The sequence below is a fragment of the Quercus lobata genome, chromosome 5 (genome assembly GCF_001633185.2).
Source record: "Quercus lobata isolate SW786 chromosome 5, ValleyOak3.0 Primary Assembly, whole genome shotgun sequence".
In the NCBI taxonomy this organism is placed as follows: domain Eukaryota; kingdom Viridiplantae; phylum Streptophyta; class Magnoliopsida; order Fagales; family Fagaceae; genus Quercus; species Quercus lobata.
The window spans coordinates 15186131-15258219 of NC_044908.1; the positions used below are offsets into that span (position 1 = coordinate 15186131).

Below are 72089 nucleotides of genomic sequence, written 5' to 3' on the forward strand. Positions count from 1 at the left end.
CTCTCTTCCTCACCGCTATCTCTCTTCGTCGCCGCCAACAGTCCACTACAAATCATTCACTTCTTCATCGTCAGGTCTCACTTCTTCAACCAGATTTGTTGTTGCCATCTTATCTACCAACAGCCCACAACAATTCTGTTGTTGTAATTTGGATGAGTTCAAACTACAAACTATGTTCTGGTGCAAATTCATCCATTTATGGTTCAATCTTATCCTATTGGCTGTATCTTTTATACATCACACAATTATAGGGAGAGAGAGCGAACATATATATAGAATTAGTCCCATACAAGTGAGACATATTTTTATAAATCTACCCAAAGAAAGAAAAGAGACATATTGATGAAGAGAAGTAATGAGGTAGATTCCAAATTCCTGAGTCATTGAGAGAGAGCGCTTTGAATTTTATTGATGAAGATGAGTTCAAGAAGTAAAAGATAGTTGTTCTATGAGAGATGGAAATCTGGGGATTTCCAACCCGTGAAGAAGAGAGAGAGAAAAACAATTGTGAATTTTGTCAAATCAACCAACCATGTGCGTCCCACAATTTTCATAATATTCCATTTGTGTCGCTCAAAACTATTACTTAAATTCTAAATACACCTCTCTAGTGGTTCTCTAAATATATGTTTTAAGCAGCACTAAGAGCATTCGCATTCGATTTTGATAATGCCTTAAAATGTATACTTGTTATATATTTATGTAGGCGTTATCTCCTTATTACTATGCTTAATTTGTATAATTAAGTCATGATTTGCATTAGTCCCTATTATTTATCTTTACATGATTTCTTGAATAAGATGTCATTCATTGTGTGTAATTTTCTACTTTCAGGAAATTATGTGAGAAAGATGAGTTTAAAGGAATTTGTGAGAGAATGGAGGCCAAACTAGAATTGAAGTGGAGCTAAAGGACCATGCTTAAATGTCTAAGGAGATGTAGCTGGAGCGCTTGGATTGTCTACCATGATTGGAAGCTTCAAATAAGGAAAGAAATCAAAGAAGCAAAATCTGAAAATGAAAAATCTGATTTGAGCACTGATCAGTATTTTGGGCGTATCTCTCTCCTCAAAAATCCAATTGATACAAGGTTAGATGGGTTGGAACTGTGACTTAAATATCTACAAGTTTACAGTTTTGAGTTTTTCGAAATTCTCAATTTTTAAAGGCCAAAATTAACTCACAATTTACTGCTGTAAACTTGGACGGAAATTAAAATAGTAAAAGTTTTATTTTCTTTGGACACTTTTTAGGGTTTTGAAGGGAGGCTGTGTAGAACGAATTTTGGCGGAGAAAACCTTGTATTTTTCTTTCTCTAATGGCAACCTAAACTCTTTGCTAGGGCTAGAGGTTATGTTTCTTCTATATGGTATGAATATTCAATGTGATTCTTTCTAGGATTTTATCGACAACATATTTGATTGTTCAATCAGATTTCTTTTGATGTATTAGTTCTTCCATACTTTCAATAAGTTCAATCATATTTTTCTTATTATTTAGATACATTTCTAATAGTTTCAAATAGAAATCAAGTTTTAAAGTGAATGAGTTTTTTTGAAAACTTTTCTAACCACATTATTAATTTAGGTTATCATACGTTCTTGAATTGTCTCAGTTTAACCGAATCATAAGTATTTAATTGTATAAGAACAATCAATTATGAAATATATATTTTCTTAGACACAAAGAATTTCATATCGATATAGGGAAACACCCCGATGCCCTAATATTTATATTATTGATTTAAATCAGTTTTTATTATTTTTGTTAACAATCATCAAGCAAAAGTATTTTTCTTCTTTACCCAAAATTTTGTTTAATTATATTGTCTTTGAATCTATCTTGCTCCTTGTGGTTTGACCTCGGTACTCCGAGAATTATATTGCTACGATCTCCTGCACTTGGGAGTAAGCAAGCAGGTTTCTACAAAAAAAATTATTTTATCATATCAAAAGTTATTTTATCATTTATACCATATCATTTTACAACACACCTAACATTTCAACTTTTATTTTCCTATACAATACATTAAAATAATATATCTATCCAATAAAATATATAACCTAGAAGTGATTGAAAGAGAGAGAGAAAAGTGATTCAGGGAAAGAGAGAGAGAGAGAGAGGAGAAACTAATAAAATATAGAGTTTAAGTTTTACAAGTTGCTACAGTATTGTCTTATATGTTAGACGTACTATAGCACTATTGCAATTTTTTTTTTTTTTTTTTTTTTTTTTTACTTACAATTAGCAATGCGGATAGAGCATATTTTTCATGCTTTGATGGTAAAATATCTCAACATATGCAATATACAAGTGCGAGTGTAAATGCTCTTCTATTGAGTACTGTTATCTAAATACAATACCCTTACCAAACAACTTTCTCCAGAGTGGGCCCCACGGTTTTGAGCATTAAATCATAGAAAACACTCTTCAAATGCCCTTGCCAAACGGAACTCCTCATGTGTTGGCTAGGTGATCTTTGAAGAATAGGTTTTTTTTTTTTTTTTTTTTCCTTGATTTAAGTTCAGGCCCCAAGCTTTTGTTAACGTTTTCTTACAGGAGGTTTGTCTTGGTTCTAACATGGGCTCCTCCTAAGTTCTTTGGTTGGTTCATTAAAAGTTCTACATATTATTTTTTTTTTTAAAAAGTAAAGTTGTTTTTCTTTTTGGATATTTTTTGAACGCAGATGCGTTTGATTATCGAGAAAATGCAAGAAAAATTAAAAGAAAGTATAAAGAATATGAAAAATTTTGGTTATTTGGATTTTTTTTTTCCATTTAAATACTGATGTGACATATTTAAATATTAAATCAATTTTTAATTATCAATTTATTTTAAATGTGAGGTTAGTCACAATTTTTTTATATAAAAGTTATGCTGATATGATAGCATAGCAGTTGATATCATATGAAAAATAAATTTTTATTGTTATGTTTGACACATTAACTTTTTCCATCCAAAAAATAATTACAGGACTAAATTGATATGACATTAAAAAAGTTAAGAACTAAATTGACACAATTAAAATGTTAAAAACTAAATTGAAATATGTTCCAAAAGATAGAAACTAACTTTGTAATTTACCCATAATCTAATGTAAGTGTTTTTAAAAAATTGTCTTATAAAATAGAAAATGTATATTTTTATATTAAAATAAATATGAATATTTTTACAAACTGATGTATTGCTCTAGTATGGTTAATTTGGCCCCACATTTGCACACATATCCATGTATGCTCCAAATAAAATAGAGTTACAGCCTGATATAATAGCATCATCTTAGCTATAAAAAAAATAAAATAAAATAAACATGATCTAACATTTAAGACCACAAATTATTTCATAATTTTTTTACCATAACCTTGACATGACACACTTTAAATAATTAACTATCACTTACACATGGATTTTTTTTTTTTTTTTTTTTAAGCCTAGTTATTGACTTTCAGAGACAAAATTCACTGTTTATAAACAGTGCATGCACTGTTCACATACTGTGCATGCACTGTTCACATACTGTGCATGCACTGTTCACACATTTAAAAATATTAAAAATGGATCCTATGGCACTATTCATACATTTAAAAATTACTTTGCTACAGTATTTTCAGTTTTCAGTTTCAGCAACAATAAGTTCAATTCAAACAAACCCTTATTACATCACAATTGTGGCAAAAACTTTTGTAGTACTATACTTTTTTCACAAAGTGTCTTCCTTCGCAGCATGATCCAACATTAAATAGCCTGCCATACTTTACCCAAGTCCAATTCCGCACACGCATCTTGCACAAACAAACCCTTAGAAAAATCTGTTAGTCAACAAATACATTGGTAAGCAAAGGACTCTTTTGAATGGAGATTTTTTAGAATAATCTGTTAATCAACAAATACATTGAGCATTGACAACGAAATGGAGATCTTTTTTATAGAAGCACATATTTAGAAGAACAAGCCTGAGGAATTGCAGACCACCCCTCTGTGTATGGGAAGAAGCAAGCAGGAAAACATTCTGATTCATTAAAAGTAACATCAATTAAATTTAAGTATCCAATAAAAGAGAGAACAAATCAATTTGACAACTAGCTGGTTTCTTAAGAACATGTGATGAAGAAAACAGCGGATGAGAACTTTGTCTATACTCTTGGCTTATATGATCACTTCATCATTGATATGGAGTAATGAGCAGTCTTGTTCCATTCTTTCCCTTCTTCATATGGTAGTATGGTACCTTTCCTTCAAAAAAAGACAATACCCAACTATGCTCAGTAAAGAAAAGGAGGTAGGCAGCCCATCTTCTGGCTGGCACGTACTTGAGCTCAAGGCAGAAACTGATTATGGCACTGATCTTCAGCCAATCCTCTGTCGAGTATTAACCTGTGTCAGATCAGATGGGAACAGAGATGGAATTTGATAAAAGACTTCCTTTGGGTGGACGAAAAACCACAGTACAATAGCAAATTCATCACGGCCTAATGCCGTCAACGTTTATTTAGAGAGTAACAATCTCCTAGATAAGATAACTAGATAACTATTCAAACATTCAAATAGAGATAAGATAACTAGATAACTAGACTACTCAAATAAAGATAAGATAATTGGTAGTAAAGATAAGAAGAAACAATAAGGACTATTAAAGGTTAGGCATAGTTTATATTTAGCAGGACTCTCATGAGACATTTACGTGTGTCACCATCGTCAATCATATTTATTCAAAAATAAACCTTACAATAAATATAAATAAAATCAAACATGAAGTAGTTGAGTTCAACAAAGGACTTGACCCTAAAACAGGGGCTTTCCACATTGGAATTTTAGCTTGTATATTGAGCTTATTGTCCATATGTAGGCAGGGGATGTGAGCCCTCTTGCACCACTTTTTTCCCCTTCTTTCTTAGGTATTGTTTCATAAATGGACATACAAGTTCAAAGAAAATAAATTAATTCAATAAATATATAATTGGTCTTGAAACACACATACACGCGCACAAAGTAAAAAATTACTGGAAATAAATCAAATAAGAAGAAAGCTCAATAGCATCAGAAAAGTACCCCAAAAACAAAGTATGAATTTAGGAATACTTCAGAAGTCAATTGAACAAACTCACATGGCAATTGATAAGATCTAGAGGCCATGATCATTATTGACATCCTATAAATTGCCAAAGGGAGCCTCCTGTCAAATCTAGGAGCTAAAATTGGAGCTATAAGGCACAATTCTCTCCATTGCTCTTATTCTCTGACCCTCTCTACTAGTCCACCCAATACATCAATGTACATATGGCAGTCCAAACTTGGAAGTAAACAGAACATGCTGGCAGGACAGACATCATTGCATTGCATTGGATGTAAATTTAGCTCTCCAGAAGTTTTGATTGCAAGAGGTTCATTTTGTTGGTAGCAACCACCTCAAATCTTACACCAGCTTTGGCCTCAACATTTTTCTCATTTTGTGTCTTAAAACCTGAATAAGAGCTGATAAAGATTTAGAAATCATTTATGATTACAGGACCAAAAATCAATTGAACAAACCTAACCACCACTTAGCATCTCTCGTTTTTAAAGTGTATTTGTAATTGCTGGTAATGACATGAGAGTTCCTTGATCTGTCATGGAACAAGTACCTGAGCAATCTTGGGCCAATTCACCCCCTTCCTCCCTGCTGCCTTTGGCACCATCGTCTCAACATAGGACAATTTAAAATTTATAGTTCTTGGTAGTAGTGGCAGCCCCAACTGGTTAAGGACAGCAAGAGCAGTCATGTACTAAAGCTTTTGAGTTCTCTCTAGTTGGAAAGAGAAGAAAAACCCAAATACAGCAACCTGTCCTCTGGAGAGGACTTCCAATTCCCATCCACCACCAATTTCAAAATCTCAAAGAGAAATAGTCTTAGCAAGTCCTCTCCACACACAAGCAGTGTTTCAGCTACTATTAGAAGGTAAATAAGTAGCACTAGCTTTCAACTGCACCAGTGCCTACCTGAGATTAAATAGCATGCCATTGCCCATGTCAAATTGCAATATACTTAAAATACTCTTTAACTAAAATACAAATGTCTTAATCATCAAATACATATGCTGGAAAATTTGCATTACCTTAGCTTAATCCATTGCTGCAAAAATCCTTTTTTTTTTTCCTACTTCACAAGTCCATAGTAGAAATGTAGTGAATGTATAATAGGCAATAGAAGCTCCAGCAAGAATGGGAGGACGAGCTTTTACAGTGACTTGAAAACATATCAGACAGGGGTTCATAAACAATCCAGAAGGCCCTGCAGCAGTGGCATGAAATTGACAGTGAGTGTGTGAGGCACTTGTTATTCACAAGTAAAAGTAACATTGCAAAAGAAAGGCAATGAAATGAGAATCTATCGTCATGTTGAAAACATTTGACAGCATCTCTGACATAGGTGTGCCAAAAAAAATTTACTACCAGAATAAAACTTTGGTTAAATAATTTGAAGAAACAAGTTTCTTCTCTTTTTTTTATCAACTCATTAAACATATTGATTGGTCGTTTGCAATAGGAGGTAGGGTGGAGGAGACAAGAATTGAACTCAGGACCCCATGCTTTAATACCATGTTAAATTAACAATTCTCTCAAGAACTTAAAACTATTAGGAAATAATATATTTAATCATTTAATCACATGTTCTAACAGTAGGCTCATCTGTTTTTTTTTTTTTTTTTTTTTTAAGAACATGTTCTTTATGGGAAAATGGATTTTTCCTTTATGCAGTGCAGACAATTTTTTTTTTATTGATTGTATAATCATACTTTCAAGCTTTTAATGTGATATTTACCTGTATAAAAAAAATAAATATCATACTTTAAAGCTTCTCATAAAAAAATTTATATTAAATAGAATTTTTTTAGGTAAAAAAAATTTAGAAGATTGATGAAGTTATTTTTATAGGAGTTATCATGCTTGATGAATTTCAAATGCCCACTAAAGAAAAAAAAAACTCTTCTTTGAAAAGAAATTTTTGGTAATCATAGAAAAACTAAAAACTTTGTCTGTAACTTGATGGCAATTAACAAAATTGAGCAAATAAGCAGAAGAAAAGTTAATATTAGAGTAGAATAAGTACCTGGGCAGAAGTGTTCAATGACTCATAGCTCATTACTATGTTGGGGATGTGAGCAATCTTGAGCCAGTCTTCCCCTTTCTCTTTTTCACAGCGTTGTTTCAACAAAGGACAACCCAAGATATGTAATTGAGAAAGAGAGGTGGGCAAGCCTTCTTCTGGTAAGCACTCAAGCTTATGGCAGCGCTCAATGCTCAAGGTTTTAAGAGAGGCGAGGTGTTGAAACCCCTTACCGTTGAGTGATTTCATATTTGAAAAATCTAAGATAGAGAAATAGGTAAGAGAGGGAGGCAGCAACACCTCCTCTGGAAAGGAATCCACTTCTTCATATTTATGGGCAATGGAGAATTCTTTGAGAGAGTGGAGACTTTGCAATCCCCACTCCATGCGACAGGAAATGAGTTTGTTGCAACTGGAGATGTCAAGTTTTACCAAATTGGAGGGCAAACCACCTTCAGGAAATGATTCCAATTCTGGACAGTCTAACAGTTCCAAAGTTATAAGAGATGGGAGGAGGGTGTGCATCCCTTCAGGTAGTGATTGTAACTTATTGCAACTTTCAAGCTTCATCTTTGTTAATTTTGGGGCACGGAGTCCTCCACTAGGAAAGGATATGAAATTAGGGCAATTCTTGATTTCTAAACTAGTGAGATATTCGAAATTTTCACAATCATATATTATGATATATTTGAGCTTAGGGAAAAACTCTAGTGACATTGAATCACAAACACCCCTTATGGTCATACATTCAAGTGATGGATAGTAATGACCACTTGCAAACTGTATTTTCCAATTCCAGAGCAATTCAATTTCATGGAGGACAGGAGCCCTAGGAAGTGAAACAAGCTGCTCACAACGTCTAATTTCAAGCTTGGTCAAAGAGGGAAGGCAATTGGGTAGAACGCTTAGCTTGGGAGAACCACTTATGTGAAGCTCTTGAAGACGAGAGAAAACTTCATCTTCGAATGTAACCCATTCTTTCCATTCTAGCATGTAGGCAAAGCTTAAATACTCAAGGGATCTGAACGGCTTAATCGTAGAATAACCATTCCCGTAGAACTCACGACCCACAGCTACAACTCGTACCAAACCATAAATTTCGAGTTTCTTCAATGTAGGTAGCTGTCCAAGTGGAGGCAATGCGAAGCAATACATACAACTGTCAAGCTTTAAGGATACCATATTCAGGAATGAAGAATCTCCTAACCAATTTGGAAAGCTTGTACCCCCATAATATTTGATGGTGAGAGAATTCAAGTTTGTATGAGGACACAACTGCTCAAGTAAACTTTTTTCCTTTATTGAATCTTCAATGTAGCGAAGAAAATCCCATTCCAACACCAACTCAGTTAGATCTTGCTTATCCTTTAACATAACCTTTGGAATCTCTGAATCATCTATAGTGCAATGAACGTTTTCCAAGTTCAATATAGACAATTTTCCAAAAAGATGATGAAGCTCCCCTAACTCTCTAATGCTAGATCCACCATGTTTGCCCACAACAAAAACAGGCAACTTTCTGAGTTTTTTTAATTTACCCATTTGTGGTGGCATCTCTTTCATATGGCTTCGAGAATTATCCAGGTGGCGCAAGTTGATTAGTTTACCCATGTTGATCGGCAAATTGGTGATTCGTGACGACAATATCAAGGTTTGCAAATTATACAATCTACATAATGAATCAGGCAAGTGTGTGATATCAGTGCCATAAATATTCAAATAACGTAGATGTTGCAAATTACCAATAGAAACAGGCAACTCCCTTATCTCCCTTATGTGCACACGTTCAGACCATGATAACACCCGCAAATACTTAAATGTCCCCAACAAGTCATCCATCATCTTTTCTGTTTTGTAATATCCATTAAACCAAGCGCTTGAACATGCTTTTACCAAGAAGGTTCGTAGACCCTTAGCTTCATAACAAATCTCAAATTTCTTATAGTCATTATAGTAAGCTCCAGAATATAAAAAATAACGTATCTTTTTTGTTATTACATTGGACTCATCATCTAGTGAACTAAAACAAACTTTCCCAGATATGGATTTTGCCAAGTCATTGATAAGATCATGCATTAAGAAACATGATTCAGACTTATTTGATTGTTGGAAAAATGACCTTGATACTAGATCATTAAAGTATTCTTCACCTATTTCTTCAAATTCCATAGAATCCATACGCATATCTTCTTTGGGTTGCTCCAATAAACCTTCTGCCATCCATAACAAAATCAACTCCTCCTTATTAAATTCATAATCTTTTGGGAAAATTGAGCAATAAGCAAAGCATCGCTTTAAATGTGATGGGAGGTAGTGATAGCTCAATCTTAAAGCTGGAAGGATATCAGTTTTGGCTTCTGGTAAATCCCATATATGATTCTTCAAAATCTTTTTCCAATGAGTTGGGTTTTTATTTGAACGTAATGAACCTCCAACTGTTTTTATAGCTAAAGGTAGGCCTCCACACTTTTTGACAATTTGTTTACCAATCACCTCAAAGTCTGCATAGGACTTTCCATTTCCAAATGCATGTTTTATAAATAAATCCCAACACATGTCATCTGACAATTCCTTTACACAATGATGAGTTGGAATAGTCTGTACAATGGATGCAGCTCTTTCACTCCGTGTGGTAACAATGATCTTAACCTCTTGTGCCTCACATTTAAAAACTTGAAGAAGGTCATCCCACTTATTATAATTCTCATTCCACACATCATCTAAAACGAGAAAAAATTTCTTCCCCTTCAAAGCCTTTCTAATTTCTGTTTGCAACGTAGTCAAATTTTTGAATTTACAAGGAGACAAAGTGACCTCCTCATAAATAGTTTTGAATATCTCAAAACTATTAAAATTTACTGAAACGCAAACCCATGCTTTGAGGTCAAAACTCTGATCTACTCTACCGTCGTTGTATACAAACTGAGCGAGTGTTGTTTTACCTATCCCGCCCATACCCACTATGGGCACAACACATATCTCATCGCTACTTGCCTCATTTGATTGCAACAACCTAAATATCGCTTCTTTATCCATTTCTCTACCAAAAACACCACATTTTTCTTGGCAAGAAGTTGATATTCGTGGTGATGGTACTGGTACTCCACCAGAAACCTCTTTCAGACCAAGGACACCCATTTGTTCTATTATAAATTCTAAATTTTCCAGTATCTTTTCAAATTCAGATGAACTAACAGAAGAAGGGATAGGGTTCTGTACCAGACTAGTGCCGGTTTGTGATTGTGAGTCAGCTTCTATCTTGCATCGCAAGCCTTCATAGGCAATCTCATCGAGGAGTTCATCTGCATCATAGACAGCATCTTGAAGCTCGTCCAGCCACTCTTTCACAGCTGGATCTGTAATCTGCTTCTCCTCCGCGTCATTAAGAACCACGTTAGCAGATAGCAGCTTTATCTTCAACTTTCGCAGCAATCCACAAATGTCGTTTCTTCCCTTGAGAAAGTCTAGGACCTCGCGAGAAGCCACTCTATCAAACGCCACCTGGAGGAACGCAGATAGAAATGCCCCACCGACCAAAGCTCCGGCCATGATTTCTTCTTAATTTGCAAAAGACGTGAGTAGTCAAAGCGTAAACAAGAGAACTCTGGAAGCTCTTGTGAATCAAATGTGAACCATTGAATCGATTCAACGGGTGGTTTTACAGTATTTTTCGTACTGAATAAGAAATCCATACCAAAATCAAAGAATAATTACGCGTGGTGGATCCCACATGCGGAAAATGTTAGGGTTTTTTTTATTATTTATTTTTAAATATTATTGAAAAGGTTAGGTTCATAGGATTAGAAACTAGTGAAATATCACCTTATCATCTCTCATCAAAAAAAAAAAATTAAATAAAAAAAATAAAAACTTTTTACTTTTTTTCACTTTTACTTTTACTTTTTTTTTTTTTCACTTTTTTTCTTAACTTTCTCAATCAATAGTTAAGACCATTTTTCAAAAAGATTTTGTTAGTTAACACAGTTTTGAAATTATTAGGAAATTAACATCTCGAGTTTGTTAGACTTGATTTTTCTATATAACTCAAGTACTAAAGACTCAAGTTCTTTGATCTGGCCACATTGAAATTGAGCTCAGAAGACTCGAGTTTCACAAAGAATTCCTTTCATTGCCTTCAACCAAATCTAGCAAATTCTTCCTCTTCATAGGTCTGATCCGATCCAATCAACTCTAGCAAAACCTTCCTCACAGTTTTGATCTGATCCGAGCAAAACTAGCAAAACCTAGGTACGATCCATTCCAATCAAAACCTTCCTCACAAACCTAAACCCAACACCTCATACCAATCAAAGCCAATCGAAACCCTGCAAACTCAAACCCAAACCCAACAAACATGCCACAACTCATCTCGATCGGAACCTACAAACCAAAACCCAACAAACGCTATTCATACCCCCGGAGTAGAAGAGGAGACCTATACCCACTTGTTCTCATCTCAATGGCGAATCAGCGATGGCTATCCCAATTGGGAAGGTGGTTGTTCTTCTTGGTGTAGGCCTGTCTCTGCTTTCTCTCTTTTTCTCCAGTTCCCCATTTTTTTTTAATTCTAAGAGCCGCTCCGATATTAGTGCTATGATTGTGATTTTTGAGTTTGAGAAGAAGAAGGAAGAAGGAAGTAGAGAGTGGGGTCTTTGGTTTTTCAGACTAGGAACTCGAGATTTACAAACTCGATTTCCCCCCAAGAAATAGAGTTTTTAAGATACAATTTGCTAGTAAAATCAAGTCTAACAAACTTGAGATGTTAGTTTCCTAAATAGTTTGAAAACTGTGTTAATTAACAAAATTGTTTGAAAATTTGTGCTATTTTGAAGGGGAAAAAAAAAAAAAAAAAAAAAAAAATAAAACCAACTAAAGCTCAAATTCAAAAACTGACTCTCGTTAACTCAAACGTTAGACCACTTTTCCTTATCTTTTTTTTTATTAAAAAAATAAATAATTATTTCTCTCCATCATCACCTAAACCCTCTCTCTCTCTCTCCCCAAATTCCTTCTCCATCTCTCTCCTTTGTTCCAGACCCTTTCTCTCTTTCTTCGATCGTTTTTAGCACCAACCCATTCTCCCTCCTCTAATTCCTCCCAATTTTTCTCTTGTCTCTCATGGTCCCACCCATCCACCACTTTCCACCGTTCCACACATCGAATCCCTTCCCTCTCTATTGGTGCTACACCCTTCAAACCTCTCTCATTCCACCACTCCGATCCCCCACCCACACTATAGTTGCCGAGAACCACCCCTCCAAACCCTTCTTTTTGTGGCAATCCGTGTGTGATGAAGATGATTATTTTCACAATTATATATGTGATGAAGACAAAGACGATTCTTTTTGCAGTTATCTCTATGACAAAGGCAGATGATTTCGTTCATGGTAATCTCTACAACGAGGACAAAGACAACTGCTAAACCTTTTTTGAGGTTTGTTTTCCATTAACAAATTTGAGATTATGTGTGGTTTTGTTAGTTCTATTGTTGTTCATTGTTTGTGATTGATTTTCGAAGTTTGAATATTGGAGCTTGCCTGATTTTAGTTGAGTTTTGTAGCCTCGAGTATTGGTGGAATTGTCTAAAACTAATGTTGTACTGTCTATTTAATTTTCCTATTAGTTTTTGTTAGTAGTGATTACCAGTGATAGTTGGGTTTGTTGTAACTAAACTTTGATCATGGTGCAAGCTCTCTTTAAATTTTAGATCAATAGAGAGTTGAGGAGGGACACTAGAAGTTGTGAAGGAGGGTGGCAGGATTCTTAGAGGAGGCTTTGATAGTGGAGTTTGGGCCAACCGTTGTATAGGGGAGTTCCTTGCTTGTTGGGTGGGGTTTTAGGAAGAATTACAAAGAACATAATGAGAATGAAAATAAAAAATTGACTGGAAAATGAAAAAGCCATTACAGACTTGTGTTAAAGCAGAAACGATACACTAATACCCCTAGTTACTACATAATTCAGAGCAGACTTAGGGGAATGGTTTCAAAGTTCAAACTCATGCTTGAGTAGAATGTGGATTTTCATAGTTTGTGGGTAGGCATTAAAATTGTGATGTGTTAATTAGTAGTTTGATAAAAAAAAAAAAATATTTGTTGTATTATATGTAATTGCATTATGCGCTTTCTATGCAATTATTGAATGGGGAACCAAAATTCAATAGGCTGTTATGGTTGGATGGCTTAGTTGAAATCCGTAGTCCTTTATTCGACAATTTGTGAAGCCTTGTACTTTGTATTATGAAATGCGAAGTCACTACACTTGTTCTTAATAGTAGCTCTTAGTTGAGTTTTGTGAAATTTTGCACTAAACTTTGTAATGTTACAACTTTGAGTGCTGCTTGTTCATTTATATATAATCCCCATTATTCTAAAAAAAAAAAAAAAAAAAAAAAACTTGGGCTATTTGACATGTACATGTGATTTGAGTATTGTATTTTTGTAGAAAGGGAATAGCTAATACAAGCAAAAATACTATGATATAGAAGCTCTCATATTGCTTTCATCCCTCGATAAATTATCTTTGAAAAATGTATTTACCATTGGCCTTATTATATTTATTCTTTTTTAGCATATATGTCATATCATTTAATGTTTGCATTTATAAGATGCTTATTTTTTATTTTTTTTATCATGATTATTTCAACATATAGGGAATGGGAGGGATGGATGTAAGCATGGGTAAGCAAAAAAAAAAAAAAAAAAAAAAAAAAAAAAAAAAAAAAAAAAAAAAAAAAAAAAAAAAAAAAAACGAAAAGAAAGCCAAGAACTGAAAATGAAGGAGAAAACGAAAGTTATTTCCATTGGACTTTGTATAGGAACGTGTGTTAATTGATATTCTTAGAGACGAGCACAACTTAAGCCATAATGTAGATATCATTACTGAAAAAAAGTGGGAGATATTTACCTCAATTATGCACCTCTGCCTGCAGTGAATTATGCTAAAAGTGAGAGATATTGCCTCAAGTTTACACTAAAGATTGGCTGAAATGTTGTTGAATAGCCTTTTTGTTTCCTTTTAGTAATTTGTTTTGGAAACTGTCTTGGCTTGTTGGCCTATAATTGCTTGTATTCTTGTTTAACCTTGGTTTGCTTGATTTGGTAATTGCACTTGGCTTTGGATAGCCTATAAGTACTTTGTCTCTATCTATTTTTGCTTAGTTCAATAAAATATTCACTTGTTTTGAAGAAGTTGCAAACATGACTTGCATTCTGAAAAGTCATAAAGCTTCTGTAATATACCACTTTGTTCTAGTTTATAAATTTTGCAACATGAAACAAAGCCATCATGAAACATAAAAACCAAAACTGAACACCACCTAGCAATGAAACAAAAAAGGCATATACAAAACTTTTTCATTACATAATATGTAGTTATACACATATGGATTTTAACATATAAAAATGTACATTTCCAATGCATTCAAAAATATTTGTCATTTACATATATCATTAGTGCCTAACTAGAAGCTACTCGAGCATGCAAATATAGAACCTAACATGTTTTAGTAGCTTCGTTAGTTACAAAAATTGTTAGATATTGTTTCAAACAAATTATCCAATATGTTGTTGTTCACTAGCTATCATTTGTATGTGCAATATATTGTCCAATAGCTATGCAAAAAATTGTCCAAAAATATTGACTAGCTTGCCAAGTAAGACATGCTCTCCAAAAATATAATTCAAAAAGTCTCCAATATGTTGCTCTTCAAGGATTATCACTTATCATCAAGAGCGATTGAAACCTGCAAATATGCCACCAAATATAAATATATGTATAAAAAAAATAAAAAATAAAAACTTAGGAAAATTATAGGTTCAAGTTGTAGCAAAAATCACAAGGAATATGCATACCCAATTTGTCTCAACAAATTGTCCAACATCATGGTCTTATCCAACCAAATGACTACAAAAGATAAATTCCTGCATTTGACATTTTAACAAATTTCAATGACATGTTTATCTTATTATTTCAAGTAATGAGGTGTTCATTCAATATATATATTTTTTATTATTTCAAAAACCACAAGCTATTGAAAAGTACTTGAAAACTCAAACCTGAGAAATTTTAATGTTGCTTATAGCATTGAATATATTTAACAAACCAAAGATCACTTCTAAAGACTACCTAATTAGGATATAGACACATGCAAGAAAACTATTTAAATAAAATTAGAATCAGTTACAAACCGGTATTGCAGTCAATGTTTTGCATTACAACCATTTTTATACATTGATCATGCAGTTTATTCTATAGTATCAAATGCTGATATGCCACTTAATAAATTACTCATTTAGAATAAAAAAAATTTAACTGAGAATTAAAAGAGAAAACAAACTTGATGATGCTAGATATAGAAAGAATGTATTAATTTTAGTATGGATAGCAGTAATTGGTTAGTAGGAAATTAGACGTAATAGCTAATTACTAGCATCATACCTGTGTGAAATCCACCAACTGTGAAACTTGTTCAACATTACTATGTTCTTCAAGAGAATTAATGTTAACTGAGGAATTGGCCTATAACATGTTGCAAAGAATAATTGTCACATAAACTTAAAATAAATTTATGGACCTATTGATTCATATATTATAGTACAATGTAGCATATCTTACTTTATTTAGGCATCCAAGTGATTGAACTTGTCTTGACTGACATGCCTTTTTTCTTTGGGAATTAGGATTTCTTGGTCATTTTAACACACCTTTCAACTTGGATTTGAACATCTAATAGTAGGTTTTGTTTTAATCCCACGTATGTCTTGAAAATTTATGTCCTCATGGGATTAACATCCACTATCACCTTGTAAACATCCCCAAGAACAACTCCATCATAGACCTCTATTTGATCCTTCATGCTAAGAGAATAACAATTTTTCCTCATTTCTTGCAAATCCTTCAATAATGTGTTAGAACATCTTTGACATGATCATACATTATCTTAGACTCTGTTGCAAGTATGGGAATTTCACAAAATTTGTGACATAAATGAGAGTGACCCTTTCCCAATGACTCTTGAGCATTATCTTTAATATCAACACCATGATAGTTCATGATAGAACTAACCTTTGTATCTTGTGTCCATCTTTTTTATATATAATGAGTCGGAAGTATCTTAATTTTTTTTTTTTTTTTGTCAAGAACCTTCAAAACATGGACACAAAAAATTCTTACAAAGCTGAACTTCATGCAATTGCATTGAATATTAGTTGTTGAGGCTTCATATTTAACCAGGTTCTCTTGAGTTTTTTTTTTTGCCTATATTTAAATTTGTATTTAGTGATAGTATCAGATTTACTAACCTCAAAAATTTTACAATCCCCCATCTTTATATATTCATCTTGAAACATTTTGAAAATTTTTGGGGTGTACAACTTTATCTCAACATCTTTACATCAAGTTGTAAAATTGGTGTTGTTTGCCTCATTTTAAACTTAACTTGTAGTTCTTGACATTAACTATTAAACAAGACTCGAGAGCAATATCCCCAAAAAAGGCAAAAGATTATATTTCAATTTCAAGTATTTCTTCAACACATTGTTCGTTGACTCACTACGTTGGGCGCTTTTCATATCAGAAATAAACATATGTCAATCATATACCAAGGTAGTTAATTTCATATCGTATTGGCCGATACAGCCGAAATTTTCCGTTCCGGTGGATAAACCAATACCGAAACATAGTAATTTCGTGCCGGTTTAAATACTGGCTATACTGGCATTGTTTCGGCCTTACCGCAATACATACTGGATTTTGGCTAGATAATGATTACCGGGCCGAAATTGAAATTACACTGAACGATCCAAAAACACCATCGCAGTAACTATCTCTCTCCTCCTCGCGTTGAATATGGTCTTCCTTGTCTCTTTTTCCTCCTTAAGCCATCATTTTATGAGCTTCACGTTGGCAAAGATGATGCTTAATGCGGTTACTAAGCAGAGCTGAACATAGAGAGAGAGAGAGAGAGAGAGAGAGAGAGAGAGAGAGAGAGAGAGCTAAAAACAAGTGAAACGAAGATAAATAATGTTGATTGATGAAGTAAGATTTGATAAGTCAGTTAATACCGTGTATGTAGCAAAAAAATTGGTTGGAACTTGTGAACATTTGAAAAAAGAAAACGTTGGAACTCGTAAAAATTGAAAAAAGCAATCAGTCTTTGGTTTTACCAACAACTTTCCCCTACCCCCACTTCACTTTTTCTTTTTCTTTTTAAAATTTGTAACATTTTTTTATGGTTGTACACTACAACAAAATGTAGTTTCAGTGACGAATTTTAGTGAGGAAAATTTTTTCCTCGCAAAAAAGTACTATATAGCGACGAAATTTAAATTTCGTCGCTATTTATAAAAAAAATTAGTAATATTTAGCGACAAAAATTAGATTTCGTCGCTAAATGTTGTGTTGAACTCAGGTGCCAAGCAAAAAATGATGGTGCCAAGCTAAATTCAACTACAGTGACGAAAATTTTCGTCGCTATAGGATTAAGTTTTTTGCGATGAAATATTTCGTCGCTAAATGTGTTAGTGAGAACACTATTAGTAACGAAAAATATTTCGTCGCTGTATATAACATATAGTGACGAATATAAGTCGTCGCTAAAAATAAAAACATATATATCAGTATATTATCAGCAACGAATCCCAGTTCGTCGCTAAAGGTATCCAACAGCGACGAATCTGAGTTCCTCACTAAAAGTTTTATACTAATATCACTCAGGCGCCAAGTGAAAAATTTTTGGTGCCAAACTAAATTCAACTACAGCGACGAACCGTTTCGTCACTAAAAGTTTAATTTTTTGCAACGAAAATGTTCGTCGCTGAAAATAACATATAGCGACGAATCCGAGTTCGTCACTAAACGTTTTACATAATATGACTCAGGCGCCAAGTGAAAATTTTCGGTACCAAAACAAATTCAGCTACAGCGACGAATATTTTTGTCGCTAGAAGTTTCAGTTTTTTGCGACGAAGATTTTCGTCGCTGAACATAACATATAGCGACGAAATTAAGTCGTCGCTAAAAATAAACTGATAAGTATAGGTTCGTTATCAGTGATGAATCCCAGTTCGTCGCTAAAGGTATCCAATAGCGATGAATTGAGTTCGTCACTAAAAGTTTTATACATATAATCTTCAGCCCTTTTTTTTTTTTGTTTCACTTTTCCCTTTTTCTGATTTTGTTCTCTCTTTCCCTCACTCTCTCTTTCCCTCATAGCCCATCCGCATATCGCCGATTCGGCCGTCGATTAGGCTCGCCGTCGCCGTCGAATCGTTGCCTTTGCTTTTGCTCGCCGTCACCTTTGCTTTTGCTCGCCGTCGCCTTTGCTTTTGCTCGCCGTCGCTTTTGCTTTTGCTTGCCGTCGCTTATGCTTGCCGTCGCTGCCGAATCGATTCGCCGTCTTATTTGCTTGCTCGTCGTCGCTTTTGCTTGCCATCGTCGCTTTTGCCGTCGTCACTTTTGCCGTCGTCGCTTTTGCTTGATCGTCGTCGCCGATCAAACCCCAGCGACGTTTCGGCTCCCAGCCACACCAACGCTTCGCCTTCGCTTTGCCGATTCAGCTCCCAGCGACCCTTCGGCTTCCACTTCCAACCGGTGACCCTTCGCCTTCCCTTCACTGATTCGATTTTTTATTTTTTATTTTTATTTTTTTTAACTACTTCAAGTAAGAGACTCCTGAAATTATATTTATTTATTGCTTTTCTTTTTTGGTTTCTGAGCATTGGTACATAAGGAACGTTTCATTTGATATACAAGTTTTACTATAGTTTCACTTCAAATGCATGCTGCACTGGGGTTGCTTTCATATGCACTTTTGGCAAGTGCTGAGGGGAGTTATGTTTAGACACTCCTTTAGGAAATTTAGGCTCTGGGGCTTGTTTAATGTCAATATTATTCCCAAGAATTAGGCTGGAAATTTAAGTATATTTACAAATGAATATGGGAATAAGAGAAGCAGTGCATTTTAGAAAAGGAAACAGATATGCTTTTATTCTAACAAATTTGGAACCATCAGTGATTTGTATGTGTGGATGGGTAGGTAACCGTCAAAATTTTAATTGGCTCTTAACTACAACATTCAAGATAGTTATGAAAGATTGGATTTTATGAGATTAATTCATTTGTTGCTCTAATCATAAAGAAATTGGAATATAATGGTTAATATCTTATAATTATGATATGTTAATATACACATTTATTTGTTGCAGGGAACATCTTTGCTTTTGGGCTATTTGTATCACCTATGTAAGTTTCATACCTGAATAGTCTTCCTATTTTATAAGACTTTTAAGAGGAGAAAGAGAAGCATATAGATTATATTATATTTCATCCCTTAACTAGTTTTTTTGGTTTCTGAGCATTGCTTTTCTTCAAAATTCCATGTTTTGCAGCAAATTTGGGGTTCCTTTTTTGGTTCAAGATGTTAGGATGTTTGGGGAATCTTCATTTTGTACAGAGAAAAGTCAAGGCTTGTTGATAGGTAAAAGTTACCCTTTAATTGTGAGAAGTTTCTGGCACTATTTTCTATTTATTGCTATTAGTACTTGGAAAATTTAAATTTCGAAATTTTACATAGCCCTCTATTTGCTATGATATGTTGTAGTTGAGCTGTATGTCTTGTAATTTAGGAAACTAAATGAATAATGGACAATTGTTTGGTATATTATCTTGTAAAAGGCTTTCATCTCAACCAAATAGAGGGCTAGGCAGTAGATTTGCTTGTGTGTGCCTCTTTGGTTAGGTTCTTTTTTATTATGTGGATGCTTGTGATTTGTATTATAATTATGGTGATGTTGTGTTCAGTCTTCATACTTTATTATGCGCAAATATTTCTCTTGGTTGGTGGCACAACTGGTACCATTAACATACTCTGTAACATGTCCCATTTGGTTAAGTTCCTAACTCTTCTTCATTAATTTTCACAGGTATAATTTTTTCTTTCTTATTGTTTCTAGTAGTTGTATCATTTTCAAGATTGAAGGACTTATAAATTTAAGTTTTCTTTTGCAGGCTAAATACACATTATTTGCAATAACTTTGGATTTCTTTTTCTGAAAGTTGTAAGCTTAGCTTGAGCAAAGTAAGTAAATTCTAGTTAAAATTTTATAAAATTTTATATTTGTGATGTTGGAAATTGGATTTGTGGTGGTATGTTGTGTTGGAGCAAGTGGGTCGCTTGCATGGTGTTATAAGGTGGTTTAAATACATATTGGGAGTGTTTTACATTTTTTTGAATTATGATTGGGTATTGTTGATTAGATGTAATGAATAGTAGAATTTAATACTTGTAAGCATTATAGTTGTGATGTTTGTATTTGGTTTTCTTGTGGATTATTGGTTTGAATGAGTATTGTTGATTAGATGTGATGAATAGTATTTTATTTGATTTAAATACCTATAAAATTTTATATTTGTAATGTTGGAAATTGGATTTGTGGTGGTATGTTGTGTTGGAGCAAGCGAGTGGCTTGCATGGTGTTATAAGGTGGTTTAAATACATATTGGGAGTGTTTTACATTCTTTTGAATTATGATTGGGTATTGTTGATTAGATGTGATGAATAGTAGATTTCAATACTTGTAAGCATTATAGTTGTGATGTTTGTATTTAGTTTTCTTGTGGATTGTTGGTTTGAATGAGTATTGTTGATTAGATGCGATGAATATTATTTTATTTGATTTAAATACTTGTAAAATTCTATATTTGTGATGTTGGAAATTGGATTTGTGGTGGTATGTTGTGTTGGAGCAAGCGGGTGGCTTGCATGGTGTTATAAGGTGGTTTAAATACATATTGAGAGTGTTTTACATTCTTTTGAATTATGATTGGGTATTGTTGATTAGATGTAATGAATAGTAGATTTTAATACTTATAAGCATTATAGTTGTGATGTTTGTGTTTGGTTTTCTTGTGGATTGTTGGTTTGAATGAGTATTGTTGATTAGATGTGATGAATAGTATTTTATTTGATTTAAATACCTATAAAATTTTATATTTGTGATGTTGGAAATTGGATTTGTGGTGGTATGTTGTGTTGGAGTAAGCGGGTGGCTTGCATGGTGTTATGTGGTTTAAATATATATTGGGAGTGTTTTACATTCTTTTGAATTATGATTGGGTATTGTTGATTAGATGTAATGAATAGTAGATTTCAATACTTATAAGTATTATAGTTGCGATGTTTGTGTTTGGTTTTCTTGTGAATTGTTGGTTTGTTATTCTTATTTTACCTAAGTAGCTTATAGACTTAGATGTTGGAATACATTATGCATGAGTTGTCCTTATTTTGCTAAAATAGCATTCATCTTGCAATTGTAGTCAAACATGGATAAAAGTTGGATAACAATGGGTAAGACACCTAATGGCAGATTAAGTCGTCCATATATTGAAGGGGTCAATGCATTTATTAATTTTGCAAAGGCGGTTATGGACTTGAGTGGTAATATTCCGTGTTCGTGTATTCACTGTGTGAATTGTTATCGACAATCTCTTCATACTGTGCGTATCCATTTGCTTCATCGTGGGATTATGCAATCTTACATTAATTGGCATAATCATGGAGAATCTCGTGTATTGAACGAGAACATTCATGATAATGAAATGTCGGATGGTGATCATATGGATGGTATCGATGCCTTGGTAGGTGATCGAATTAGAGGGGAACCGAGGAATGTAATCGAAGATGAAGAGGTGCATCATTTTGACAAACTTGAGGAAGATGCAAAGCGTGAGTTGTATCCGGGTTGCACTGATTATAGTATCTTGAAGTTTGTTATTGAGATCTTGAATGTAAAGGTAATGACCAATTTGAGTAATAAGGGACTTGATATGATGCTAGAATTGTTGACAAAGGTTTTACCGAAAGGTAACTTGGTTCCAAGGTTAACTTATGAAGCAAAGAAGATATTACGTGACTTGGGCATGTCATACGAGCATATAGATGCATGCAAAAATGATTGTGCACTATTTTGGAAGGAAAATGAAAACCTTGATAAATGCCCGGTGTGTGAGGCGCCTAGGTACAAGGATACACGTGCCCAAGGTAAGAAGATTTCTCATAAGGTATTGCGTTACTTCCCGTTGACACCGAGACTAAGGAGATTGTACATGTCAAGCCAAAGAGCTAAGGACATGAGATGGTATATAGACAAACGTGTGGATGATGGGATAATGAGGCATCCAACTGATAGTGAGGAGTGGAAGGAGTTTAATTTGCAATATCCTGATTTTGCCCTCGAACCTCGCAATGTAAGGTTAGGGTTGGCTACAGATGGATTTAACCCTTTTGGGAATATGACATATGTATTATTAATGTTGTGATTGCTTGTTTTTTTCTCTTTCAAATGGTAGGAAACCATTCTCAAAGTGCAAGAGGATCATTGTCAAGATCCTAATGCAATTCCCCTTACACAAGAGGAGATCTCAAACTTGGTTTTTAAGAAGAAATCCGGTATTGTAAAAGGACTTGGCATGAGACCTTCCTCTTCTCTAGTAACCATTGCCTCATCTAGTTCGGTGGAGTATATTCATCGGTTAGAAAGTGAGATAATTGAGCTCAAAGAGGCAAGAGCTAGGGATGAAGAGGAGCGAGCTAAGGAGCAAGAGGAGCGAGCTAAGGAGCAAGAGGCGCGAGCTAAGCAAGATGAGGTCTAAAAGAATATTCTTAATTTTTTGAGGAGCAAGGGTTATGATGACGCTTTTACCTATGGAGGTGGTTCATCTTCAAGCTAAATCACTTATTGGTTAGTACTTTATCTTTAAGTTAAAACACTTCATTTTTTATGTATCATTTGAAACTAATATTTGTCACGTGATAGGTTATTCAATCTTTAGTAGAATTATATTTGACTAAAGATTTATATTTGTGCAGATATCTTATTGGTGGCTTTAGGGTATTTCCTTTAGGCATTATTTGAAGATATATGAAGACATCTTCTGTTGGTTTTAATTATATTATGCAACATTTTTTGTATTGTTATAAAACATCTTAAGTTATTGTATGTGTTGCAAACAATTATTGTATGTGTTGCAAACAATTATTGTATGGAGGAAGTTTAAATTGGATACTTATTTTAATTTTAACTTGTGGAATGTATGGATCAATTTTTTATAAATGTGTTGTTGGAATAAATGTGTAAATCAAATGTGAGGTTTTAATAATGTAATGATAGGTTACAGGTTAATATCAATTCCATGAAAATAATAAAAACAAAAATTAGTTTTAGTGACGAATTTTTCGTCACAAATATAGCAACAAAAATTTTTTTTAGTGACGAAATATTTCGTCACTAAATGTAGGGGAATTTTGTAAGAAATGGTTTTAGTGACGAAAATTTTCGTCGCTATATATGTATGAATTTTCCTAAAAATAGTTTTAGTGACGAATATTTTCGTCACTATATATGATTTAATAAATTGAAATGGTTTTAGTGACGAAATATTTTCGTCACTAAATACTGTTTTTAGTGAGGAAAACATTTAGCGACGAAACGTTTTCGTTGCTAAAAGTTTTTTTTTTTTTTAAAACAAATCGGACTTTTAGTGATGAAATTTTTTGTCGCCAGGACTTTTAGCGACGGGGCTACAGCGACGAAACGAATTTCGTCACTAAAAGTCCAATTTCGTCACTAAAGGTTCTTAGTGACGAAAAACAGGACTTTTAGTGACGAATTTTTTCGTCACTAAAAATACATTTTCTTGTAGTGGTAATTGAGCTGAAACTCTAAGTTTTTGAATAAAAAATGGGGTTTGGCATATTGAAATAGGTATGAAATTTGCATTTGTAAGAATTTATATGGGTTTTTATCAAATAATTAAATTTACAAACATGTAATTAATATATAATATTAATATATAAATATTTTTTTTAAGTAGTGGTAATCCCAAAATTCACATTTATTGTTATATATATATATATATAATAAATATATAAAATAGCGGTAAACCCGAAACAATACACCAATATTGATCAGTACCCAAAATATATCGTACCGGTGGCCAAACCGATACAGCCTCCGGTACGGTATTGACTTCCTTGTCATATACCATGACCCATTTTTCTTTTAGATCAAATATCCCACACAACCATTTATTATTACTAAGATTATCTTTCTTAAGCATATTATTCCATACAACTAGGCATTCATCTTCATCTTCATAATCATCCATACAATTACTCAAATCATTTACAAAGTGCTTTGATGAATGAAATACATGACTTAGTTTCTTAATAGCATTTTGATAAATATGCCATACACATAAACGATGATTCGATTCAACAAATACTTCTGCTATTGCTTAGCCATTACAGCAGACTAATCTGTAAGTATAGTTTTTGGCTGCTTCCCTGACATTGCACTCAAAAAAGCTTTAAACAACCACTTAAATGACTCTATGGTTTCATCATAAAGTAAAGCTGCACCAAAGATGATTGTTTGTTTGTGATGACCCCAATGAATGGAGCAAAAGGTCGATTATATTGATTTGTCCTATAAGTTGCATCAAAACACATAATATCTCCAAAGTGGCATAATCAACTATTGATCTAGCATCAGCCCAAAATATGTTCAATATTAGACCATCATCATCAACTTGTATTGAATAAAAGTAAGATGGATCTTCTAATTGCATTTTATGAAAGTATTCCATCACAACACGATCATCTCCTTTCTTCAAAGCTTTTCTTGTCTCACAATGTACATGATTTTTATAGTCATAATCCAAAAAACCAAGATTTTTATGACCACCAACTTGCATGCTCAATAAATCTATAGTTTGTTTTATTGATATTCCAAACTTCTCTACATCATTTGCAATAGCTTTTTGAGCAGGTGCAATTTTTCTTTTTGATCTTAATATATGTTTCATTAGTGAATGAGCAAACCCATGATTATTTTGTTCATGAAAAGAAATAACTTCTAACATACCATCTTTTTGAAGTTGACATGTCATTTATGCTAAACAACCTACTTGTGAGATTAGGCAATGAACCCTGGTGTTTGTCAACACTCATTCACCCTCTTTTGGGAAACAAAAAATTCTCCTTATGACTTGTCCCATATTTCCTCTCTTTATAAATTGTATCCGTACACTGAAGCCGATTTGGTGAGCATAATCTTTGTAAAATTCATATGCACTATCATCACAATCAAATTTCATGCCAATTTTTGGAGTGTCTATTGCAATGTTTGATTTTTTTAGGCTTCTATGAGTAGGTTCTACTTGAGCCTTCTTTTGAATCCCAAAAAAAAAGTAAGAATTTTAGGAAAATTAATTTGCATATGACCAAAAAAAAAGACACATGTAAACCAACTTAGAAAAAAGCCAACAAGCTACCTAACATACCCATTTAGCTAGTACAAACCAATTAAGCAGAGGAAAAGGCTATAGATACACAATAAGGCCTAAAGAGGCACACCCAGTTGTAGACACCGCATTCTGTACCCTTTACAACTTGAACCCCAATTCCCCAATGATGTTGAAACTCTAAAGCCCAAGGCTAGTTTAAGGCCTAATCAAATTGAAATTAACTTAAGGAAAATGTTTTAGGAAAAATATAACTCTTTTTAGGAATAAAATAAGCTATTTTTGGAAAATAAAAACTAAGGAAAACCTAGGGCATGCGTACGCATACACACGTATGTGCACGCATGCTTAACCTCTGCATACACATGCTTCATGCGTATGCATACATAGAAAATTAATTTTGGAACAAATCTCACGTCGTCTGGGAGTTGTTCCAAACCTCTATTTTCTCACTACATAAAGCCATGCATAGTAGCTTTAAAAAACACAGAAAATCCTAAAGGAAAACACAAGATTCACTAGAAATAATGAATCAAAGAGGAAGTTTTTCACAAACATTCTCAAGTCAATATTTTTCTGATTGAGGCCTTTTCTATCCTTAATCTTCAAATTTCAAGCTTACTAATCACTTTTGTATTTGATTGTGAATAGATTGACTAAGAATAATGATCAAAATCAAGCTAAGAAGCTTTGTGTTTTAAGGTATATGTTCTAAGTCCTTTTCTTTTTCTTTTCTTTCTTTAATCTTTCTATTTTCCTTGTTTATTTGTGTTTAACATGCTTGTTTAGTTTAGGATTTCCTTGCTTTATCATTTTATGTATGATAGGTTGTTAGTTTAAGCATTCTATTATATTTGTGTTCTTGTGCTTTTAGGGTTAGGGTTAGAGTTTGTATGTGTATACATGCCTTTTGCATGCGCACGCATTCTCGAAGTATGTGTACACATACAACTGGGTTGTGTACGTAAGCCCTATGTATGCGCACGCAAACTCGTGCCCAAAAACCCTAATTTGAACCCTTCTGCTTGTGTCTATTTATCTTATTTGTTTAAATATGCCCCTATTCTAGTTTGTTCTCACATGTATATGTCTTTGTTTCTCTGTTTACTTGTCGTTTGTTCTTCATATGTTAGATTAGGGTTTCTTTTCAATTCTTTCTTTGTTTTGCCATGAACATGCTTATGAATAATCATGCATTGATGCGTAGGATGGATACGATGTATATTAGATTTGCAATCTAGATTAGCTATGAATATTTGAACATGTTGTTTTGATCTTACCATGCCTATGTTTCTGCCTTGATTTGATATATACATGTTTCTGCCTTGGGTGTAATCTAATGCTATGTGTGATAGATGTATATTAGGATATGATATGAGATGAAAGATAGATGTATGCTAGGCTTGAGATGTGATATGTAATGCAATGCCATGATAGATGTATGTTAATATTTGGGATGAAATGTCATGTTTGTTTGCTAGATGCATGTTAGTGTGTGCGTGAGTCTAGAATGATGAATGTTGAACATGCCTTTAATGAGATTAAGATGTAAGATATAATGAGTGAAAGCTGACTCACGGGTCGGGCGGTCTTGGTTATCTAACACCTTCCCAAGCTGTACCTAAACTCCGAACCCATACTCTAGTAGTAAGATCAATCCTTCCACGTAAAGGCGCTATACATATGGTTGCTGAACCTAATTTAGGTGGCAAGTCCATTTCTTTTCTCCATCTTGGTCCATTCGGCCAAGGCATATTCCCCTCCCGTTACACCCATACTAGTAGATGACAGGAAAAGAAAAGGTATCAAATCATAACCAATTTAATAGCATAGGCTACCCAACTAAACCAAGAAACTAAAAGGGAAATCAAAACAAAGCTACAACTTCCATTTCCTCCACATCTAATTGCTTTACGACTTCAGTTTGCTCAAAAATGGCTTTCTTTACATTTATCCATTTTGCATGAATTAAAGGGTTATTAAGAGTGTTTAGGAGTCTAAAATCACAACAGAAGTTCAAAAGCTTTACTAACATGATTAAAATTGCAAAATAATGTGACTGATAAATATCAAAGTTCATTTGTTGATATGGTTTTCTTTTCTATCAACCCCATATAAATTTTACTCAAAATTTGACAATGATGGTTGGGAAGAAATTATCATGTCCCATCTAAAAAGGTTTAATTACCTAGCACATTAAGTAAAGGAAACAAATACTTCAACAAAGATGCAAAACTAACATTTTCATATTGTTAACATAACTCCAAATATTAAAGAAAGCCCCAAATCTAAGTTGAAATCAATACATGTTTTAGTAAGTAAATACTTTTGTTTTCTAAATACCCAATTAAAAAAGAACAAAACGTAGATCCACTTGGTTCAATGTTGTACCTTATGTTCTTCAATTAAATTTAACTATGTATTTGCCCCCAAATAGCTGAATTTAATTAGTGAACCTAACTAAAACTACAACTAAGTTTTTTCAACCAAAAGAAAAAGCCTCAATTTTTCCTTCTGCTGTTACAAATATTTCCAATCCAAACAAATAAAACCTTAAAAAATTTCCCATTTAATCATTTTCCTCCAAAATTTTTTTTTTTTAAAAAATCCACAAGAATCAAGAAAAAAACCCAAGAGCAAATGCGAACTAGCTTAATTTGATCCAGTTGATTTATTTGTCAAGTCAAAATCAGTTCACAAAAAATGTTTGTAAATTAAGGAATATATAAATGATCTTTTCTCTTGTACTCATCTAATTAAATATTGACCACCAATAAAATCATTTAAACTTCTTGCGTTACATTTTCAGTTACAATTTACTTAAAAATAGTTTTCACCATGATCAAAGTTTCAATAAAACAACCCAAATACTACCAGTAATCACTAACAACAAAAACTAATAGGAAAATTAAATAGAGATAGTACAACATATAATTTTTAGACCCAATTCTACCAGAACTTGAAGCTACAAAACCCAACTAAGATCAGGCAAGCTCTAATATTCAAACTTTGAAAATCAATCACAAACAATGAACAAAATAGAAATAACAAACCAATGCATAAAAATCTCAAATATGCTAATGGAAAACAAACCTTGAAAAAGGTTGAGCAGTCATCTATGTTTTCGTCATAGAGATTACTACAAAAGGAATTAGCTTTGTCTTCATCACAGAGATAACCACCATAAGAATCATCTTTGTCTTCATCATAGAGATAACCATGAAAATAATCATCTTCATCACTGAGATTGCCACAAAAAGAAAAGTTTGGAGGGGTGGTTCTCGATGGCAACAAGTTGGGTGGGGGATGGAAATGGCAGAGAGAGAAAAAAGGGAAGGGAGTGGGAATGGTAGAATGAGAAAGTTTTGGAGGGAGTGGCACCAAGTGAGAGGGAAGGGATTGGATGTGTGGAATGGTGAAGAGTGGTGGACAGGAGGGACTGTCAAAAACAATGGACAAATCGGGGGGGGGGGGGACAGACGGAGGGAGCATTGGTTGAGGGCAGCTAAGATCAACTAAAGAGAGAAAGGGAAAAGAACAAAAGAGAGAAATAGAGAAGAGATTTGAGCTGTATAAGGTTGAAGGAAGGAGACAAACTGTGAGAGAAGGATAGAGGGAAAAGTGGAATGACCTTATGAGGTACCGTACCAACCAAATCTAAATGGGCTTATAAGACCCATGAAACTAAAGGGCCCATTTCTTCAAATGGGTCCATAAAACTAAGTTGGACTTTTGTTCTGCAATGAACACAACTAAATGACCCCCAAATTTTTAATTTTATTTTTTTTATACAAGATAAAATTTCTACTCTAGTTTAATTTAAGTGTATATGTGTGTGAAACTCCCTCTTAGAAACTTGAACCCTGACCCTTGCCCCCCATACCCCACAAGCCTTCAATTGGCCAGGTTAGTCAATTATGTACTGAATATTAGATTCTTCTTCCTATTTTCCTCCTGTGTTTTGTCAATTATATGTTGGTATCCTTCATGTCATTCTGTCTTGGTTTTGCTTTTATAGATGGAAAATCAGTTATTCAGTTGGAGTGGAGCCCGGATATAAACTTCTGGGCATGGAGTGGGGTTCCTTACAGTCACCTGTAAAAGCATTAAGAAAATGGGGGACTGATAAAACAAACGAGAAAGAAGTGTACCAAAGAAGTGAGTGGTTTGGACATCTCCTGAGATTCAGAAATGATGCTATAGTTATCATGAGTATTATATTCCTTCAGCTGCCATTTGAGTTGGCATATGCTCATCTTTACGAGTTTATTGTCTCTGACGTTATGAAGTAAGAGTCTCAGTTATTTTCATTTAGGTTTTTTTCCCCCTTAATATAATGTTTCTTAATGAACGAAATTATGTTGATAATTTATTGGCAACAACAAGAATGTGTGTTCTCGAGTTCTCTTCTACTCAACCCTCCAACTGTCTAAGGCTCTCTTATACCTTCATTATGTGTTCTCTTAAGTCAATTTAATATATGTTATATCCATCTTCTACTTCTGTTGTCCGAGTAAGATGATGATGCTACCACAAACCACCTCCATGAACCTTCGTTTTGAGTATTATAAGATTCTATCCATAATATTCCTTTCTTTAAATCCAGTCTTTCTCCATTGATTTTATTTAAACCTCCAGACTTCTTTTGGCATAAGAAAGATGAAGGTTTAGAAGGTTTATCAAGGTGAGGTCCACAACCCTAGCCACCAGCCAATTCCTTGTCATACAGACTCAGATGCTTATCTGTTAATATCATGTCAAAATCTATTTCCGTTGTCCAGGTTTAGGCTTTCTACATGAAGGGATGGACATTTAAAAAAAATCTACTAAGTGATCTTCCCCAAATTGCCATGCTAAAACCCCCTTTTTCCAATTTCTTTTAATATTGTATAAATTTCTTCTTGGATTTGTTAATGAAGATGACACTTTTTTAATTTTTCTTTTCAGGTTTGGGCTGACAGCTGTTTATCTGTTTGCTATTCAGCATTTTACATGGATTGGAGGTAAGATATCGGTTAGGCTCATTAAGTATGAAAACAATGAAACTGCAGAAAAAAGGGCTGACAGCTTGGTCTACAAGGCAAAACGAACACCAAAGCAATATAAGTGAAATAAATATTTGCATAATAGACGGCCAAAGCAGCAGCTATTTTTAATTGATAATATTTATATTATATTAATGAAGTGAAACTAATCACTTTTTTTTTTTTTAAAAAAATTGAAATAGAAAACTGCTCATACTACATCTTATCCTAAATTCATGACTACTTTATATTGAGTTGAACAAATGGTCTCCATTGCTTTCGTTTTTGGCGAAAAGTACCCCTAAATTTTAGGTTACACTATTGATTTTTCCTTTGTTTTTTTATTCAATCAATAAACCATTATCATGAGAGTTCAGCCAGCTAAATTAAAAATAGGAATTTGAAACTTTGATTCACGTTAACTTTATTGTGGAATTTTGAAGCTTGGCCCACATGTATCAAATCATACCTTAAATTCTAGGTTCAAACTTCAAACATTATTGGTTTTTTCTTTTTTCTCCCACTAATAAATCATGATTTGATTTAATGGTCAAGATTCTACCATGTCAGCATTCCACTAATAATAATTGTAATTATTTTGTTTACAACATTATTTTATTATTTTAAGAATATTGTTAGTGGAATGCTGACATGACAAACTCTAGACCATTAAATCATTAAAGAGTAATTAGGATTTAAAGAAATCTATAAGTAGAGTACCTAGGAAATCTAAAGAATCTGAATCCCACTTTGATTCACGCTAACTTTATTGTGGAATTTCAGAGCTAGGCCCACATCTATCAAATCACACTTTAAATGTAATGATCAAAGAAGAAGAAGCAGTGCTTTGGTCTGATTTTTTAGGATTTATTTTAACAAAAATAAAAAAGAAAGGTATGAAGAGAGAAAAAGAAAATTGGTTAGGTATTGTCAAATCTGCGGATCCCACACTTTTTAAAATATTTATAAAAGTGCTATTAAATAATGTTATTTGAAATTGAAAATTGGTAAGAAGAGTTTTTTAAATTCAGTATTTAAATACCCTAAAATAAGAAACGTGACTCAAACACTCTTAAATAAAATTTTATACATTATTAAAAACCCTAAAACTAATATAACCTTGCCTTTTCACATTTGTGTGCATACGCTGCGTATATATATCTGTATCCAATCCTTGCAGCACTGGCTTTATATAGGACTACGTCATTGAAGTATTGCCCTACATTATAAAAAACCCTAAAAGGCTAAAACTAATGTAACTTTTGTGTGCATGCCTCGCATGTATAATTAGTATTACATCTTTGTAGCGACGTCACTGAAGTCTTTGCCCCCGCAGTTTAAAAATAAAAATAAAAATAAACCCCACCCCCCCCCCCCAAAAAAAATTAATATAACCTAGTCTTCTCTGTAGCGTCACTCATGACTCAAATATGTCTTTGCTCCCTGATAAGAAAGCCCTAATATTATAACCCAGTCTTTCACCTTTCCAGGGCCGGCTCAACAATTTTGGGGGGCCTTAAGTGAAAATTTTAAGTGGATTTTTTTTTTAAAACTTTAAAGTCTAAACTTAGACATATAAAAATTAATTTATTACATGGTTCAATAAATTAGTATCATTATAATACAAATGAGTTAATATACATCAAATAATTAATTGATGTGATAATTTATAATAATTGATAAAGTAAAAGTTTGTATTAAATAAAAAAAAATAAACAGATATGATAACTTATTCATTGTGGGCCGGTGGGGGCCAACTTAGCTTAGGCCAATAGCCCTTGTTATGTGTTGGGCCTTGTGGACAAGATTGCACAGTGTACATAATACTATGTAGTCTTGTCCTATCAAGTTCTATGCAGTATTCTATATTATGCACGGTTATTGTGCAAAATTCGGCATTTTATGATACAATGTGATCTTTTTAATGCATTTTATTTATCAATAAAAGTACTTAAAATTCTTTTTTAATTAAAATATATAGATAAATATTTTATATATATATATATATATATTCTTTTTTTTACAAATGGGGACCTTTTTTTATTTGGGAGCCTTAAGCGATTGCATCAATTACATCTATAATTCAGCCGGCCCTACACCTTTCTATTCTATCATTGATTCATTAATGTATGTTTTAGGCCAATTGTGTAGCGCTAGCATAAGGTCACGTCACTTAAGCCTTTGTCTCCTTTAAAAAAAAAAAAAAAAAAAAAAAAAAAAAAAAAAAAAAAAAAAAAAAAAAATCTTAAGCTCTAAGTGCATCCACAGTAGTGGGGCTAAATTTTTAGCTTTTTAGCTACACAAAAAATCACTTTATTTATTTTACCTTTTCACATCCTACAACAGTGAAGCTATTTTAACTTTTAACACAATAAAATAATATAAACACTACAATAAAATAATATTTCATTCATCCACCAACACACAACCACAACCACCATCGAACCCACAAAAATCACTGCACAACCACAACCCCCCCATGCCCATCAAAGCCAGTGAAGAAGAACAAAAAAAGAAAGCAAATAAATCAACACAGCCAAACCGAAACACAAGCACAGCCCGATCCCAGCCGTCCGATCTAGACTCTGATCGGAGTTCTTTTTATATGTCCGGAGGTGATGATCAAATGGCCGCGGCCCAACCCAGCCCAGCCCAGCTCAGACCCGTACCAATAGGCCAAGTCTAGTCCGTCAATGGTGATAATCATGGTGGTGCTGATCGCCGCTCTTTTCTTCATGGGCTTTTTCTCGATCTATATCCACCACTACTCTTAGGGCCCGGCCAATTCGAACAGCGTTCGAATGAGAGGCCTCTCCCGACGCGCAACCGCGGCTAGGCTCGTGCAGATCGGCGATGGATTTGTGGAGGAAGAAAGAATAGATGGAGAGGCAGTGAGGAGAGAGACACGGAGAAAGGAGAAGAAAGAAAGAATAAAAAATAAAAAAAGTAGTGTAAACACAGAATAAAGAATTATTTTTCTTTTTAGCTTTCAGCTACAGTGCACATCTATAGATAGATGTGCACTGTAACAAGAAGGTAAAAAATTTTAAGTATAGCTCCACTACTGCAGTCTTCTTTTTTGTGTTTTGGTGTAGCTAAAGTAGCTATATAGTTATTTAGCTACGCTACTGCAAATGCTTTTACAAGGAAAGTAACAAAATTATATATATATATATATATATATATATGCGTGTGTGTTTTGGCAATTTCCCCTCCACCCCAAAATCTCGTCTCATCAAAACAAGATATCAATAGAAATTGAGCTTGCCAAGAGCCTTATAAGTTGTTACTCAAAAGAAGGTACTTAATGGGATTATCCCATTAAGTAGCTTGGTGAACGTGACTAACAACCCACTTACTGTAGTTATGAGCTAGCATGGTTTTGTAACGTTGCACAACTCTTGCTCTACTTTTGATTTTTTTTTTCCTGACACTTGCTTTATTTTTTTTTTTTTTATTTTTTTTTTTTTATGAATTGACACTTGCTTTACTTGCCTACGATTAAGCCATGCACTTTGATCCGCCATCCGAACATGATTAAAGGAGCAATATTCAAGCTTGCAAAAATTGACATCTGCCGACATGAATCAGTAGTTATTAATTATTAATTAATTTAGATTCGTTAGATGAAACCTCGTGGTCTTATTAATTACTTTATATGTATGGCTCATTATGCTCATGTGAAACTAAGTCCATAAAAGGATATAATTCTCTATTTTTGGAAAGTTAGAAATTCATTCAATAATTTATAAGTTAAGTACATAATGACAATATTTGCATAATAGATGGCCAAAGCAGCAGCTATTTTTATTCCTTACCTTGTCAACATATAAAGCACCAAACCTACTAATATTGTTTAAATTCGGCTTGATTCACTGGTTAAGCTGAACTTGAGCTCAATATTAAACTCTTGAATTTGAGATCCAGCATCAATATATTATCAAGCTCACATCAAGCTTGTTATCAATCTCATTTGGTTTGGGTGAGTGGTCCCAACCATAGTTAGTAAAATATGGTATGCATATATTACATTAAACATACAGACAATTATAATTCTGTATCTTTCAATAAAAATACATTTCAAAAATTAGGCAAAAAAATACGTAAACAGACAAATAACGGTATGTGTGTAGTACAGGTACTAAACATTTATTATTTTTAAAGTTCGTGTAAAAAATACGGAAACATATAGCATATAAATATAGTATATATATACTCACTTAGAGCATTCATATCAACTTGTGCAAAATTTTCTATATATTTTAGTATAAGAACCTATTTTTTCTATTTTATATACTTATTTTTCAAAATACCCATCATCAGATTATCAATTTTACACTACATTTTATTAAAATATCAAATTTTTTTGATTTTTTTAATTATTTCTCTTTCTTCACACACAACAATAACAATTTATTATGTTCCTTCATCATCGGAATATCTAAAGAAATAATAAAAAACTAAATGCAAAATAAGAGCATTCACAGTAGTGGAGCCAAATTTTTAGCTTTTTAGCACAACAAAAAGTCATTTTATCTATTTTACTTTCTCACATCTAATAACAATAGTTTTTAACACAATAAAATTATATAAACACTACAATAAAATAATATTACATTCAATTACCAAAACACAACCACAACCACCATCAAAGTCATTGAAATCATTGCATAGAGACACGGAGAGAGGAAAAGTAGTGTGAACACAAAACAATTTTTTTTTTTTTTTTTTTTTTTACCTTTCAGGTACAATATATAGCCAAAAATAGTTGTGCACTGTATCTATGGAGCCAAAAAATATTGCTTTGGCTCCACTATTACAGGGCACATTTTGAGTTTTAGTGTTGCTAAAAATAGCTATATAGCTATTTAGCATCACTATTGCTAGTGCTCTAAATAGTATCAATGTAAATTTACATGATTACTATAGCAATCATGTATTTTTCACAACTTTACATTGTTTGATATGGGGGAATTTTAAACTTGATTGGCTATGACACAATTAAACTTTAAGAATCAAAAGTGCTCACTAGATAAATTTTAGAGATCAATAGCGTATTTCGGTCTCATTTTTTTTACGTTTATAGATATAATACAAAATCTTAGCAGACCCACACATCATAATCTTTTATTGAAAGCTGGTTCTACCATCCATTTTTTTCGTTCATTCATATTTTTAGTTCATGAACAAAAAATGAGTAGATTTTCCTAAAAGAGAAGCAGAAATTAATAAGGATTTTGATGTGTAAAATCCAAGCCATCACTATTCACTAGTACTTGATTAATATATATTTATGTTAGTGAGCATTTTTAGTTAATTATTGCATAAAATTTAGTAATTTTTAAAAAAAAATTAGTGAAACAAATTATAGAGACTTGGATTGTCACCGTAGAATTTAAATAAACTTGTGATCAAAATGATATAAAACTTGTCAAATTAATCAATTAAGTAGTATTGGGGTCAAAATAGAGAGTTTAATTTCATTAACCAACGTACCAACAAACAAAGCAGCCAGCAATAGCTGCACAAGGTTCGCAGGACCAAACAGAAACAACACTGCCCAAAAGAGTTTATAAAACAAGCTCAAAAAAGAAGCTATATAAATTGAAAATAACCAAGGGTGTCCTCCACAAGCTGCAAAGGACCATATTTAAAATAGAGTTCGTGTTGCTTTCAAAAAAAAAATAGAGTTCGTGTTCTTCACTTTCCTGCCGCAAGCTACTCGCCCTAGCCTCTCACGTCATTCTGTCACCATGAATTCTGGCACGTACTTCCATCCATGCATCCAAGAAGATTTGATATACAGCTTCTTGCCAAGCAATTCTGCAGGTAACAAATACGACAAGTTTTAAACAAAGCTTGGCATTGTACAACTGAAGAAACAAAGAAAAGGGAAAATTTTGACTATATTTACTAGGGAAAGGAGTGTATTACAAACCCAGCTGTTGAGAATCTAATGTGATCAAAATCCCATAAGCTAAATTCTAATAAAGAAGACAATCTCGTATCTTAATTAATTAAGCTTGATACGTTTTGAATATAATAATAAAAATAAATTCTCCAGAAATTGTACGAAAAAAAGAAAAAAAGAAAATAAAAAAAGAGATTTTAGTGTGTGTTTAGCAGATTCACACCTCATAATCTTTCATTAATGGCTGGTTCTGACATTCAAATTTAACTTCTTCTTTTCCATTTGTAATCCCATTTTTTTTTTTTAATAGAAAATAGAATTTCTATTCTAGCATAATTTAAGTGTATATGTGTGTGAAATTTTCTCCTGGAGACTTGAATCTCGGCCTTTACCCTCCACACCCCACAAGCAATTATACTTGTAAAGACGAAAAATACATATGTTTTCAAAAAAGGAAATTTATAAGGATTTTGACCCGTAGAATCCAAGCCATCACTAGTTTAGTAAATTATTGCATAAATTTAGTACTTTTAAATAACATTTAGCATCCTCTCAACCAAAAAAAAAAAAAAACATTTAGTGAAACATATTATATATAGAGACTTGGATAAAACCCCATGTCACCATAGAATTTGGAATAAACTTATGTAGGATAATATATTAACATGCAGGGCTTCAAAACAAACAAGGGTTGATAGTTTTGTCTAAATATTCAATTTTTTTTACAAAAAAAAGGTAACTAATTAATTAAAAATAGCAACTAATTGGATAAAAGCCCATTCATGTTACCATAGAATTTCCATAAACACATATGTGAAACAGTTTTTCCCGTTCAGAAACCAAACCAAAGATGACTATATATGGTAAAAGATCTTTTACCTGAAAAACACATATACATACCATCATATACAAGCAGATTAGACAGGCAACAAGGTTCGATCCTGGAGTTGTAGTCCACGATAACGCGCAGATAAACGTGTCATGGATATATATAACAATATGAGTGCAAATTGCACTGCTTTCTTCGTTTTTTCAGAAATCCATCGTTTCAAGCAACAAAGTAAGTTGAAAAACGTACGCACCAATAAGAACATGTAAGCAATATAAGTGAACCATCTAAGTGGAACTGGAAAAATTATAGATGATAGCAACGTCACTACAAGAGCTGCTGAGAGGTCACTGATGTGCCTGAAAACAAGCACATAAACGCTATCAATGGCATGATTGACGAGCACGGATTCAGCTATTGATGAGATGCAGTAAATGAGAAAGTTCAAAATGGAAGCGTTTATGGCTATTGGATGAGTATCAAAAGGAGTATGATCCTTGTTTTCGAACTTAATTTGTACAAAGGCGAGAAATGCAGGGGTCATAAATGCAAAGATTGTATGTCGTGTGATAGCGGGGAGTGGTTTAGGCAGTGAGCTTGAGCTTCTTTGGTGGAGGTTTAATGGCAGAAGTGATGTACCACCATGGGTTGTTGGGTAAAAAGGAGGTCTTTGATTAGAAAATGAATACATTTTGCTTTAGGAATTAGAATGGTGAGAAAAAATAAATAAATAAATAACAGAGAAAACTAAAGCTAATAATAGGTTAAAATTGGGAATTAATCTTGTTTGCCAAACAATATAATTTGTAGGTACTATTTCGAAACTATATTTTTTACTAATATTTTGAGTTTCTAAAACTCAATTTAGGGGTTATAAATTAAGTCTCAAAGACTCAATTTCAATATTCTGATCACATCTGATTTGGCATATTTTTCACGTGGCATCCACCTAGAAATCAAGTCTCTAAGACTTGATTTATAAGCCAAAAAAAATTGTCTATACACGTTATTCCCAGAAATACCCAAAAAAAGTTTTAAGAAATCACCAACCATTCCTTCTCTCACCCACCATTCCATCTCTCCCAAAACCCACCGGCGCCACCCACAGACCGGCACCACCCACTAGTGATGCCACCCACATACTCCACGTACACCTCCTCCTTCCTCTCGTCTCTCTTACAAAATCCATCGGGATCTAGATGCTAAGTGGCGGCTTGGGTTTTTGGTGGCTGCTCTGATCTTATTGGTGACTGTTCTAATTTTGCCGCCGCTAGATTTGCTGGGTTGTTGGATTTTTAGATTAGATTCTTTGTTCGTGGGTTTTCTTTTCAGGTTTTTGATTTGGTTTTGTGGGTATTTTTGCCTTTCTAATATGGATTTTTGGGTTGTTCATGGTTGTTTTTTGGGTGGTTGGTGGTTTTTTTTGGGTAGTTGGTGGTGATTTTTTGAATCTTTGGTGGTGGCTAGTGGTGTTTTAATGGCTGTCTTTTGAATAGTTGGTGGTGATTTCTTAAAATTTTTTTTGGGTATTTCTGGGAATGACATGTACAGACTTAGATTGAATTTTTTTTTTTTAACTTATAAATCAAGTCTTAGAGACTCGATTTCCAAGTGGATGCCACGTGGAAAATATGCCAAATCAGATGTGATCAGAACACTAAAATCGAGTCTTCGAGACTTGATTTATAACCCCTAAATCGAGTTTTAGAAACTTGAGATATTAGTAAAAAATATAGTTTTGAAACAGTGCCTACTAACTATATAGTTGGAAAATTGGGGTTAATGGCCAATTTTGGCCCTAATAATAAGATAGGTACAAGATTACCCATTAAGATTGTGGCACATATCACTTTTGAATATCAATGAATTGCAGGTGATTTGCTCCGATAATTAGGCAAAAACAAACCCCAAACCCAAACCCACGTGTCAGCTCTGTTTTATTGTTTTCCTATGTCTCACTCCCAAATTCTCGATTCCTTAGACACTTGTGTTAACTATGTACTTCTTAGTTCTCTCTCTTTGTCTGTCCGTTTTTGTAACGGTGTTGCTGGTTTTATCAAGAACCCAACTTGTTGTTTTGAAAAAAACTTCTCTGTTAGGTAAGGTTGCTACTTGGTACCAGCATTTTTTATCCTAAATAGAGAGACCCATTTGCCTTTTTTTTCTTTTTCTTTTTCCTCTTTTTTTTTTTTTTTTTTTTTGAATTGGATTCCTAGACCCATTTCGGTTTTTGAGTCATTTTAGTAGAAGAGCCATGCCTTTGGTTGGTAAAGTATCCATCTGATCCAAAGGAAGTAGACCCATTTGGCTATTTCAGCTATCAACAAGAAAAATCAGGCAGAAACAAACCCCAAACCCAGTTGACCAAAAAAGAAAAAAGATAGGTACAAGATTTAAAATTGGGAAGGAAGGACCTCGGTAAAAGCGTGGAATTCATAAATGTGAAGTGCTAGTTTTGGGAGTCGGGAAAAGCAGTAGACAATGCCAATATATGGTGTGAATTAGTTAAAGTTATTTCTGAAAATAAAATAAGGATTTGATTAATGTAGATTTTTAGGGCACATAATAAATTCATTTTTGAAAAGGTCCGTAAGAGCTCGACTTCCGATACTTTTGGAATGTTAAAAAAGCCTAGCACCAGCAGAATAAGATAAAAGTACGTAGGAGCTAGGAAGTGACAATCTCTGTCAAGGAGGTGGCTCTCTCTGTCTCTTTTCCTTTTTTTAGTTTACGTTCTACCGAAGACCTTAGACCTTGTTTCTCGACAGCAAGAGAAGCACTGTCAATGAGGGGAAAAGCAACATGGCGTCAGATGACAAACAACAAACCGAATAGGAGATATTTGTAATATATTCCCTTAAACATAAGAAACTAGGGATGTTTGAAAGATTCTTTTTGTCTGTTTAAAATTATAATAAGTTATAAATGTCTGGGTCCATTTAGTAGAAAAGTTTGAAGAAGAGAAATGATATGTCTATAATATTTTTATAATAAATTTTAGGTGAAAGATTGTTACTGGTTGTTATTGTTAAGGTAAAAAAGTAATCTTAGTGTTAATTTCAAATTTGAACTAATAACAACTAACCACATGTAATTTATTGTAAAAATATTGTAGACGTAGCATTTCTCTATTATTTATAATTTTTTGAAATACATGTGAGTGAAAAAGTGTGTATAAATATATGTAATATTGTTTAAAAACTAAAAATGTGTTGTTTAGCGATAGTCTCCCAAACAGGACCCTAATATCTAACCCTTACAATAATTGATGGGATACAAATTTAGGATGAGAATTTAAAAAGCTTCATTGATTTTTTTTTTTTGAAACTATTTTTTTTTTAAATATTTCGAATTGCTTCATTGATCTTATTAGAACAAAAAACCTATAAACGAGTATAATATAATTATTATGAAAATTACACAAATTTGACTCATCAAGGTGAACAAGAATTGGTCAAAGTTATTTCTGATAATAAAATGAGGGAAATTATTGTGTACTCTTGAAATATCATAAATGCATATTTTATCCTCTCACATGAATGGTAGATCCTACTAATTAAATTTATGGTGGAACCTACCGTTTATGTGAGATAAGAAAATATACATTTATGATACTCTGGGACCTAATAATTTTCCATAAAATAAGTGCAAAATCTTGCTTAACTTCCAATACTTCTCGAATGTTAAAAAAATCGTAGCTGAATAAGATAAGAGTACGTAGGAGCTAGGAAAGTGACGATCTCTCTGTCAAGGAGGTGACACAACAAATCAGAGATAATTAGGATTTATTCATGATTAGTTTATTTTGTTAAAATTGAATATTTTTCACTAAAAGTAATGTTGATAAATATAAAAGTTATATAAAATAATACAATGAGAATCATAAATAATACCAAAAAATATAATAAAACTTGTAAATAATAGTAAAAATAAATTAAATTACAAAGTAAGTTGGCAAAAATAGTTTATGCAAAACAAACACTTTTTTGGAAAGTAGTAGCTTGCAAACACCCCACCCAGGGTTGATAAGTACGAACCCACTTAATTATGTGCTGGCATAGTTTTGTAATGTTGCACTGCTCTTGCTCTACTTTTGATTTTCAGTTTTACTGAGATACTCTTGGTCCCCACCCCCCACCCAGGGTTGATAGGTACGTGATTTTCAGTTTTGATAGGTACGTGATTAAAGGAGCAACCATCAAGCTCGCAACCATCAAGCTCGCAACAAGGACATCTGCCGACATGAATCAATACTTATTAATCATTAATTAATTTAGATTTGTTAGATGAAACTTCGTGGTCTTATTAATTACTTTATATATATATATATATATATATATATATAGCTCATTATACTCATGTGAAACTATAAGTCCATAAAAGGATATAATTCTTTATTTTTGAAAAGTTAGAAATTCATTCAATAATTTATGAGTTAAGTACATAATGACAATATTAGTATAATAGATGGCCAAAGCAGCAGCTACTTTTATTCCTTACCTTGGGACAAAATGGCCTTATGCTCTTTTCACTCAAATTATATAGTCTTATATCTCCATTTCCAAACTAATTATGGAAATACCCCTCTTTTGTAACTTGATTTTCTAAAAATCAAGTTAAAAAAAATCTGGAGGCCTATAATGACATTTTTAAGGACCTATAGTGACGTTTTGTAACTCGATTTCATGGAGCTCGAGTTACAAAACGCCACTATAAGTCCTTAAAAACATTACTATAGGGCTTCACTCAATTTTGAGAAAGTCGAGTTTCAAAAAATGGGCATTTACCTAATTAGTTTGGAAATGGGGCATAAGGTTATATAATTTGGATGAAAAGGGTATAAGACAATTTTGTCCCCTTACCTTGTCAACATATAAAGCAGAAGATTGATAAAGAACGACTTTATATCGTAATATAATGCCTTATGACGTGCACTTAATAGTTGATACACTCTTTATATCCAAGCCACGCAGGGACGGAACTAGGATTTGTACCTGAGGAGCCAAAGCTTAAAACAAAAAAATAAAAAATAAAAAATGAAAATAAAAACTAACATCTATTTCCTATTTAATAAAATATTACATACAAAATAAGTATTTTTTAAACATTTCATATTATAAAACACATCAACAAAGCAAAACATACAAAATAAGTATTTCTTATTTTGTGCACGATTTTTGTTTAGTCCATATTTTTTATTATTATTATTATTTTTTTTTTTGTAGTCAAAGGGGCATGAATTTTATTTATCTATTTCTTTTCTTGTAGGTCAATATGTAAATATTTTAGAGGAAGAGAGACAAATATATATATTTAAGGACAAATCTTAATTTTTTTGTATACCATTTTTTGGGGGGGGGGGGGGGGCCATGGCCCCCCTCTGCCCTAGTGTAGGTCCGTCCCTAAAGCCATGTAACACAAATGAAAAGGGATGATCAATCATCGATGAATAAGTAGCTAGATTTCTTTGACCTCAACTAATCTTAAATAAGGTTATAAAGGAGTCGAGTTTTCTTGGGTAATTAATGAATGTTTAAGTTTGGTTCTATAACAAAAGTAAAATGTTCAAGGTCGACTTGAACTCAAACCAAACCTACTAATATTGTTTAAATTCAACTTGATTCACTAGTTAAGCTAAACTTGAGCTTAATATTAAACTCTTGAACTTGAGATCCAGCATCGATATATTATCCCTCAATTATAGTTAGTAAAATATGGTACGCATATATTATAGTTAGGGACAGACCCAAGTGAAGGGCAAAGGGGGCCTAGGCCCCCCATTGGGCCCAAAAAAACAATTTTTTAGTATGTAAAATTTTCAAAAAAAAGCTTGGGCCCCCCTCACCTCAACCATCACTATACCAACCAGCCAGCCCATGAGTTTTCAAGAGCCCATGAAAACCTTAAATATATATATATATATATATATATATATATATGTGTGTGTGTGTGTGTGTGTGTGTGTGTGTGTGTGTGTGTGTAAAAAAGAAAAAAAGAAAAAGAAAACCCAGCAATCAGTAAGACCCCAAAACCAAACAGAAAAGCCAGAAATGAAGGAAAAAAAGAAAAAAAGAAAAGAAAAGAAAGGAAGAGGCGAGAGCGAGACAAAGAAAGTGAGAGACCCATCACGCCATGACGCCGTCACCCACGCCATGACGCCGCTGCCCACGCCCATGCGAGAGAGACCCATCTTGCTACCCAGTACCCACACCGCCATCAGCTATCACATACCCAAACCGGAGACCCATGTTGCCGCCGCCGGCGGTTGCTCGATCTGCACTGCCCAGCCCAGCTTCATTGCTCCACTGCTCCAGCTTTCACAATTCACAGGTATTTAATCTATCCTTTCCTTCAAAACCTAATATAATTTTTGTGAATCCCAGACTCTAAAAATCTATGCTTATGGACTTGTGGTGTTTGTTTTTTTACTGATGAGTGATGAACTGATGTTGGTGATTCCGTGATTGTGAATCTAAAAATTTATTTTGCCTGTGGTGTTTTTTTTTTTTTTTTTTTTGGCCTTTTTGGCTTTATGACTCTGTGTTTGTGACTCTCTCTCTTGTAGTATATAGAAAAGAGAGATAGAAAGAGATAGTAGAGTTTGTAAAGATTAGAGAATATATTAGTGTAGTGTTTGTCTGTTTGTTCTTTGTTGACTAGTAGTTGGGCAACCATAAAGACAAGTGATAGGAAAGAAAAAAAAAAAGGTAAAGTTAAGAAAAGTTTTTTTAGTAGTGCAGAATAAATTTATAGCGTCTCTAGTGGGATTGGGTCAATTTCTAAAATATGGAGAGTACAAGACAAAGACAAATTCAGAGAGAAGACAAAGATAAATAAAGACAAAGACCAAAGACAAAAGAAAAAAACAAATCATATAATATAGAAAATTTTCACACATCACAAATTTAAGAAAATAACAATGATTCACTTGCGCTTATTGTTAACTCATAATGCTAAATTAAATAAATTTATAAATTGAAAAGAAGTGAGAAATACTGAATTTATAATTAAATGCATCATGCATATTACCTAGATTCTAGTATTTGTCTTTAGTTAGTAACAACAACCGTTTGTGAGAAAATATATATGATTTTTATTTTATTTGTAGATCATGAAAAAATCAACTACAATGTTTGATTTTTTCAAAAGAAAATATTCAAATTCTTCCGAAGTCAACGTGGGATTGCCAACAACTAATGTTACTATTCCTATTCCAAAAAATGTGGATGTTCCAATTCTAGAAAATATTTATTCCCCAATTCTGGAAAATGTCGATGTTCCAATCCCAAGAAATATTCATTCCCTAATTCCAGAAAATGCTGATATCTCAATTCCAAAAAATAACCATATATCTCAAACACAATTTCAAAAAGTTGATCTTTATATATTAAGAAACAATGATTTTTGGGTATTTGTCTTGGTTGATAGTTTATTAATACCATATGAATGCGTATTTGAATTTTTTTTTTTTGCTTATCTCCGGACCCCCCCCCCCCCCCCCGCGGCCCCTCCCAGCTTGAAATCTTGGTTCCGTCCCTGATTACGGTAAACATACAATAAGAAATAATTGGATCTCAATGTACATAAGTGCTCTCTATTTATACAAAGCTAAGGAAGGGCAAGAGATTAAGCCTAATCTAAGTTAGTTAGTGCAACAAAATATGAAACAGATTACAGGTAAGCACCTTTAACACGTGTGAGAATTAATTGTCTCACATGGTGCATAACTAATTTTTTTAAGCTAATTTGAATCTAAGTTTGTGATATGCTTACTAAATAGAACTGTTATTCATCTTTAATAGAGTAGTATTATATTCACAACAAAGTCTCACTTGCATAACTTATTTTACCTACTATTTATAAACTTAAAAAACTATATGTATACTAGTCTCATCACATGCACTTTGCGCATGCGATGAGGCTTTTTTTTTTTTTTTTTTGTATAACTATTGTCATAATTTTTTTTTTTTATTATTTTAATTTTTGGATAAATTTTTTTTTAAGACATGGACTAATAGGAAAGTGTCTTATTTTGTAATCATTTTAAGTGGAGTTGAAGATATATTTTTACTAGGTTGTCCTCAAGTTTTTTCCCTGTTAAACATAAGGTTTAGGGGTATTTCTAAACTACAAAAAGTCATGTTCAAAGAGGAGGATCCTCTTATAGATAGTACAGATAAAATTATAAATGGAGTTTATATTCACCGACTTATTACCAAATAGATAATACATATGATTTCAATTTGTTGCATAATCAGTTCATAAATTTGAGTTTGAACTTCACTTTTTTTCAAAGTTTTTAAACCTGAACCAGACCATACGGTCCGACTGGGAAACCCTCGAACCATTCACTTCTACGGTCCATTTAAGGTGAAGAACCATTCCATGCGAATAAACCATGGACCCGTTCAGACTGTGGTCTGACCGTACGGTTCTGTGAACCGTGACCAGTTCACACGGTTTAAACAGTTACCTTGTTTCAAGCCTTAAAACGGTGTCGTTCCATCTTTTTCTTTCCCCCTATATGGCGTCATTTGGAGCTAATATCACCAAACACATTGAACAAATTTAACCCTGAAATGAACCCTCACCTCACTCTTTAAGCTCTCGTTTCTGCTCTCTCCCTCGTCGCTGTCACAGCTCAGCCCAGATTGCAGCTCACTCACTCACTCTCTGCCTCTCTCCCTCACTCTCAATCACTCTTTGCCTCTCTCTCACTCTCATCTCTACCTCTCTCCCTCATTGCCGTCACAGCTCACTCTCTGCCTTGTCACTGTCATAGCTTACTCTCTGCCTCGTCGCCATCACTCTTACTCCATCGCATCCTTGCCCAGATTGCAAGGTACTTTATCCATTTTAATTCTTCTTTCTTTATGTCAATTTATATTTTTTTGTCCAATTTTTGAAGGAAATCAAGTTTATTTTTCTAACAAAAACAATAATCAAGAGAGAGAGAGAGAGAAAAATCCAATCCATGTTTCTTGTGCATTATAGTTTGTTAATAGCTGCAAGGATTTATGCTTCAATGTGTGTTTATATTTTACAATTTTTGTTTGCAAGCACAAATGTGTTTAAATTTGTGCTTCAATCTTTAACTTGTGAAAGTTGTGAATCTTGTGATGGGTTTGTTGTAAAAAATTGGTGAATTTCACTATTTCAGAAATTGTATGAAGTTGTGAATTTGTGTTTCTTTGACTCTATGATTCTGTGTATATTAGTTTGTTAATTTGACCCTGTGTATGAAGTTGTGATTCTTTGACTATCTGTATTTCAAAAATTGATGAGTCTATGCGTATTTGACTAGTTGTTTAGTCTTTTAGATTAAAATGGAAATAGAGACTGGGTTTACTCTATCACATGAAGTTGATTCCAATGTAGTCGAGTCTAGCTCAAGAGTAAGGGAAAAGGTTGATCTGGCTTGGGAACATTTTAGCCTTAGGATGGATGAGAAGAGACAGAATACTTTTATGTATGTGTATTGTGTTAGGACATATGTGATTCACTTGTTAGGAACATATATCACTATTTTATGTGATTGGCTAATCGTTTGACAAAACACACTTTACTTGTATTTTGGTAGATTTAGGATGTGTTTAATATTTCAAGAAACCTTATCTCAATTTCAAGTGTTAAAACCATGCAAGTCTGTCCAAGAATTAAGTGAGAAAGTGCTGAATTTTAAATCTCGATTGCTGCTCGACACCTCTCTACACTTGGGTTATCTATCGAGCTCTTCAGTTGCTTCTTACAATAATCTTGACTAAACCACAATCGATCGAGAATTAAGAAATTCAAATTTCTAGATCTGATTTTCAGCCCATGCTAACATGTATATGTAGGGTTTCTTTTCTCACAACTCTAGACATATATAAGGCTTATTTTAGAGAATACAAGGAGAACATATGCAAAAGGTGACATATGCCTTATTCTCTCTAAAAGAAGTTACTGCGTCTTTACGCCTTAGGATTTTGTAACCAAGTGCTTCTTGATCTTCATTGTTGATGAAGTGAAGAACTTTACAGTCAACATCTTCTTCTAGTTGGTGTGTTAGTCACGTACTGGAAGCCGTGCATCATTGGTTAGTCACGTACTGGAATCTGTGCATAAAAAAGGATGGCGTTCATATATTAAAGAGTTCAAAGGTTCTGAAGTGGTACAAGGTTTCTGTTGTGAGTTCATCTACGGGGATTGTAGAGTCTAGAAACAAAGGTTTTGTACTAGATCTAAAACTTCTCTTTACTATAGTGAATTGCTTTCCAGGAAGGTTTCCCCCCAAGTTTTTTACTGTGAAACTAGTTTGTTTCATTGGTTTTCCTAGATGATAATATCTTGTCTTATTTATTTTTTCCGCTGCATGATTTTGACATGATATTGATGTTTGTTTGTTTTAACAAGTTTTATTCATAATAAATCTAATTAACAACTTGGGTTTAAAACTTATTAATTCTATCAACCGGGGTCTAAATTTCCCAACATATTGTAGGCAAACATATAAAGGTAGGGGGTATTAATAGGATGAAACGACACCTTGCAGGGATAACAGGTGATATTGGATCGTGTAAAAAGGTTTCTCATGATGTGACATACCAAATGTTGGAATATTTGAAGAAGTTTGAGTTGAAGAAAAAAGATGAGAAACAACGTCAAGAAGAAATGTTTAGTGCCCCTTCCACAAATAGTGATATGCAAGAAGATGAAGATGTTCAAGAAGTATTTAGTAGTGGGTTGCCTAAAAAACCTGTTTTAGGTAAAAGAAAGGGTACAAAGCCAGTGGATAATTACTTTGCTCCAAGAACTACTCCAGGAGCTTAACCTGGTCTTAAAAGTGTATTCCAAAGCAAAGAAAAGGTGAGACAAGCTGATATGGCTATTGCAAGGTGGATGTATGACAATTGCATTCCTTTTAATGTAGTGAATTCAGTGTACTACCAAAGGATGATTGATGTTGTAGCTGCTACTGGTCTTGGTTACAAAGGTACATCTTATCATGCTGTATGGGTCTCTTTGTTGAGGGATCAAAAGAAAGAGGTTCAGTTGTTGGTTGGGTCATAATGTAGGCATTGGGCAAAAGTTGGATGTACACTTATGGCTGATGGTTGGACAGATACTAGACATATGTCATTGATTAATTTCCTTGTTTGTTGTCCTAGGGGAATGGCATTTGTAAAATCAGTTGATGCCTCAAAGATTGTGAAAAGTACCAGAAACTTGTTTAACTTGTTTGATGAAGTAGTTATGTGGGTTGGTCCAAAAAACATAGTTCACATGGTTACTGATAATGCTTCCAATTATGTATCTGCTGGTAAATTGTTGTGTGAAAAGTATAAAAATATTAGTTGGTCTCCTTGTGTAGCACATTGCCTGAATCTTGTGTTGCAGGATATGGGAGACATGCCTCATGTAGATAGACTAAAAAAACGTGCATCCAAACTTACAGTTTTTATTTATAATCATATGGCTTTGATTGCTTGGTTGAGGAATAGACCTGGTTGGTCAGATATTGTACGTCCAAGAGCAACAAGATTTGCTACTACTTTCCTTTCATTTGGAAGCATTCATGTGCATAAGCATGACTTGCAAGCCTTAGTGACTAGCAAGTTCTTTGTGGACAGTAGATTGGTAAGAGAGTCAAAGGCAAAAGAAGCAGTTTCTATCATTTTGGATAATTCTTTTTGGGATGATATTAATGTTCTTGTCAAGATTTCATCGCCACTCATTCGTTTGTTACGGATTATTGATTCTGATCAAAGGTCTGCAATAGGATATATGTATGAGGGCATGCATAGAACATGGTTGGGAATCAAGAAGATCTTCCAAATGAAGAAGCACTTGTACAAGCCATACACCTGAATTATAAAAAAATAAAAAAAAATAAAAAAAAAGTTGGAACAAACATTTGCATAAAGATCTTTATGCTGTTGCATATTGGTCAAATCCTGTTTTTCTATATGATGAGGATAATTTTTGTCGGAAACCAGCAGTAAATATGGCTATTTTGGACTACATTGGGACAAAATATAATGGTGACTAAGAAAAGGTAATTAAGGAAACCCAATATTTTCGAGACCGTATTGAGAGCTTAGATAGAAATCTTGCATTGTCAACAAGCAAGACCACTCATCCAGGTGAGAAGTAATTAGTTTATTTTAATACTATAAACAAATCTTAGTTTTTTTGTTCATGTTGAAAGTTAGTTTTGTCACTATAGTTAGAATAACTAAAGTGATTATTCAATTGAAAGTTTGTTTGTTTATGTTGATTAATATTAGATTACATTGTGTTATGAAAATCAGATGCATGGTGGAAGTTGTGGGGTGCTGATGCTCCAAACTTGCAAAAATTGGCAATTAGAATCCTTAGCCAAACTTCCGTCTCTTCTAGATGTGAGCGTTGTTGGAGTTTATTTGACCAAATACATTCTAAGAGGAGAAATAGGTTGGAGCATCAAAGGCTCAATGATCTTGTGTTTGTTCATCATAACCTGCGATTGAGACATAGGTAACTAAATGCTATATCTTGTCATTATATTAATTTTTAAGAAGTCATTTATATAATGTAATTGTTAGTTACTAATTATGTTCAAATTCTAATAATGAGCATGACATTTTATGATGCAGGCTTTACAACAAAAAGTTTATTTTTGACCCCATTGATTTTGCAAGTATTGACATAACTAATTTTTGGGTATTTGTGGAAGAGGAAGACCCATATCTTAATTATGAAGAGTTGGAGAATGCAATTTATGAAGATGGTGCATATCCAGCAAGTACAGAGCCTTCTTCTAATATTAAAGGTTAGTTTATACGAAAACAATTTGATAACCTATAGTGATTTTTCTTTTATTTTTTTCAAACTGTTGTAAACATTATAATGATTTTTCTTTTTATTTTGTTCAAACTTGTGTGTAGAATCTGTAGATGATAGTAGTAAGGTTAAAGGAATTGATTTGGGAACATTTGAACAACCTATTGGCCCTCCTCCTGGATTTCCAGGGAATGATGATAAGCATGATAACTTTCATGACATTGATGATTTATGATCATAATAATTATGTTTGAACTTTGAAGTCCTATTTTGTATTTTAGAGATAATTTCTATGTCTTTTTGTAAGACACAATGTGTAACTTGGAGTTTGTAAGTTTCATGTATTTTTGTAAGAAACAATGTGTTGTTGTGTACTATAACTTGGAGGCTTGTTTATGCATTTTTACTTTGTACTTTTATGGATTGATTGAGTAATTCATATTTATATTTGCTAAGGATTTGACATTTCTTATTTGTCTTGAAAGTTATTGTAAGGACACAATTTGTAATGACCCACAAAATTATGTTAGGTTCGCACGTTAGGGGCCCAAACAATATAATTTGTAGAGTGTGGGCTTGAAAGACTAGGCCTTGGTCACTGGACAACAGTTTAGTCATGGTTTTTATGGAGATTTATATGAGGGTGAAACTGGCGTGTCTAGCAAAACCTTCCTCTGGTGCGGACTGAGTGGTTTCAGTCCTCAGACCCCGTCCGAGGAGCTTAGTGTTCTTCTCGTTCTCCCCTTTTTAGAATTTCTTTTTTTGGGGGATCCCCTTTTTCCTTGGCTCTCTTTCCCTTTTATACTCGTATTTACCCCCCTTCCAATGCCCATGTGTAAGTTACACTTTCTGGGGTGGAGACTTGTCCTATCAGCCCATACCTAGAGTGGTTGGGAGTGGTTGTAAAAGCTGAATGGCATGGTGAAGAGTATGGACCTGTCAGATGCAAAGTTCTTTACTACAGTATTGGCAGCTTTTTCACTTGTCCTGCCCCTGCACTGAGCTCGTCATTTCCTTTAGGCGTTCGGTGAGGTGTTAAGTATAAGATTGTCCTCGGCCATATCCTTAGGCCTTTTTTGGACTTTCACTATACGTACTCGGCAATTGTTCTCCTTGGCTTAGGCCTTGGGCCTTAATGTAAAATGGGCCAGGGTCGCAAATTCTCTGGCCCCACAATAGCCCCTCAAAATCTTGCTGCCCGACCTCTTGGTTGGGGTGGAGGGTTTTGGTGATGTTTGACCTACATTGTGGCTTGCCCAGCCTTATCCTTCATTAATATTAGTGTCTCTTCATTTGCCTGGGAGCTGCGCTGGATTATGAGACATTCCCTTTAGGTTTAATCACATTGCGTCTTCGCCGTTTCGTTGCTCGAGTTGCGTCTTTAATATGTCCCCTTTACGAGGCTACCCAAATCCTATGGTTGCAGACGGTGTTGGGAGTTGAGTAAAAACTATCTCATCTGTAGCATTTCTTGGAAACTTGCGTAGATTAAATGCCACCAACTTGCCCTCTATATAAGAAGCAGGATAAGAGGTTACTCCCTTTACGTACAAACCCTTCAGCCCTTTCAAATTCCTAATCCTTCAGCTATGCTTAAGGTTCTCATTGCCAGTGCAATTAAACCTTAGAGTGATATGTTTGAGGCACGAATGGGGGTGAAGGATCCACACCCGTTCCAGAAGCACTGGGTCCCTCCGAGGATTAAGATGGCACGATCAGGGCAGGGAAGACAGAGACTCAAGACAGCTTTCCGCCTTCGCAAGGTGGGAGCAATGCCTCCACCTCTTCAGTCAAAATCCGAAGAAGGTGCTGGTCGCGTCAGATTTTCGGTGCGACAGCAATGGGATTTCTCGTCGTTAGCACTATCCGCTCTCTCTCGAGTGCTGCTAATATGGCATCTTCGTGTTAGGAGTCAGAGCTGATGCGGGGATTGCGCATCCCTGCTTCCTCCTCTTTTTTTTTACTGGTGCCTCTTTCCGCCTCCGCTTCTTCTTCTTTCCCATCACCGGGGCCACCCTGGTGTTTTTATTTCGTCTCCTGCTTCTTCTTCTCTTCCATCAGCGGGGCTATCCCGTCATGTATAATTTCTACTAGAACAGAGTTTTTGAAGGATTTATCTCTTATATCTTTTTCTTTTTGCTTCCATAGCTAGTTTTTGGTAGTGGCTCACTTAAGCCCCCCATTGTACGTTGTAGTACTTCTTTGTCTTAATAAAAGATGATTCTGTTTTATTCTACTTATTCTTTCTTTTTTGCAGTGATTACTTTGTGAATGGATGTATTTCATATGTGTATTATATTTTTTTGAACGATACTTAGGTTGTAACCCTTGTAAACAAAAAGCTATTATTTTGAACTTATTGAGACTATCGAGCATAATAATACCAACTTGCAGTAGAATAAACATACGAGACTAATCGAGGTAATAGCTGAGTGCTCTGTATTGCGCGTGAGGCATTCATCCGAGAATGAGTGACCCAAAACAAACCATCCGAGAGGGTTGCCTAGTAGTAGGGGACTTTGGCCATGTTCTTGATAACACCTGGCCTTAATTGCTTTTGACATATGATCCGAGGACCGAGGTATGGCTATATCAGGCCCAAACACTTAGTCACATTAGTTCCCTTAGAATTAAGGATCCGAGGATAGATCGGGACTTCCATTCGATCTAGGACTTAACCCAATTTTTAATGGGTAACCGTTCCATGGGTCAGGTCAGAGGACCATACAATGCTCGGATTGTGTCCAGTAGTTATAATAACAATTAATTAATAATAATAACAGTTGGTTTCCCCACAGGCTTAAGTCCAAGGACCGTACAAGGCCTTGGTTCTGTCCAAAACTTGGAGTTTTTCTTTTAAGTAGTTGGTTTTCCTATAGGCTTGAGTTAGAGGACCGTACAAGGCTTTGGTTCTGTCCAAAACTTGTAATTTTTCTTTTAAGTGGTTGGTTTCCCTATAGGCTTGAGTCCGAGGACCATACAAGGCCTTAGTTCTGTCCGAAACTTGTAGTTTTTCTTTTAAGTAGTTGGTTTCCCCATAGGCTTGAGTCCGAGGACCATACAAGGCTTTAGTTTTGTCCAAAACTTGTTGTTTTTCTTTTAAGTAGTTGGTTTCCCCATAGACTTGAGTTCGAGGACCATACAAGGCCTTGATTCTGTCCAAAACTTGTAGTTTTTCTTTTAAGTTCCGAGGATTAGTCCCCCGGCCAAGGCATGGGGTGTCGAATCTGATGGTGGAAGCCCCTAGAACTGTCCTTGTCGCTAGTGCTTCGAAAGATAGCCCATAATAGAACTTTATACTAGGGCAACAACATCAGGCTACTGGAAGTAATGTAGGGGCTATCGCAAACCCTGGGTTGATAGGAGCTCGACCCACCATCTGTGCCACCGCACAAGCCTTCCCATAGACGGCGCCAATTGTAAAGACACAATTTGTAACGACCCACAAAATTATGTTGGGTTCGCACGTTAGGGGCCCAAACAATATAATTTGTAGAGTGTGGGCTTGAAAGGCTAGGTCTTGGTCACCGGACAACGGTTTAGTCGTAGTTTTTATGGAGATTTATACGAGGGTGAAACTAGCGTGTCTAGCAAAACCTTCCTCTGGTGTGGCCTGAGTGATTTTGGTCCTCAGACCCCGTCCGAGGATTAGTCCCCCGGCCAAGGCATGGGGCGTCGAATCTGATGGTGGAAGCCCCTAGAACTGTCCTTGTCGCTAGTGCTTCGAAAGATAGCCCATAATAGAACTTTATACTAGGGCAACAACATCAGGCTACTGGAAGTAATGTAGGGGCTATCGCAAACCCTGGGTTGACAGGAGCTCGACCTACCATCTGTGCCACCGCACAAGCCTTCCCACAGACGGCGCCAATTGTAAGGACACAATTTGTAACGACCCACAAAATTATGTTGGGTTCACACGTTAGGGGCCCAAACAATATAATTTGTAGAGTGTGGGCTTGAAAAGCTAGGTCTTGGTCACCGGACAGTGGTTTAGTCGTGGTTTTTATGGAGATTTATACGAGGGTGAAACTGGCGTGTCTAGCAAAGCCTTCCTCTGGTGCGGCCTGAGTGATTTCGGTCCCTAGACCCCGTCCGAGGAGCTTAGTGTTCTTCTCGTTCTCCCCTTTTTAGGACTTCTTTTTCTGGGGGATCCCCTTTTTCTTTGGCTCTCTTTCCCTTTTATACTCGTATTTACCCTCCTTCCAATGCTCACATGTAAGTTACACTTTCTAGGATGGAGACTTGTCCTATCAGCCTATACCTAGAGTGATTGGGAATAGTTGTAAAAGCTGAATGGCATGGTGAAGAGTATGGACCTGTCAGATGCAGAGTTCTTTTGCTACAGTATTGGCAGCTTTTTCACTTGTCCTGCCCCTGCACTGAGCTCGTCCTTTCCTTTAGGCGTTCGGTGAGGTGTTGAGCATAAGATTATCCTCGGCCATATCCTTAGGCCTTTTTTGGACTTTCACTATACGTCCTCGGCAATTGTTCTCCTCGGCTTAGGCCTTGGACCTTAATGTAAAGTGGGCCAGAATCGCAAATTCTCTGGCCCCATAGTTATGATATAAAAAATATTGAAAGATAAATCTCTAAATGAATTAGACTATTTTAGTTAATTTTTCTATTTTTTTATTAATTTAATGTTTTTATATATATATTTAAAATAATTATTAAATTAATTATGACGTCATTACGGTTCGACCCTAGTTCAACCTCAGTTCAACTTCAAAAACCTTGAATCTCTCTTTTTTACGGTTCAATGAACGGTCTGGGTTTGAAAACCTTACTTTTTTTGGGGATAAATGAACTTTAGACAATTAAGCTCATTCTATTTGTGGACTTACCTCCAAAATATCATGTAAATTGCTACATAAAGCACAATTTTTATATATGCTCATTTCTTTTCCAGAGCATGATAAGTTGCACCACAATTTTACCTCATTTTTTTTTTTTCTTCGTGTGTAAGTGAGTACCTAGCTTGTTGGGAACGGACCAAATAAATGGCATGGAATAAATTTGTAAAGAATATCATATATATTTTATTCGAAGTTTCATTCCCATCCACTTCCGTTATGTTTAAAACCCGTGATTATTAGAGATTGAGAAAAAAAATTTTGGGTCACCAAAACAAAGTTTCAATAATACAAACGATCCTATCTAATAATAATAATAATAACAATATAATAATATATATATATATATATATATATATAACCGAAACTTCTGAAACTCTCACAATTTTACACGTCAACATAATATTTAAAAAATAAATCATTATCATTTTTTTAAATAAAATTATTTTTGTTTAGTCCAAACTTAACAAGGAGTGAAACTCTATCTCTCTAACAAGTCCAACTTAAACTCAAACTCATCATTATTATATATATATATATATATATATATAAACTAGACGGAGAAAACAAACCCTAAGTACCCTTCAACAACCCAACCATATAAACCAGATAGAGAAAACAAACCCTCAGTCCAAACTCCAAATTCTGAACAGTGCCACTACAGCCCCTCAACCTATTGCCAAGCCAAGTCTACCACTGTGGGTATGGTTGTTTGCAATGTGAGATGGATCTCCCTCACCGAACTGGTCTTCTATTTGATCTAAGAACCATGCTGATATATCTGCAATGTGGAGTTGTGAAGGTTAAGGTGTCGTTTGGTCTTGATCAGAAAGCACCGATACATCTGCTACCCAAACTCCAATTGAATTGCAATAGTACGAGCAAGCCAGGATTTTTCCGTCATTAATGCATTGGTCACCAAGTGTTGACCATCCCATATCAACAGCATCATGACAAATTAATTAATGGCTCCCATGAGTATACCTACAATTTCATTAAACTACATGACAATGACATTCCAAATCTTCAAATTATCTTCCAACCAGAAAATAAGGTCCTTCCATCAAGATGAAAGGTGATTGCTTCTTTAATTAATGCAATTTATGTCAAATTTGTTTATATTGTTATTATTAATGAATTTCAATTCAACATATGTGGATATTTGTTTATATTGTTATTAATAAATTTTATCTTTTATGTCGAATTTTTTATTTGCTTTCGTATGTGCCTGAGTTTTTCTTTCTATCTTATTCTTCTGTTATGTTTAGAATTGATTTTCTTTTGAGTTTTTGGGTTAATCTTCATATTTATATTGAAATTGTTTTTGTGGCTTTGGTTTTTGGGTTGAAATTTCTACTAATTATTTTATATTGTATATGGCATATGAAGCATCTCTATTTTTTTGGAGAAAAACCAAAGCTACAACCAATGTCTTCCAGCCTAGGGATAAATTTTTATTTGATATGTTATATATAAATTTGTTGAATTTGAAGGGTTTTATTTGGTTTTGAAATAGAATTTGGGGATTCTATAAATTTGGGAGTTTTAAGTCTTGGGATTTTTGTTATTTGCATCTCAGTAGGTTGATCTTAATTCTTTACCTTAAATGCTTTTTATTTGGGTTCATGTGATTTTTTGTTTTCGTAATTAAAGCTATGATTTTTGGTTGATTGATTATTTGTTTGGATTCAACATAAAAGATAATGGAATTAGGTGTTATAATTTTAATATTGTTTCATATTTGAATTTTCTATATTGTTATTACTACGACTAAATAGGATTGAGAAAAGCATAGAACTAAATATTTCTTCATTTTTTTTTTTAAATACTAACTAGCGAAATGTCTATAATATGCATATTATTAACCCAATTTTCTATTTCTAAATTTCTTAGATTTTATTATAAATAATTTTTCGTGCATAAACAACATTCTACCACTACCACGTCAAAGTTGTGGCAAAAAGTTGTAAAATAATATGGTCCTAAAACTACTCGTATGACTATGATGAGATAAATTTAAATTCTTTACTCATTGTTGAATTTTTTCCATAGTCAATAGCTTTCCCATGCATCACATGGGTTAGCGACTAGTAATAATAATAATACAAATACGGATGGGCACTAAAAAGCTTCCTCTAGCAATCTACAAAATACGATACAAAAGAGCAAAAGAACAATGATCACAAATACAGACGAGCACTAAATAGCTTCCTCTAGCAACCTACAAAATACGCATGTCTTCACATAGAGAGCACCTAAAGCTGGACCAGCACACATCATTATGCGCGTAACGCGGTTTACACATTGGAAAGAAAGTCCAAACTTTCGTTACGCGCAGAACGTCTTCACATAGAGAGCACCTAAAGTTTTCCATCACTTTTATTTTGTTTTCTCTCTAGGTTTCGGCGAAACCTAGGAGTGAAACTTCTTTGCCTTTATGCAATCTCTTTCTCCGCTCTGTCTGTGGAAATTAGAGACTTAGCACGAATGGACGCAATCACAACCAAGTGTGCGAACCTTAAACTCTTGGAGAGGGAAAGAAGCGAAGTTGATCTAGCCCTTCTAGGGGTAGACCAAGGCTTGGTGATAGTTGGGAAGTTCTGGACCAAGCGAAGAATGAACTTAGTAGCTATAGGGTAGGCATTACGATTAGTGTGGAGAACTAAGAGAGACTTTGAGGTAAGTGATATAGGAGAGAATAGATTTTTATTTTTGTTTCAGGCAAAGGAAGATTTGGATAGGGTCCTCTTGTAAGGGTCGTGGTCCTTTGATAAGTACATTCTCCTGTTGCACAAGCTAGATGTGGGCGAGTCAGTCTCATCTCTAACTTTTCATGAAATTTCCTTTTGGGTTCAAATTCATGGCTTACCAACTCTAAGCCAAACAAGGGAAGCGGGTTTAAGTATTGGAGGAATTTTGGGCAAGGTCGAGAAGGTGGATGTAGGGGATAAAGGGTTGAATCTAGGATGTTATCTGAGGATTAGAGTAACAATGGACATCTCGCAACCGTTAATCCGAGGAAGGTTGGTGCGCATGGGAGGCTCGAACTCATGGTGGGTTAAGTTCAAGTATGAACGCCTACCTGTATTTTGCTACTTGTGTGGCAAACTTGACCATGATGAGAAGGATTACATAGAATGGATTTGCAAGGTAGATTTGATAAACTCAGAGGACAAGCAATATGGTCCTTGGCTGTGAGTGACCCAAAATCAGTTACAGAAATTGCATATGGTGATAGGGCAGCTAACAGAGGAGAGATCAAGTCTTGGGTAGATGGGGGTGGAGCTAGCGGAATGCGATAGACAGCCCAGTAAGCAAATGGAAGCCTCTATTGTGCATCGACAGCTCCATGGAGTCGTGGAGATTAACAAGGATAGGGCTAACGTGGAAAGCATGATACTGGAAAGCGAGAAAATCAAGGAAAAGCTGGTCGGGGAAAAAGAAAAACCTGATTTCGAGAAGCAGTTGAGAGAGCTTGATGCCAAGATTTTAGGTAAAGTTAACATGGGATGTAACATGCAGAAGGTTCCCAAGGCATGGATACTAGAATCGGAGAAGAAGGTGGCAGCGAACCAAAAGGAAAATAGGGTGAGTGATGAGTCAACGCTTGGACTGGGTGTTGGGCTACCTTCAAGTCGGCCACAAGTTGTATTGGGCCATATAGAAGCTAATGCTGGGCTTGCTAAAACAAAAGACTCACTCGACCAAGTGCAGGAGGTACAATTATTCCAAGTTGAGCCTAAGATGCCAAGTGCAAATGAAAGAGGATTTATTAAAAAAGCCAAGAGCCCAAACCGAAAAAAGCCTCATGCACATGCATGCAAGCTGGGGAAAGAAAACGTGGGGAGTTGAACGTCCAAGTTGCAGAAGGTGAACGCCTTGGAGGAGATAACCCAAATGGAGATGGAGGAGGTAAAGGTGGGTCTAAAACATAAGACACATGCTCCCCTTGAAGAAGTTTTGGAGAATGCTGAGGCTAGGAAGAGACCCAAGTTAGAAGAGGAAGTTGTTGCTTTTGGCCAATTGTTGGCAACACAAATGGGATCGGCGGCGGCTACAGTGCAACCTCGCCAAGAAAAAATTAGTGTTATATGTTGGAACTATAGAGGGCTTGGAAACCCTTGGATAGTTGGCACTCTCAAAAATCAATTTTGGAGGAAGATCCCACCTTGGTGTTCCTTATGGAAGCCAAGTTTAATGTGGAGGAAATGGCTGATATCAAGCATAAGTTGGAAAGAAGCCAAGGCATGATATTTCCTAGTGTTCGCCGGAGTGGGGGTTTGGCCTTGTTATGGAAGGATTCACTGTTAGTGGAGGTGCAAACATTCTTTCCTAGACATATAGATGTGATTATTGAGGAGGATGAAGGGGAAAAGAAATGGCGTTTTGCCAAATTTTATGGCCACCTTGAAACCAGCAAACGAGTGGAGTCTTGGTCGCTGTTAGTGAACTTAAGCACTAGGAGTGAGCTTCCTTGGGTTTGCATGGGAGATTTCAATGAGATAAGTCATAGGGGAGAAAAGGTAGGAGGGGGTAAGAGACTTGAATGGCAAATAAGGGCATTCTCTTCAACTATCAACAAAAGCAAACTTAGAGACATAAGTTTCGTAGGCCCAAAATTCACTTGGAGTAGGCAGTTAAGGGCACGTGGGTTGGTCCGGGAGAGAATAGACCGGGCTTTGGTCTCCACAAACTGGGCTTCTTTAATTCCTGGGGTCAATATGGCCACTTGCCCTTCAGACCACAACATGCTGATTCTTAAAGCTCTCCCACCTAAAAGTAGGAATAAAAAAAGGCAGCGGTTGTTTAGGTTTGAGGCTATGTGGATTAAAGAGGAAGAATGTGATGGAGTACTAAAGGAGGCCTGGGAGAGAGGCCGAATTCTAGAAGGGCAAATTCAATTTGGGCGGTGCATGGATGAGTGTAGTTCCTCTCTACAAAGCTGGAACAGGACAAACTTTGGCCATGTAGGACAAAAAATAGCTTCACTTTCAAAGAAGCTTCAATGGCCGGAGTGCTTACCAAGGGGTGAGGCCAACATGGAAGAGATTCATGACACAAAGAGGGAGCTTAACAAGCTACCTTCAGTAGAGGAAGAGATGTGGAAGCAACGGTTAAGGAATTGCTAGCTTAAGTCCATGAGAAAGCCTCAAAAAGGCATCAATGGAACACCATTACTAGGCTTTTGGACTCTAATGGTAACTGGCAAGATGAGGAAGATATCATGGGTCATATTCTTGTAGAGTATTTCCAAGAGCTTTTTACTACTTCATGCCCAACAGTTAGTGAAGAATTGTTGGATGCTATACACCCTAAAGTTACTAACAGAATGAATGAGGTCTTATTGTAGGATTTTAGGGGTGTCAAGGTTGAGAAAGCCCTAAAGCAGATGCACTCGCTAAAGGTGCCAGGTCCTGATGGTATGCCTCCATTGTTTTTTCAACATTATTGGCTTACTGTAAATTCTGTTGTCATACAAACTATAGTAGACTTTCTAAATCATGGTGTTGCTCCCCCTAAGTTTCATAAAGCCCACATTGTGCTCATTCCTAAGATAAAAAAACCCCTCTAAAGTCACTAACTATAGGCCTATAAGTTTGGTAATGTGGCATATAAGCTTGCTTCCAAGGTAGTAGCTAACCGAATGAGGGTTGTGTTGAAGGATATAGTATGTGAAAGGCTCATCACAGATAATGTTCTTGTGGCCCATGAATTAATGAACCATATTCATAGGAAGAGGAAAGGCAAGGATGGAGAGATGGCATTGAAGCTAGACATGAGTAAGGCTTATGACCGGGTGAAGTGGGGGTGTTTACAAAAAATAATGGAGAAGTTGGTGTTTCATGAGTGGTGGATTCATATTGTAATGGCTTGTGTGTCCTTTTTTACATATGCTATTAGACTTAATGGCTAACCTTGCGAATTGATCACTCCAACCCAAGGCCTTCGACAAGGAGATCCACTCTCCCTATATCTCTTCCTACTTTGTGTTGAAGGTTTGTTGGCTTTGTTGCACAAGGCTTCGGTGAGGAAGGAACTGAAAGGAGTGGCTGCCTCAGCTAAGGGGCCAAGAATTTCACACTTTTTCTTTACAAATGATAGTTTGATATTTTGTAAAGTAACGGAGAAGGAGGGGGCTGAAGTACAAAGAATTTTGCAAGTCTATGAGTCCTCTTCGGGTCAGCAATTAAATAGAAACAAGACGGCCCTCTTCTTTAGTCGCAATACCCCCACATGCATATAGGAAGCCATCAAATCCATGTTTGGTGCCTAGGTTATCAAACCTCGTGAATCCTATCTAGGACTACCTTCGTTGTTTGGTAAGTCAAAGAAGAACACATTTGCTTAGCTGAAACAAAAACTAGCATCCAGGCTAGTGGGTTGGAAGGAAGAATGTGCTACCCAAAGGAAGAAGGGGGGTTGGGCTTTAGAGACTTGAAATCCTTCAATCTTGCCCTTTTAGCTAAATAGGGTTGGCAACTTCAAACTAATTCCTCTTCCCTTTTTTCTCGGGTCTATTAGGCTAAATATTTCCCTAATGGGGACTTCGTGGAGGCTGAGGTAGGTAAGAAAGCTTCCTTTGCTTGGAGGAGCATCATGGTAGCCCAACACCTGGTAAAACGCAGTTTAAGATGGCAGGTTGGTAATGGTTGTCGCATACCTGTTTGGCAAGATCAGTGGCTCATTTCCCGAAGCACTTATAGGGTGGTCTCACCTGAACGACTTGGGAACCAAATTAAAATGGTTAGTGACTTACTAAAAGATGGGGGCAAGGAGTGGGACATAGAGCTAATGAGGGGGCTCTTCTTACCCCAAGATGTAGAGGCGATTCTAAGTACCTCCATAAGTGAATTGGTTTCTATTGATAGAATGGTTTGGGCTAAAGAAAAGAAATGTAGATTTACCATGAGGAGGGCATATAGGCTGGCTCGGGAAATAGAGGCAGAGGGTGGTAACGCCAGTTGCTCTAACCCGACAAAATTGCACGAAGTATGGCATGGGGTGTGGAGTATGAACCTGCCAAACAGAATCAAGCATTTTGCTTGGAAGGCCTGTAATGGTATCTTGGCCACTAAAGACTCTCTTTCGTACCAAGATCATGGCCAACAATATATGCAAAGACTGTGGTATGCATGTAGAAACAACCATGCACTTGCTCTATTTTTGTAACCGTGGTACAGAGGTATGGAGTTCTTGCAAGCTTTCTCTGCCTTTCAACGTTCAAGAGTCATGGAGTTTCTTGGACACTTTTAGTAGACTTCGGATTTGTTAGGAGGTGCAGTAGGGGCTGTTGGAGAGGTGGGTCATGATTTGTTAGGGTATTTGGAAGAGTCGGAACGAGGTTCGGCATGGAGGAAAGAGGCGTCCTAGGCCTGTAATTATGAGAAACTCCCTAAAATTATTGGAGGATTATCTTTCAGCTAATGAGAATATAAGCCGGTCTAGTTCTGACAACACATGGGTGTGCAAAAGATGTATCTTCATTACAACGTTTAGAATAAAAGTTTTGAGTATTTCCCATCAAAAAAAAAAAAAAAAAAAGGTTTGCCATCACTTTCCACTACATAGATGACCAAAGCTGGACCAGCACACATCATTCACATTAATTCCACACCACCACAACTACGTAACGAAAGCCAGTGTCGTATTCAAAACTCAACCTAGCCTTCATTGCTAACACCTCAGTCTCCTAATATGCTTTAAGACCCTTTAATTTACAAAAACAAATTAAGAAAACACTAAAAATCGTATTAATACATGAAATATCACATGAATGGTTTAAATAGAAATAAATTTACATGTCTTTGTGTCCTACGTAAAAGCTAAAAGAAATAAAATACAAAACTTATTTTCTTATATAATTACAATCTAATGAAGAAAATTACTAATTATAGGGATAAGACTATGTAAGGACACGATTTGTGGCGGACCGTAACAGTGTCGGGTTCGCACGTGAAAAGGCCCTAACAATATCATTTGTAGAGCGTGGGTTTGGAAGGCTAAGCCTTGATCGATAGGCGGTGGGTTTTTCGTGGTGTTCATACAAGTTTAAATTTTCCTTCACCCCTGGAGTCTTTCTCCTGGAGGTGGGCTGGGAGGCTCTGGTTTTTGGCCATTTTTCCCAACCCCCTTCTTTAGGTTACTTATTTTTCCTTTTATATTTGCCTGCGTTCATTGTCCTTCGTCCACGTATAGGGTCAACCTTTCCAAGATTGATACTTGTCCCATCAGCCCATATTCAAAGTCGTTGGGGGTGGTTGTAAAAGCCTAAGAATGCGGCTCTGTCAAGTTCAGAGCATTGAATGGCAGTAAGGGCAGCTTTCCCTGGATATTTTAGATCTTTCTTCCAAGTTTCAGTCCTATACCGTTTTTACCCCTCTTTCAGGGGGGGGACTTTGGGTCTGCCGAGGACTGAGCTGTCCTCGGCGGTATCCATAGGCTATTTTGTCGGGTTTGGACCATAGCCTTCCTCGGCTTGGGCCTTCGGATTCTCCCCGGGTAGATGCGCCTGGCCCATAAATCATTTGGGCCCCACAATAGCCCCTCAAAACCCGGCTGTCCAACCTCTTGGTTGGAAAGGGGGGTTTTGATGATGCCGAACCTCTTCCTACGGCCCAATCAATTTGGCCTTTTAATAATGCTGGCGGCTATTCATCTGTCCAAGAAATGCACCAGTCTATGAGACAGTTTTTTGATTTCGCGCTTGATGCGTTCTTATCGTTTGGGTATCCAAGACGCGCTTTTAATGACCACTATTTACGAGACTACTTTAATTCGGCGGTTTGTTTTGATGGGGTGGAGAAACGGAACCGGCATGTTTGTGTTGGCAGATTCCTTTGGAGATCTGAACCTATTAAATGTCTCCCGCTCCACCCTCTGTATAAGAAGGAAGGGAGGAGGTTATTATTTTTGTAAAGAATCCCTTTTCATCCTTCTGAGATTTGAAATACTTGGCCTCCCCTAGGGTTCATTTTACCCACTGGTTTATAAACTAAATCGTGATACACTTTACCATAACAACGAGTGATGCAGGAGCCAAACCCCTCCCATAAACGCCATGTTCCAATAAAGCTCATTATGGCTCGATCGGGACAGGGATGGCGAAGACTCAAAATCAACCTCACCCTTCTTTCAGTCAAAATCCGAAGCAGGGACTTGTCACGTCAAACTTTCGGCGTGACTGAGTCGAGAACACCCATCATCAGTACCAACCGCTCTCCTATGAGCATACCTAGTATGGCTCCAGTGTGTTGGGAGTCAGGATCGAGGCAGGGACTAAGTGTCTCTACTTCTTCCTCTCTTCCTTCACTGGTGCTATCCTCCGTCTCCCTTTCTTAGTCTTCCCAGCACCAGATCCATCCTGGTGCTTTCACTTCTCCCTCTTTTGCTCCTTTTTCTTTCTTTTCATCTCTTCTCTCTTCTTCTCCTCCTTCTTTACTCATGTCCTCCATCTTCTTCATTCATCTCCTCCATCTTCTTCATTGATTTCTTCCTTACTATTTCCTTCTCCTTCATTTTTTCCCAAAGAAGGTTCTTATCGTAATATGAGCAGTATTGAGGCAGAGATTGGAGAGACTTTGAAGACGAGTTTAAAAGACGCCTGACAGTTTACTTATCTGTACTACGGATGTAATTGTTGCTTAGGCAGTTCACATTTTGTATAGGCTCGTTTGAGCCCCTCTTTGTACGTTGTAATAATTTTTCGTATTAATAAAAATTGTTGTTATTTTATTTCGCATGTTTTGTCTCTATGCCTTTTTTTTTTAAATTTACAAACGCTGCTCGGCACAATAATATAGCATCTAAATCAATGACGACTAAGACCAAAATACTTGATAATAAAAAGATGTCGCCATAACTTTAATAGAAATGCTTGGCACAATAAGGCCGACCAGTGAAAAGTAATACTTACCCCATGCTAGCCGAGGAGAAAAACGAAGGTTTGATGCCGTGTGAGGAATAACCATTTGAAGATATATCACCCACCAAATGAACAGCCTTCTTATACGACTAAATGCTGGGGCGTTCCACCACCTTCCTTACAACTTTACTGGCCTTAACCTTTTATGGTGTTTAAGCCGTGGATGAAGTGACCTGACATTTTTATCAAGTAACCCATCTTACAAAATTCAAACCTTTTCTTATCCAAGTATTTGGTTTCCCCATTGGCTTGGGTCCGAGGACCATACAAGGCCTTGGTTCTGTCCAAAACTTGTAATAATTATAATTTTTTGTACTTAGTTTTCCCATAGGCTTGGGTTCGAGGACCGTGCAAGGCCTTGGTTCTGTCCAAAACTTGTAATTTTTTATGTACTTGGTTTCCCCATAGGCTTGAGTCCGAGGACCTTGCAAGGCCTTGGTTCTGTCCAAAACTTGTAATTTTTTATGTACTTGGTTTCCCCATAGGCTTGAGTCTGAGGACCATGCAAGGCCTTGAAACTTGTAATTTTTTATGTACTTGGTTTCCCCATAGGCTTGAGTCCGAGGACCATGCAAGGCCTTGGTTCTGTCCCTGGGCTACTATGCTGAACGGGTCTGGGCCGCGAATTTACTGGGCTCACAAATTAAGAGGTATTTCCGTAGTCTTTGATCACGCGGTACTTTTTGGCATCCCAGTGTTCGAGGTGCGCCTTCTCGAGACTCCTTTAGCCTCAGGGTTGCAGACGACGTTGGAAATCGAGCCAGAGACGTTTTGTCTGTAGCGTTCCTTGGGACGCTGCGTGAATTAAATGCCACCGGTTTACTTCTGGGTATAAATGGGATAGGGGATCACTTCACTTGCACATGAACTCTCCTGTTCCCTTCAGAACCATATTTCTTCCATATCCGCGATCTCTCTTTCTAGTGCCACTGCCTCAAAGCAAGATGTTTGAGGCGTGGATGGGGATGAAAGGTCTCTGCACGCTTCAGAGACACCGAATCCTCAAGGTGATATGGTATGGACAAGGATGGCACAGATTCAAGCCAGTCCTCCGTCTTGACAGGAGGAAGATGGTATTCCTCCTTCTTTTAGTCAAAATCCGAAGCAGGTTCTGGTCATGCCAGATTTTTGGTATGTCAGAAGAAGGAATTTCCGCCATCAGCGCCGTCTGCCTTGTAGCAGGCAAATTTTTGCGGGGGCTCCCCAACTTCCGGCTCCCTGCGCCTTTTCTGTAGATGGTGTTAGCCTGAGGTCAGGTTCCCTGCACCTTTTCTTCACGGTGCAGGCCCCAAGTTGGGTTCTTTTGCTGCCTGAGTTATGGGCGTGCAAAAGCATTGAGGAGGAATAAGGTCTAGAGGCAGTAGCCAACTTCTCCTCTGTGCTACCTCCTCGGCTTTACCTTCACTCTCTTGTATTTTTCGTTACTTACGTAGTTAGCTTCAATGTAGGCTTTGTTTCAGTTTTTCATTGTACACTGTACTGTTCCTTTGTCTTAATAAAATATGTGTCTATTTCTCTATACATATCTTTCTTCTCCGTAACAACTACTTTATGCATGAATATTAAATATAAGCTTGCCCTTAATGATATTCCAGGCAGAAAAATGCCTTAACACAGATTCCTACTAGTTTAAACTTACAAATATTATCAAGCATAACAAGGTTAATCATCAATAAATTAAACTCTTGGAACTAACCGGGATAACCGCTGAGTGCTGCGCGATGCATGCTAGAGCGATGTCCGAGAACGATAAACTCTAAGTAATTCGTCCGAGAGGGTAGCCGAGTAGCGAGGGACTTTGGTTGTGCTTTTGGGTAATATGTTGCGCCGTATCGCATCAACCCCTTTGATACTGGGGATCAGAGGGTAGACCGAGGAATCCGCGCAATCAAGGTATTAACCCATCTGTTAACGCGGAGTTCTCTTCGGATGGATTTTGAGGTTTATGTGCCAAAGTTTTTTTTTTTTTTTTTTTAATGGTTGGTTCCTCATCTAGGTAGTTGGTTTCCCCATAGGCTTGAGTCCGAGGACCATACAATGCCTTGGTTCTGTCCAAAACCTAGTTTTCCTCATCCAGGTAGTTGGTTTCCCCATAGGCTTGAGTCCGTGGACCATGCAATGCCTTGGTTCTGTCCAAAACCTAGTTTTCCTCATCCAAGTAGTTGGTTTCCCCATAGGCTTGAGTCCGAGGACCATGCAATGCCCTGGTTCTGTCCAAAACCTAGTTTTCCTCATCCAGGCAGTTGGTTTCCCCATAGGCTTGAGTCCGAGGACTATGCAATGCCTTGGTTCTGTCCAAAACCTAGTTTTCCTCATCCAGGTAGTTGGTTTCCCCATAGGCTTGAGTCCGAGGACTATGCAATGCCTTGGTTCTGTCCAAAACCTAGTTTTCCTCATCCAGGTAGTTGGTTTCCCCATAGGCTTGAGTCCGTGGACCATGCAATGCCTTGGTTCTGTCCAAAACCTAGTTTTCCTCATCCAGGTAGTTGGTTTCCCCATAGGCTGGAGTCCGAGGACTATGCAATGCCTTGGTTCTGTCCAAAACCTAGTTTTCCTCATCCAAGTAGTTGTTTTCCCCATAGGCTTGAGTCCGAGGACCATGCAATGCCCTGTTCTGTCCAAAACTTAGTTTCCTCATCCAAGTAGTTTGGTTTCCCCATAGGCTTGAGGTCCGTGGGACCATGCAAAGCCCTGGTTCTGTCCAAAAACCTAGTTTTCCTCATCCAAGTAGTTGGTTTCCCCATAGGCTTGAGCCCGAGGACCATGCAAGGCCTGGTTCTGTCCAAAACTTAGTTTTTCTTCTGTACTTGGTTTCCCCATAGGCTTGAGTTGCCCTTGGTTCTGGTCCAAAACTAGTTTTCCTCATCCAGTAGTTGGTTTCCCATAGGCTTGAGTTCCGAGGACCATGCAATGCCCTGGTTCTGTCCAAAACTTAGTTTTCCTCATCCAAGTAGTTGGTTTCCCCATAAGCTTGAGTCCGAGGACCATGCAATGCCCTGATTCTGTCCAAAACCTAGTTTTCTCTTTGTGTGGGATCTTGGCTTTATGGGAGTTAGCTCCTCAACCAAGCCCCTAAAGTTTATCCATACGATTAACGCTATCAAGTACCTAATTTGCTCTTTACGGGGGACCCTGGCTTTAAGGGTGTTAGCTCCTCAGCCTAGCCCCTAGTCCAGAAACGTAGCCCCTAGTAGAACTTTATACTAGAACTCTATAACCAACGGTCAGAAATAACGAAGAAACTCTATCGACCCACATCTTATACCTACACACAAGCCTTTCCCACAGACGGCGCCAATTGTAAGGACGCGATTCGTGGCGGACCGTAACAGTGTCGGGTTCGCACGTAAAAAGGCCCCTAACAATATCATTTGTAGAGCGTGAGTTTGGAAAGCTAGGCCTTGGTTGACAGGCGGTGGGTTTTTCGCGGTGTTCGTCCAAGTTTAAGTTTTCCTTCACCCCTGGAGTCTTTCTCCTGGAGGTGGGCTGGGAGGCTCTGGTTTTTGGCCATTTTTCCCAACCCCCTCTTTAGGTTACTTGTTTTTCCTTTTATATTCGCCTGCGTTCATTGTCCTTCGTCCACGCATAGGGTCAACCTTTCCAAGATTGATACTTGTCCCATCAGCCCATATTCAAAGTCGTTGGGGGTGGTTGTAAAAGCCAAAGAATGCGGCTCTGTCAGGTTCAGAGCATTGAATGACAGTAAGGGCAGCTTTCCCTGGATATTTTAGATCTTTCTTCCTAGTTTCAGTCCTATACCGTTTTTACCCTTCTTTCAGGGGGGACTTTGGGTCTGCCGAGGACTGAGCTGTCCTCGGCGGTATCCAAAGGCTATCTTGTCGAGCTTGGGCCATAGCCCTCCTCGGCTTGGGCCTTCGGATTCTCCCCGGGGAGATGGGCCTGGCCCATAAATCATTTGGGCCCCACAATATATATATATATATATATATAAAATTAGTATTAGTAGGAGGAACCAAGGAAATGCTACTCTACAGTTGGTTTTTTAAAAAATTATTAAATATATAATATATATTTAAATATATATATAAGTGCCCTACAGCTGATTTTAAAAAAAAATTATTAAATATATAATATATTTTAAATATATATTACATATGGGTGGGTCGGGTTTGACGGGTTTGTAATTTTATGATCCAAACCCAACCCGACCCGCTATAAAAATTTTTTTTTGTAACCCAACCCAACCTACCAAGCCTTAAAACCGAGCCAACCTGGCGGGTCGGGTTGGGTTGGGTCGGGTTGCGGGTCGGTGGGTTTTCTGCACACCTCTATGGTTAGAGGATATTTTTGTAATTACCGACGTACATGGTTTGTAATTAACAAATAAATTTATCTTTTATTATTAAAAATATTAATTAAAAATAAAGAAGAAGAGAAAGCCACACACAAATATATATATATATATATAAATCAATCATCTCCCATCTCCCTTTCCCACTATTTATCTTTTAACAAAAAAAAATCGGCAATTTAATAGGACTCACTATCAATACCATAAAACTAGGACCCAATGCACCAACCAACTCGAACTCAAAATCCTTCTTTAAAAAAAAAAAAAAAAAAAAAAATCTTGAACTCAAAACAATATGGACTTAGATTACAAGTTTAAAACATACTTTGGAAATTTAATTAGGTAGATAATCTAGAGAAATTATATGTCTACAACATTTTTACAACAAATTCTAAGTGGCAAGTTGTTACTAGTTGTTATTGTTGGGGCAAAAAAGTAATCTTAGCATTAGTTTGAAATTTGAACCAATAACAACTAACCACTTGTGATTTGTTATAAAAATGTTGTAAACGTAGCATATCTCGATAATCTATCCACACTTCCTAAAAACTAGGACTTAACAAATTACAAGACTTAACAATTTAATAGGGACACACTATGTGTCACCAATTACAAAGTGACAATTCAAATATTCATTTATGAGGTAGTTGAAGACTTGAAGCCTACTAATCATATTCATTACTATATTAGTTTGTAAGCATTATTTTGTAATAAAACTTATAGTATCTTTAACAGACTTATTATCCCTATCTCCTAAAAACTAGGACCCAATCTCAATAAAACAACTATAAAAATGTACTATGTTCATAATATTTTCACAACACTTTTACAACAAATTATAAGTAATATATTGTTATTGGTTCCAATTTGAAACCATCACTGAAATTAGTTTTTAGTCCACTAGTAGTTGTCAATAATAACCTGACATTTAAAATTTGTTGTGAAAGTATTATGGGCATAGCATTTCTCAGCAACTATCAAAGAGGACTCTCTATCCTCACCTCCAAAAACTAGGTCCCTATAAAACAACTATTAAAGGGTTAGGAACCCATAATACTAAGCCATTCTTGGGCCTGGGACCATGGCCCCCTCCCTGCCCCCTAAAATTTGGAAAGAATGATATATATTACAATAATTGTTTTGTTTGTAACAATAAGGCGAAACTATACTATTGGTCCCTGAAGTTTACCTTATAAGTGCAATTGATCCTTTAAGTTTTAAGTGAGTATTATTGATCCCTCAAGTTTTAAAAATAAGCGACATTAGTCCTTTTATTAACTTCTATTAATAGAATAGTGACTTGGCATTTTTCTTAATAATGTGGCAATTTTTTTAATGAAAAAAAATTGCAAAATTTATTTTACACATAAGAAACCCATTAACACGAAATTTTGTACCTAATCAAACCTAATGATTAGGTTTGGCTAATGACAAACCCAGGGCTACGACAGAGAACTTCAAGAGGACCAATGGCGAAGTGGGTTTGATTGGCTAAATTAAACAAACAAACCAATGCTTGTTTCTTCAAGAGCTTCATTATCTAGTCAAAGTTCTCACCTTAAGCCTGATTCACCAACTCCACGCAATTGTTGGTGAGCTGCCAAGTCATCGTCGTCGATTCAATGGATATCTTATTTGAATCATGTAGACCAATTTGATTGAGGACAATGTGGGAGAGCAATTCTAATTTTAAAATTTTGATTTGTCATTTTTTCTTGATTAGTTTGTTTTGATTTCTTTGTAAAAAGCCCATATTTATATTTAGAGCTAAGCATCTAAGCCGCCACCTTGTGGGGCGTCGCAGCCACTACCACCGCTCTTTGGCTCACCCTAGCTCCTTTCTATTTATTTATTTGTTCTTACAAACATCACCTTTCAATATTTTTATATTTAAAGCTGAACACTGTAGTGGTAAAGGCCAATCTCCAATGAACCCACCCTTATTCTTTCTTCTAATTTCTTGATTTGTTGTTGTTGTTGTTGTTTTTTTTTTTTTTTTTTTTTTTTTGTTGATATTTTGGGGTTAATGGATTTTTGACATGTAAAATAAATTTTGCAAATTTTTATTAAAAAATATTATATCATTAAAAAAAAATGCTAGTTTACTATTCCGTTAGTGCCACGTAAGCAATATTATTAATAGTAGTTAATAGAAGGACTAATACAATTCATTTTTTAAACTTGAGGGACCAATAGTACTCACTTGAAACTTAAGAGACCACTGCACTTACAAGATAAACTTCAAGGATTAATAGTGTAGTTTTACCAAACAATAATGATGAGCTGGTTGACGCATAGCCAGCTACTTTTTTTTTTTTTTTTATTTTTTTTTATTTTAAGAATACTAAGTATTTTTAATACACACACACGGAGAGAGAGGGAAAAGTCTTTAAGAAACTACTTGTGGTGTATATCCAAAAGGGCCTAACCTGCTACTCTTAAATGTGAGGATTATATCAATTGGTGATATATATATTTTAATATTTATATATGAATTGATTTTTTTTTCTTTTTTATTTAGTGATAGATGATTAATAATAGGCCAATAGTTTTTTTTTTTTTTTTTTGAGAAGTTGATGAATAGTTAATAGTTGTGTTTATTTGTTAGTGTCTTTTTTTTTTTTTTAAAGTAATGTTTAGATAATTAAAAATTAATTCTTTGTCTATGTTGATGGTTTGTTAATACTAAATGGATGCTTATTTGAGGTTTCATAATGATTTTTTTTTTAATTTTTTAATTTTGCCCCCTTTATTCAAAGTTCTGACTCCGTCCCTACACATAATAATAGGTACTTGTGTTTTGAGTTCCATTCTATTCCAACCTTATGGATGTTTAAATCAATACACAGCAATCTTTTGTTCGGTATCAAATCAAATATTGGGTTAAACTAAGGTGTGTTGAGCATTTTGATCTATTCCGACCATTTGAAGTCTATACTAGAATTTGGATTGAGTCAATTATTGATATTTATTTTTTTAAATTGATCATATCGGTAATTTTTCCTCCCAAAATCAAACCTATACAATTACAGATAGATATCAAAA

At 35.4% G+C, this 72089-nt stretch overlaps 3 protein-coding genes across 5 annotated transcripts; 2 read left to right on the forward strand and 1 right to left on the reverse strand.

Moving 5' to 3' along the window:
- Window positions 1-3613: 3613 nt before the first annotated feature.
- Window positions 3614-10747, reverse strand: LOC115992168 (putative disease resistance protein At3g14460). Of its 3 annotated transcripts, none has more exons than XM_031116253.1 (5): window positions 7087-10747; window positions 6092-6267; window positions 5621-5971; window positions 5105-5460; window positions 3614-4373 (listed from the first exon to the last, which is right to left on the reverse strand). In XM_031116253.1, exons 1-2 carry the CDS (start codon window positions 10630-10632, stop codon window positions 6247-6249), a joined length of 3567 nt encoding a protein of 1188 aa, XP_030972113.1. In that variant the 5' UTR covers window positions 10633-10747; the 3' UTR covers window positions 3614-4373; window positions 5105-5460; window positions 5621-5971; window positions 6092-6246. The 3 variants fall into 3 exon arrangements, with proteins under 3 accessions (XP_030972113.1, XP_030972111.1, XP_030972112.1); XM_031116251.1 differs by having other exon boundaries at window positions 5621-5975; XM_031116252.1 differs by having other exon boundaries at window positions 5049-5460; window positions 5621-5975.
- Window positions 10748-21426: 10679 nt separating this feature from the next.
- Window positions 21427-22734, forward strand: LOC115990033. Its single transcript, XM_031113894.1, has 2 exons — window positions 21427-22329; window positions 22432-22734. The coding sequence occupies exons 1-2, from the start codon at window positions 21427-21429 to the stop codon at window positions 22732-22734; spliced, it is 1206 nt and encodes a 401-aa protein (XP_030969754.1).
- A 25279-nt stretch (window positions 22735-48013) lies between these two features.
- Window positions 48014-49000, forward strand: LOC115990034. The gene is made up of 2 exons (XM_031113895.1): window positions 48014-48186; window positions 48301-49000. The coding sequence occupies exons 1-2, from the start codon at window positions 48014-48016 to the stop codon at window positions 48998-49000; spliced, it is 873 nt and encodes a 290-aa protein (XP_030969755.1).
- Window positions 49001-72089: the final 23089 nt, after the last annotated feature.

Excerpts from the sequence above, each read along its gene's own strand:
- LOC115992168 (XM_031116253.1), bottom strand. The coding sequence starts at position 10,632 with ATGGCCGGAGCTTTGGTCGGTGGGGCATTTCTATCTGCGTTCCTCCAG. Across the intron at positions 6,268-7,086 it reads CATTGAACACTTCTGCCCAG|GGCCTTCTGGATTGTTTATG; the intron begins GTACTTATTCTA and ends CCACTGCTGCAG.
- LOC115990033 (XM_031113894.1), top strand. The coding sequence starts at position 21,427 with ATGGGTAAGACACCTAATGGCAGATTAAGTCGTCCATATATTGAAGGG. Across the intron at positions 22,330-22,431 it reads TTGCCCTCGAACCTCGCAAT|GAAACCATTCTCAAAGTGCA; the intron begins GTAAGGTTAGGG and ends TTCAAATGGTAG.
- LOC115990034 (XM_031113895.1), top strand. The coding sequence starts at position 48,014 with ATGGCTATTGCAAGGTGGATGTATGACAATTGCATTCCTTTTAATGTA. Across the intron at positions 48,187-48,300 it reads CAAAAGAAAGAGGTTCAGTT|GGGAATGGCATTTGTAAAAT; the intron begins GTTGGTTGGGTC and ends TTGTTGTCCTAG.